At 42.9% G+C, this 70,438-nt stretch overlaps 4 protein-coding genes and 1 pseudogene across 4 annotated transcripts; 1 reads left to right on the plus strand and 4 right to left on the minus strand.

Annotated features, from left to right (window-relative positions):
• Positions 1–871: 871 nt before the first annotated feature.
• CXCL1 (C-X-C motif chemokine ligand 1) lies at positions 872–3,118 on the minus strand. Its single transcript, XM_020284246.2, has 4 exons — positions 2,724–3,118; positions 2,518–2,641; positions 2,335–2,418; positions 872–1,530 (listed from the first exon to the last, which is right to left on the minus strand). Exons 1-4 carry the CDS (start codon positions 2,815–2,817, stop codon positions 1,482–1,484), a joined length of 351 nt encoding a protein of 116 aa, XP_020139835.2. The 5' UTR covers positions 2,818–3,118; the 3' UTR covers positions 872–1,481.
• Positions 3,119–13,950: 10,832 nt separating this feature from the next.
• Positions 13,951–15,013, minus strand: LOC105860501 (platelet factor 4). The gene is made up of 3 exons (XM_012745306.3): positions 14,744–15,013; positions 14,293–14,422; positions 13,951–14,173 (listed from the first exon to the last, which is right to left on the minus strand). The coding sequence occupies exons 1-3, from the start codon at positions 14,850–14,852 to the stop codon at positions 14,086–14,088; spliced, it is 327 nt and encodes a 108-aa protein (XP_012600760.2). The 5' UTR covers positions 14,853–15,013; the 3' UTR covers positions 13,951–14,085.
• Positions 15,014–19,991: 4,978 nt separating this feature from the next.
• Positions 19,992–21,445, minus strand: PPBP (pro-platelet basic protein). The gene is made up of 3 exons (XM_012745316.3): positions 21,212–21,445; positions 20,809–20,932; positions 19,992–20,670 (listed from the first exon to the last, which is right to left on the minus strand). Exons 1-3 carry the CDS (start codon positions 21,330–21,332, stop codon positions 20,568–20,570), a joined length of 348 nt encoding a protein of 115 aa, XP_012600770.2. The 5' UTR covers positions 21,333–21,445; the 3' UTR covers positions 19,992–20,567.
• A 6,220-nt stretch (positions 21,446–27,665) lies between these two features.
• CXCL6 (C-X-C motif chemokine ligand 6) lies at positions 27,666–29,941 on the minus strand. Its single transcript, XM_075997822.1, has 4 exons — positions 29,804–29,941; positions 29,511–29,646; positions 29,129–29,212; positions 27,666–28,747 (listed from the first exon to the last, which is right to left on the minus strand). The coding sequence occupies exons 1-4, from the start codon at positions 29,904–29,906 to the stop codon at positions 28,729–28,731; spliced, it is 342 nt and encodes a 113-aa protein (XP_075853937.1). The 5' UTR covers positions 29,907–29,941; the 3' UTR covers positions 27,666–28,728.
• Positions 29,942–57,374: 27,433 nt separating this feature from the next.
• Positions 57,375–58,299, plus strand: LOC105860514 (ethylmalonyl-CoA decarboxylase pseudogene; annotated as a pseudogene).
• Positions 58,300–70,438: the final 12,139 nt, after the last annotated feature.

Below are 70,438 nucleotides of genomic sequence, written 5' to 3' on the forward strand. Positions count from 1 at the left end.
GAAGGAGTTCAGACTTGCAGGCAAGCACCCAGCCCACACATGGACAGACATCACACCTCTTCAGGTTGGGAGTGTGGTTTCTTTTAGATTACTGGGGTCTTTCTTCCTTTGCCATGCCAACTTCGTTTCTGTCTTGGAAACCCAGAGTGCAGCTGTCATCCTGGAGTGACACTGACTACAGAGCTCCCAGAGCGCTTTCTCGGGACTAGCAATCTATCGGGTCCTATAAAAATTTCATTAGGAAGGGCAGGAACTAATGCAGTCAAATCTTAAAAATTATATTTGCTACCACATTAAATTTAGTGGTAGTTACTTATATACAAAGGTTAGAAGGCTGAACTCAAATTTCAATCAGATCTTTCCCCAGGTGAAGTATTCAGCCACTCATTTTTTCTGCTTCTATTGAGAACACAAATTATTTGAGTTTGGAAGAAAAAAACCCACTTTACCCACAATTTCATTGCCAGCTTCACTGTCAACAATTGTGTGAAAAAAAATATTTTATTTAGCAAAAGCAATTAAACGAGAGCCCCTGTTAAGATAGCTATAAGAATGTAAATATTTTTAAGGAGGTAAACTTGAGTAGCAAGGTAGCAAGTAACTTTTTATACAAACAGCAATGTATGTCAGTGACTCTCCAATTAGGGGTCAGCACACAGTTTGGAAATGGGTGTTCTTAGTAGATAAAAATCAAGGGAAGTGACAGCTATAACCAGATTGATTTATCTGTGTATAAAATTTAATGCCCAAGAAGAGGAAAAAAAAGGTTGGGAAACATTTATGTAAACCATCAGGGTCTCCAGTAAAAAATAGTCCTTTTTCCTCCCCCAAAATAAAATAAGTATTGTTTATTTTTAAATATTTTATTTTCATGTTCTTTGTGAAAACACAATAAATATTTAAACCTCTTTGTTCTAAGACACAGAGAAACGCTGCATAATTAACACACTAAACAAGGCATTATGCCTTACAAGAAAGACATAAAATATCCAAGGAATATTTAGAACATTGCAGTTCTTAAAGCTTGAACACGAGAAATGTTGGCCATGCCCTGTAAAATCATTTCAATAGATAACAAATGGCATTCCTTTAAACAGTTACAGAAGCAGATATGCACACACATTCGTCTGCCTTCACAGTGACCTCACTATTTGATTATGTCTCCATGAGCTCTTCAGAAATATTAATATACTAATATAATGAGTAGAGAACACTTGAAAACGTTTTACTTTCAAATTAAGTAAGAATCATAAGTTTCACATGATATAATAAATATAACGGTATAGTGTTTAAGTAGATTCAATCACACCCTTAATTATTTTACATGTAAAATATCAATGTAGAATCTTTGAAAACAAACAAACAAATAAATAGAAAAACTCCCATAAGAGATGCTTAAATGCATTAAACCCAATCCAGGCAGTCTCGGGACTATTTTTCTCTTGTCTCTTCTGTTCCTATAGGTGCAGGGCCCGCTTCGTTCACGCCGCAGGCGGGCTCCCCCTCTGCCCTGGTCGGCCGGAGCTGTCGCTACAAGGAGAACACAGAACACGGTTGTCGCGGTGCGCTCGGGACAGCTGGCTGCGCACCTGGCTCCCCGTCCCGCCCCACCGCGGGGCTTTTCTGAGCGGTTTCGCTAGCCCGGCACCCCTAGTGGCTGCGGGTTGTGACAACTGTGGCGGACACCTCTAGGCTCTCGGAGGCTCTTCTTTGGGAACGGAATGGGGTGAGGCGCTGTGGTCGCCACCGTGTCACCGCTACAAGCGCCCGAGCCGCTGGTCTCCGCCCGCCACACCGAGCGTCCGTGGCCTGGAAGCCGGCCGTGCGAGCCCCAGCGCACGCTCCCTGGCGGCGGCTGCTCCCGGCTTTCTGGAGGCGGAGTCGCAAGATAGGCGGCCGGATGCAGATTTGTGCCCTGCGCGTGATCACTGCAAAGTCCCTGCCTTTCAGCACAAACTTTAGGGTCCACGTTGCAAAAAACAAAGGGTCTGCTTTTCAGGTCTGAAGCTCAGAAGGAACTGGGAGGCGTAAAAAAGAAGCCTGTGTTTCTTAACAGGTTGAAAGATTTTTAGCATAACCAGCCAACGCTCGTGAGAATGTTGCAGGAGGCGGTTTTACCCACACTCAGGAGGATGGCAGGGCTCGGGCGGGATGGGGACACGGGGACCCTGGCGCTAGAGCACATGAACAGTCTCAACGGAAAATTTAATTGGAAAAATAATAGTGGCAACTTTTAGCCGTTCTGCTAATCCCTCAGTTTCCCCGACAGAACCGGGGCCGAGCCGGCTCTTCCCGCCCCCGACCGCAGCCACCCGACAGGAGACCGCAACGCACCTGCCCAGCATCTTGGCGATGATCTTCTTCACCATGGGGGCCTCGGGGTGCAGACAGGCCTCCTGCCCGCCCTTGAGCTGGGCTCTGCGGGAGAAGGGAGGCCGGTGAGCGGGAGGCGGGTGAGCGGGAGGCCGGTGAGCGGGAGGCCGGGCGGGGGCGGGGGCGGGGGCGGGCGACACTCACACGACTTCGGTCTGCGCGCAGTGGGGGCCCGGGGCCGTCACCTTCACGCTCTGGATGTTCTTGAGGTGGATGCCCCGCAGGGTCTGCAGGCACTGGCAGCGCAGCTCGGCGACCACGGGCGCCCCTGCGGGGCGGAGACACGCGTTAGCGGGGCTGTCGGGTGGGCGCGCCAGCCCGTCCGCCCCCGTCCCCGGCGCGGGTCCCACCTGCAGCGCGCCGGCCCGCGGCGACCAGGAGCAGGAGCAGCAGCGCCGCGCGCAGCAGCCGGGGGGTGCGGGGGACTTGGGCGGCGCGGGCCATGGCTCGGCGGGGGCGGCGGGAGGGGCTTGCGGTGCGGGTCTGCGGCTCCGGGGTGCGGGTCTGCGGCTCTGGGGTGCGGGTCTGCGGCTCCGGGGTGCGGGTCTGCGGCTCTGGGGTGCGGGTCTGCGGCTCCGGGGTGCTGGTCTGCGGCTCCGGGGTGCTGGTCTGCGGCTCCGGGGTGCGGGTCCGCGGCTTGGCGGGAGGCGGCGATGGAGCGGCTGGAGCTGGCGCGAGGGGCCTGCCTGCGTGCGGGTCTGCGGCTCCCGAGCCCCGCGAACCCCTTTTATGCCGGGCTGGGGCGGGAAAGCCGGGAGCCCGGGCCAGGGAAATTCCCGGAGCCCAAGGTGGTTCCGGGAGTCGGGGGAGGCCCTGGCCCCGGGGTGCAGAGGGAGGGGCCCGCGGCTGCTGCCCCTGCCCGGCCCGCCCGCATAACTCCCGCGCACCCTGCGACTCTGAGATTCCCACTTTCCGCCCCAAATCCCTGGAGGAGAAGCGAGTCGCCCGCAGCGCCGCGGTTGCCGCCTGTCACCCGGCCGCCGTGCCCAGGTGCGCCGCTGGGAGGGAGGAGGGGCCGGGCCGGAGACCCGGGACAGGGAGGAGGGACGTCCCTGGAGGAGAGTGGTGTCTCCCGGTTGTCGCACCTGCGGACGTTAGGGAGGGATGGGGACAGACTAGCTTTCGTGGAGCTAGCGCTACCCTGTGTCTGTCACTCCTGTTATCTATCTGTGTGTTCCCTCTCTCTCTCTGTCTCTGTCTCTCTGTCTCTGTCTCTGTCTCTCTCTCTGTCTCTCTCTCTCTGTGTCTCTCTCTCTCTCACACACGCACAGTTTGGTTTGGGTACTTCAGGTACATCTGACATCAATGCTCTGTCAAAATTACAGCCTCATCTCAATTCCCGTGGAGAATGCGGGGCTCGCTCCTTGTCCTGTGCACTTTCCGGTCACACTAGACTATCTTGTTTAACAGTTCTCCGTGTGGTCGGAGCAGGGCCGGTGGCACACGTGGAATCCGTGTGGGATTGGGGGCAGGGCTGCAGCCCGACCCCTCCTTTCACACCCCGCGCCCCCCCCCCCGCGACTGCCCGCCCTCGCGCCCCCTGCCCCCGGGAGGCCGCCGGATTGCACCTGCCATGCGGGCCTGGCCTCGAGGGAAGCTGCGGGCAGGGCAAGGCAGGCTGGCGGGCCGCCTTTTCTGCTCTGGCCTTGGCCGCGCAGCGGACGCCAGGCCGGGTGTCGCAGGTGCGGGAGCACCGACCAGACGCAGATGGAGGGAACGGGAAACTCCAGGTCGCGAGTGAAATCACGTTCCATTTCCAACGGAATATCCTGCTCTTCAGCGTGGCCCCCTTTCTCTAGCAACACTGACATGTCTGTTTTCCGATTGGGAATTTCAGTGATGCTTAACCTGACGCCTTCATCACTTTTTCTGCAGAAGTTTTAGAGAACTTGTTTTGAGTCATCATTAGGTTTGAGAGGGGTTAAGTGCGATTCTCCAAGTTGGTTCAGGCCTCTCTGAGACTTGGAATGAGATGGGAGGAAGGAGAGGGGAAAGGAAAGTCCTCTGCCCCAGGGACAAGTGTCTCCAGGACTGGGCTCTACCCAGTCCAAGGGACAGGAGCCAACGCGGGCCATGCAACCCTGCTGCCTGCCTTTAGTTGCTGTGTCGCCTGCAAGCCGTCAAACCTCTGTTCTCGCCCAAGGTGGTTATGGCCAATGAGTATAACATTGTGGGCGGTAGTAGGAAGTAAATGCCTTATAAATGTTTGTTAAATAAATAAAATGAAAATAGCTTTGCCCGACATTGCCTAAATGGAAACTCAACTTGTGAATTCTTCCATAAAGGGAAAAAAGAAATCTAATGGAAAATTTCAGTCTTCAACTTTTTTCGTATTTAAAATTTTCGGCATCTGCACCCAACTCTCCCTAACTGTGTACAACTTTACATGGAGCAGAGTGAGCCCTTAAGACATGAAGGCAGGTAGTAGAAGAAAGGATTTTCATATAAACACCACTGTCTTTGTTTCCAAAATGACCTTGTGGTTATGGGATGCTTGTTCTGCCATTATAGCAATCTTGGCCAAGGGAGGAAAAGTATGCGAGAATATCGTGTTGTTTTAAAACAAACACCATAGATAGTGTATATGCTACAGTCTTTTTCAAAAATTGCCTTTCTCACATTTTCCTAATTATTTAAATCCCGTGACAGAAAAAAATCCAAGAAAAGCATTGATTCAATGAAGTCCAAAATGCTAAGTGTCCCAAAAATCTTCAGCAATTTCAAACCTGTAATAAATGCTGCAGACTTCCAACCTATTAAAAAGAACTCAACTGAGAATTTATAAAATATACAAAATTAAAATTTATGTATCAAGTTTTCAGAAAGAAAAACATATCTGCAGTGTACTTGGAGGTACACTGGGGATTTTTTTTTTTTACTGATGAAATGGATTATTGATTAATTTTGTAGTCCCACTTAAAATCACTTCATCTATGAAAAGAGACTTTGAATGAAAGACTTTCTGTTTTACTTAATGGAAAGGATATACAAGTGGAATTACTATCTTTAAAATTACTCTAGTATTTATCAGGATAATTGTAAGAGAAAAACTAGGAAAATTAAACTGAGATTAAAATTTGTATTAAGGAGTAGGAAATGACAAATAATCTAAAGGTTATGAAATATGTGACTAGCTCATGAATAATGGAGAGTTTGTATGGCTACTCCTCTTTTCATCAATATTTTTCTTTGATTTGATGGGAAACTGACTCAACAATATGAAAGTGATTCTTTAAAACTTGAAAGATATTTTCATTTGTTTTCTAATTGTAGTTGTAATACATGTTCATTTTATAAAGTTTATAAAAGTCAGAAAGGCATTAAGATTTTATTTCTCTAATATCCCAACTTTTGTCTATGAAACAAACTTGAACAGATTACTGAAAATTTGCTTTTTTTCCTTCAATAAATGTAGTTACATTACAAAAGCTTAAGGATTCTGGGTAAATATGGAACATGTGGCTTCCTTTATTTTAGCTGCCACACACCACCCGCAAGTGGCTAAACCTCTGTACCCCTCCAAGGAGCAGAGCATTGATTATGTCTTTTAAGCACTTCACAAATACGAACTCACTTAATCTTCTAAACAACACTGTCAAGTCGATACTATTACCTTTACAGGACATTTGGGTTGCACATAAAGAGATTGAGGTGCAAAGATGTTAGTAACTTCCTGAAATTCATCTGTGGAACCTAGCAAACAAATCCAGAGAAAATGGCTCTTAATCATGCTATGATAGGACAAAAGCTGTGCGATATATGATTAATAATTTCAGGAGAGGAATCGTTTTTAAATATTAGTTTATTATTCCCCAGTGGAATGGTTCAAATTTACTTACTCTAAAATGAAAACAGCAAAATGGCCATACATCTCCATAGTTTTGTTTCACTGACATATAACTCCCTCCTGTTGCATTGATATAGCTTGTTATCTTTTCTTAAAGTGCTCAGTTCTGAAAAATAAAATCGCAACTTCACCATGGACAAACCTGGCAAACTACCCCTTTATGAAAGGATGGAAGTTAATGCCATCAGTGTGATGTCACGTGGATATCAGGTGCCCCTGACACGATGTCATAAGAAGGGCATAAGAATATATCTTTGGTATTTAGTTTTCTTTCCAAAAATTCATAACCAAAGCCTAATTATAAGAAAAATGGTCTTCAAACGCAAATTGAAAAATATTAAATAGCTGAGCAGTACTCTTAAAATTTTTCAAGGTCATGAAACATAAGGAAAGACAGAGAAACTATCAAGATCCAGAGAAAACGATGAAGACATCAAACCTAACTGCAATGTGGTACCTTGGATTGCATCCTGGAACAGAAAGAGGACCTTAATAGAAAAACTGGTGAAATCCAGATCAGTTTGGAGTTTAGGTAAATGTAATGTTGGTTTCTTGGCATTGACAAATATACCATGGCGATGTGGCATGTTCTCTATGAAGGAGCTGGATGAAGGCTACGCAGACACTAAATTGTCTTTGCAACTTTTGAGAATTTAAAATTACTCCAAAATAACATGTTTATTTTTAAAAAGTTTTTTTTCTCTTTCTAAATTAATTTGGAATGCCACCAAAATGAAATCAGTGGACACTCAGGCTTTACCTGTTGACTTTCTAGAAAGGAAATTGAATTTTTCTTGAATGCATATTTGCTCAATATAAAAATCCAAAATATTTGCTGCCTCTGCTGAACACTTCATCATGTTTCATAGCATTAAATAGTTGGCCTTCCGCATTAATCATGTTGAATCTCTCATCTAGTTCTTGTAACTGAGGAAAAACAGCGAGTGTTGCCGCAATGGTCTCCAGTTCCAACCCAAACATAACGTCCCGAGAGAGCTCCAGAGAGTGGAACTCCAGCTAGCCGCAGGAGCTGCCAAGAGAATGAAGAGAGCGAGTGTGCCAAGGAGCAGATGACATTTGCAGATTGTGCAGATCTTGACTCCTGGGAATGACTTAATCAAAAACTCTTGTCTTTGTAAATGAAGTTAAAAAGAAAATTTTTTTAAAAAATTGTAGTTATTTTCTTCTTACTGTGCCACTTGAATTCAAGAGATCTCCATAAACCATAATTCCAAATGTAGAAGCACAGGAATGCTGTAGCCTAGTACAACAAAGCAGTTCATTCTCTTGTTTGAACAACTGTTTCTCCAAGCCAATTACTTCTCAAGGGTTGCTATGCAGTCTTTAAACTTATGTGAGCAACAATCCTTAAAGAAATGAAAGAATCGTTTCAAATGGAAGCTTTGGTGGTTGAATCCCACCTGTCCTCTAGTCATCATGGAACCTTTCAGAACGGACAGTGGAACCCAGGGTGCTCATATTGTCGAGGCCACTGTTTCAACCCAGTCACTGCCACAGCAGCCAGCTGCCTACAGGTGTGACCTGGCAGCTCCTTGCCTCAGCTGCAGCAGGTGTGTGTCACCTTCTGGCCCAGTGTTTCTCTGTTGATTCCATGCAACCTCCCTTTCTTGTGTGGAATGGGAGCCAGTTAAATATTTCCTACTTCTTCATGTTTCAGCCAGAAATTCTACATTATTTCACAGAGGGGCCCCAGTAGGATTGAACTTCAGTTGCCTACACCCTGCTTTGCTATTTCTTCAGTCCTATGCACCGGGAACACTCCCCCTAATAAATGACCCGCGTGGCAGGCCCATGCCTCAGGCTCTGCTTTTCTGGGGAGCCTCGACTGCGGCACTGACTCGTCCACACCGAGAAGTGACCGTGCTGACTATCGGGCACGAATGGGCAGCGTAGCTCTGCTCTTTCCCGGCTTGCGTGTCCCTCCCAGCTACTGTTCCTGCTTCCCTAAGGTCATCCCTTCTGGAGCAGCCTGGCTCTGAGGGGAGAAGAGTAAAGAGGCATGAACATGGCACCGAGTTCCTGGCCCCCTACCCCCACAGCCCCGGGGCATCTCTCTGTGGTCACACCCCCTGACTGCTGCCCTCAGTCCATGGGAACGAGATAGAATGACTCATTCCTCAGTTCCTTCCCGTCACCACCCCCCACCAGGGCTGATGGATTCAGAGGTGGGCAAGTGACCTCAGTGTAGCCAAATCAGAAACATTCTCTAGAGTTTTTGCTGGAACAATTGAAAAACAGGTTCTTTATTCCCCTGGGGCGGATAAGCTGGTAAAATGAGGGCCTTGGGTTTTGCAGCGCTGGAGAACAACCTGCTGAGAACGAAGTCGCTGGGAGGAAAGCACAGGTGACACATAAAGGGGGACAAGTTTCTGAGCACGTCGTTTGGACAACTGGGATCTCCGGCTGCCTCCGATTTAATTGTGGACTTTGCAGTACTAAGGGTACAGATTTTCTTTCCTTCTTTCTTTCTTTCTTTCTTTCTTTCTTTCTTTCTTTCTTTCTTTCTTTTCTTTCTTTCTTTCAGACCATTTAAATTAGCCTCTGTCCATTCATCCATTCACCATTTACCTACCATTTATAAGGTAGGAGCTATATTAGGCTCTAAATTGGGTTTCAAAGAAGGAAAAGACAAATTCTGCCACCAATGCTATGTCCTACCCACAGTCCACGGAGTAGGACAAAATGACACGAGTTGTGTGGACGCCCACGACACTCAGCGTGTCCGAAGCATCACAGGCGCTCAAGGCGACAGCCTCTTCTCGGAGGGTGAGGGCTCCCGCGGGACATGCTCTGGAGGAGGCTGCCACCTCAGGTGAGTGGGTCGGGACACACTCCAGAAAAAGAGGGTCACACGAGCAAAGGCATGGAAGCTGGGCAAAGCGTGGCGTGACCGGAGAACAAAACCCGGCAGTTTATTTCTTTAATGAGGAGTTTAATGTCGGGGCAGAGTATGCCGAGAGATCAAGCAGGGAGGTAGCTATGGTCCAACCACCGGGGTCCCTTCTTATCACTTAGGGACCATTTCAAACGTCACGCTCATCAAAGCCCATAATTCTTTCCAAGGTTGTTGCCTCGGTCCCTAGATGCAGATCACGTGACAGGGCGCTGGTCACAGACTCCCACGCTGGGTTTGTACCGCAAGGAAAGCTACCGCGTCTCTTTTCTCTTTGCATCCACCAGGCTCCAGTAAGAGCCGCTCACACTCAGCGCTCAGCATTTCTTTGTCGAAATGATGCATGAGTAAAGTTTCTGGCCACTGTTTCATAACCAAAGTGCACTGAGGTCAGGATGTTGGGAAACTGTCTTTGGCGGATTCCGACGATTCCTTACTTTTTTTTTTTTTTGCCTATTTTGACCACTCAGTGCCTGAATCAAATCTCTCAGTGGACCCAGTGAAGCCCGATGAGACAAACGCTTCAAAACAAGAGGCGAACTCTATCAGAGAGTAAGAGGAGGGGTGTCCTACCCGGACAGCCAGAGAAACGAGGCTGCACTGAAGTCCCCAGAGAGCTGTGAGGCCAGGGTCTGCCAGCAAGTCCCGGGACACACACGGCCCCCGGGGATGCCTTCGGGCCAGCGGGCCTGAGCTGCCCAGTCTGGAACAGAGCGGGGGCGAGGGCAGGAGCAAAGCCAGGTTTCGGTTCCAGTGGATGACGTGCACACCACACTCCTTTCTCAGGTCCGGCTGGGGGAGCCCCAGCCCCTCGAAGGCCCGGCGTTCACAACTGGTAGCCCAAGTCTCTAAGTTCCCGCCAGTTTCCAGGACCACGCACGGTTTTAGCAAGAGCGAGGATCAAGAATGGCATCTTCTGTAGCCACCTGGGTCTGAGCGAGCACATAGTATGCTCCCTGGCGTCATTCCCTCTCGCAGTGTCCCAGTCTACGTTAGACTCAGGACCGGGAGGATCACTGGACTCTCCTGTGGCCTGGCCTGGAGCATTCCCCAGTGGGAAAGTGGCCGCCAAAAGCCACCCACTCACCAGCTCCCATACTGGGGATTCACTCCCTGCTTTGGGCCAGTCCTGGCCACAAGGGCTGCCTGTTTTCCCCTCTCCTTACCAGAATCTGGGGTTTCCTTTGCTTTTCTCTTGAGCTCCTGTGTTCACTCTTGGATAATACATTCAAGATGTGACTGTCTACGTCCAATTGTGGTTCTCCTAAGTGGATGAGGTGTGCAAGAAATGCTCCCAGTGGGGCACCTTGGAAAAAATATCCCCAACTATTCCCTGATTTAAAGTAGAAAACCAGAAAGAAAAAAATGAATAATCATAATGTAGTTTAATAGCTGTTCTTCTAGGGGTATGTATAATGTGTTTTATTCCTTATTTGCTAGTAGTCCCTATTAGTCATCTTTAAAATTACTGGACAAGGAAGACACTCTCCAACATAATGAGTAAGTAAGAGCTGATTGTTCCAGTTCTGTTCGACGACTGCTCCGCTTTCAAGTTTTATTGCCTCTTATTGCAAACTAGGTAATGCTATCATGCCCACACTGTGTCTTTCACAATAAAGAAATAATTGCTTGGTAGGTTTACATCCAAAGTAATGTAATTTTTTGTCTTTCCCAGAAAGACAGTTAAGACAGGCTTCCAATCACCAGATGTTCTGTGTATTTTAATATCTTATACCATAGATGTGGTTGTTGAAAAACACTAGGGTTTGGTCATTTGGTTTTCTTCTAGTTGTCACAGCAAGTGGAAAACACTTACTAGTGTCTATCATGTTAAATGTTTTCCATAACTAGCTGTCTGCACCCAAGCTTTGGGTTGTGGTTCTATGTAGGGGAAGTTCTGGGTTTGGGGCTGTGTTCTTAATGAGTTGCTTGCTAGCTCAAGAACTGTGGCCATGGGTGTTGGAAAGTTATCTGCTCTGAGAGTAAAACTCCAAGTAAAGGGAAGGAAAGTAACATTTGTTTACTAGATTCTGACTCTGTGTCAGAACACCGGCTGAGCCCTATTATATTAGTACGTGTGATTTACTCCTCTCAGGAGGCCCATGAGGTGGACGTTATCGCTCTTGGTTTGCAGGTGAGGAAGCTGAGGGGGCTGAGGGTCATAGAGTCATAGTTGAGATAAAAACCAAGCCTGGCATACTCAAAAGCCCATTAGGATAAAAAAGCTAGTGTCTATAGGAGTACGGGGGAAAAGCCATATGGGAAGAAGAAATGAGTATAAAACAGCTAAGTGTACTGAATGTCAGTGTGTTTGCTTTTTTACAAGCCCCCTAGGATACGATGCATTTTCTACCCTGAAACTTAGAAGCTGAAGCAGGATGTACCTGGCTGAAGCAGGGTGGGCGGTGGATGGAAGGAACCTGCAGCTGAAAAGGACCCAGAATCTCAGCGAGTCAGACAACGTCCCATTTGCTGTGACATCTCCCTTCAAAGCCATTCCTCATGGAGCTCCCAGAGACTGCGACCCAGGTCAGCGGTGGCCACTGAGACGGAAGGAAGCCCACGGGCAAAGGGTGTGACTATGAGCTGGTCCCCAGCACCCTGGCTCTGCCGCTCTCCTGGTGTCTTGTCTAGAGCGTGGGCTCCGATGTGGAGTGTCGAAGCTTGACTCTTATTAATAAACTAGAATAAGAAAGAACTAGAGGGGTGTTCGTAAAGTACATGTCATGATTCATCAGTGGGTTAAGAGAAAACTTTATAGGATTGTGGCCAACATCTCTGAAAAAGTGGAAAATAACAGGGTAGGATAGTATCAAATATCAGGCCACACAGTAAAAAACAAGTGTGTTATATTGTGAATTTGTTTTTTTGTGTGTGTGTTTATGGGTATATATGATAATAGATACATATATGCATGCATACACACATACATACATACCTACACATGCAATGCATATAAACATACACAGGACTTACATATGTATAAGTGAATGCCAAATCATATTGGGTAGCGATTCATTCTCTGGCCAAGGAAAACTTTTTCTATTACTCTGTGACTTGGTTTCCTATCTGTAAAATTGAGACAGGAATGTTCCCTAACCAGTTGCAAAGCAATTAAGCAAATACTAAGTGTTTTCTTTAGGATTATGTGCAAATAAATAGCATTTTATCGAAAATGAGCAATTCACCTTATGACCACATCAAATAACTAATATTTTGAAAAAGAAAAAAGACATTTTTGAATGGTGACGTTATGAATTTATAAAAAAATATTTTTCTCTTTATTTCCTCTACATTTTCTCTTATCTATAATAAATATACATTGTATTTTATAATGAAAATACGGTTATGTCTTTAATAGCAACTACATCTTCAATGTTCTATGCATTACAGAGGAAATTCTCTTTTTACGACAAAGGCCTTATATGGAGAAGAAGCAAAAATTACAAAAATACAGAACCACTTCCAAGAGCAGCATATGCTCTGGTAGTTTTGCTTTATTGATAGGAGCCGGGACTGTGCAGCGAATGCCTCCTTTGTGGACAATTTCTGGTGACTGCCTCCAACCAGTAGGGCGGCAGGGTGGGGGCTGGAGTTCAAGTGCATTTAGTCTTCATTACTCTGTGAATATGCAGCGAGTTGCTCTGTGACTTAGGCTTTTCCCAGCAGGAAAGCCCTCTCCCAATGCCCTTGCTGATAAAGGAAGCAACTCCAAAGTGTTCTCAGAATAGTGTTAGACCAAGGTAAACCGAAACAAGAATTTACGAGCCACCAGCATTCCATCACTGGTTGACTTTGTGAAATTTATTTTGGCCTTTGCCCCTTTGAGCGACATCTACTAATTGTTGAATACAACTAAGCACGTTTTTTTGAGCAGACAGTACATGGGAAATGGGCAAAAAAATACTATACCACTCACACCTCATTTCCAATATTTTCTGCACCAAAGTTCATTTGATTTGAAGAAGTTTATTGCTATTGCAACCTTGTCTGCTGCTTATCACTAAAAATTTCTCTGTTAAATGCCTTCTTCAACACTCCAAACTGAGTGTGATGCTGCAGTGAGAGCAATGTTGAGAGCAGTAATGTAATTAATATTTGCTAATTTTTGAGCACAGACTTTGTACGAGGAACTATGCCACGTGTTTTGCATGTCTGATCTATTTAGTACAATCGGCCTCCAGAAGCTGGGAAAGGCAAGGATATACAGTCTTTTCTAGAGCCTTCAGAAGGAGCACAGTTCTAAGGACATCTTGATTCCAGCCTTATTTTGGCCTTGTGACCTCTAGAATTGTAAGTTAATAAATTTGTTTTGTTTAAGCCACTGAGTTCGTGGCAATTTGTTACAGAAGCAATAGGTAACTGATATACCCATACCGCAACAGCTTTTCTTTCTCCCCAAAGTATATAGCAGTGTCTTCCTAATGGATGAATGAAAACACCACCTGGCACCTCTCCTGGTTTCCGCAGTCTTAATATCTCCAATGTTAAGGAATCCATGGGGACTAATGCAGAGTCTGATTTATTTACTATTTTTTAAAAGCAGTTTTGCAGTGCTTTAGTGCTATTTATATTTATTGGCAAAGCTAATTATAACATTAAAGCAAATATGTAGGTATGAGGTAAGACAATCATGTAAATATACCAATATGTATCAGCCAACATATGACACCAAGCAAAACCAGTCTTTATCAAACCAGCCCTTCCTTCAAAATGTTTTTTGCTTAAAAGTCTGAAAATTTATTCTTCTATGAAATGGCGAAGTGTCAGCACTATCTTTTGTTCTATCTATCATTAAGAGATATTTTGACTAGAACACAGCTTAATTTATTTTGTTTATTCAAGATTAGGAGAATACAGCGAACAGCAGAAAACTCTTTCAGTTCGATAGAAAGTAAAAAGGAACTGGAACGCATTATATAGCAAAGGTACAGATTTAGGTAGCTAATAGCTAAATCTCCAAAAGTTTCTTAATTATTTTCTTATACCGGGAGGCCTGCTGGTCCAGGCAAATTTTCTGTCCATGCTTCAGCGTGGCTCTGCCGGGGAAAAGAGAAGAGGTGAGACTGTCGGTCCTTGGGTGTGAGGATGGGCTTAGGCAGGGAGGGTGGCAGAGCAGGCACAGGGTGGGCCTGACCGCAGCCGTGCAAGGACTCACATCAGTTGCGCAGTGGGGCAGTGGGGTCCCGCCTTGATCACCTCCAGGCTGGTGACGAGCCTGGGAGGGACCCCGGAGACGGTCTTCACACACAGGCACTGCAGGTCTCCAGCTCCTTCTGCAGGGTCGGCTGAGGGTGGAGGGGAGGTGGGCAGACAGACAGGAGTAGGGGAGGGTGTGGTGATTCCGTAAGTGGCCAGAGGGACCTTGGCGACCGTTTGCACGAGCTTAGGTCCCCCTTTCCTGAGCCACAAATCACACCTCCCTTAGAAAGAAGGTGTAGGGCTTGTTGGGAAAGTGAGCACGCAGCACTGGCCGGCACGCGTAGCAAGCACGCAATGAAGCGCGGGGCGTCCTTAGCGCTGAGGACTCCTCCCAGCCCAGGGCCTTCCCGGGGTGCCCTCCCTGCAGCTCCCATCCAGGCCCCTTCCCTCCTTGCTTCTGCTCTCACCGCTGGCGCCCGTGCTGGTGGCCACGGCAGCTGTCAGGAGCAGCAGCCCCAGGAGCAGCGGCCGGGGGCCGGCCCGGGGGGCGACGCCTGCGCCCGCGGGGAAGCTCATGGCCTGGAGGTCGCACGCAGCAGGATCCAGTGCGCAGGGGAGGTGGAGCTCCGAAGGCCAGTGGCGGCAGGACCTCGCCAGGAGCCTTTAATCTCCCCTGTCCTCCCCTGCCGGAAGCCTGGGGTGGACGGTAAGGAAGTGCCTTCTGGAAGCTAAGACCCCGCTGTGGAGAGCTGCGCTCTGGACAGCCAAGATTAGAAAGTGAACAACTAAAAAAGCTCAGCAAAAGGCTGTGGTCAGCTTCCTTGGCTGGGAGCTGGTGGAAAATCTGCACCTCCAACGGAAAGAAACTTGCATACGTGCACACTGTGGGGTGGGAGCGGCACTTGAGTCTCCCACGCTGCACGTGTCTCGCTGATGTGCGATGGCGGAGTTCCCTGTGGTCGTGCAACTCGCACTGCAGATACCCTTCGGGACCCAGACTGTCTCCTTCCCAACTCCCAAGGGCATTACCCAGAACTGCCTTTTACTGAAATGCTGGATTCGCTCTCTAGGCAATGGCTGGAGTCTTTCCCGGTCTCTCGCATGGTGCCCACCCGGCTCCCCCGGCAATCCTCCGGCAGACTGTAGGAGGCAAGGTCCTCTGTCCCCGCTACTCTTAGAGCAGTCACATTTGGCATTTGGGTGCGTACTCCGTATGCCTGGGCGTCCCTCCATTGGGTCCTCCTGGATAACAGCCCAGGAGAGAGGCACGGAGAGGTCGCAGGGCCTGTGTCCCGGAGCCCCGTCTCCCAGAGCTGCTGCGCCCTCCGCGGCCTCCTGCTGCCGGGAGGGCCGCACCGCCCGCGGGAGCCCGTCCTCTCCGGCGGGACGCAGGGCGCCTGCTGAGTGTCCGCGTGGGGGCGGCGGTGGACTCCCGCGCAGGAAGGCGGGGAGAGCAATAGGGGCTGTCTTTCCTTCCTGGAAAAAGAAGGACTTTTTCTTTTCTTTTCTTTTCTTTTCTTTTCTTTTCTTTTCTTTTCTTTTCTTTTCTTTTCTTTTCTTTTCTTTTCTTTTCTTTTCTTTTCTTTTCTTCCAGTCTCCATGGAGACTGTCAAAACTTGCCAATGCCGACTACATTGCAAGTCGTCGTGTGTGTGGGGTACTGGGGAAAGTCTTCAGTTGGCAATCATCACACCTTGCGTAAACCCTACTGGCTATGACACTGCCACTGTGAAGCTGAAAGACAAACACGTCGTTTGGTTGCTGATCAGGGCAGGCCCCCCCAGCCCAAACCCGAGGCTCTCTGCCACGCCGGCTAACGGTGGAGGAGGGAGTCAGGCCCTCTGCCCGGAACTGGCTGATGTCCTCATGCTCAGCAGGCCCAGACTTCTGCAGGACTAGCAGTTTAATTATTGGGCCTGGAATGTTCTTTCTCCTGCTATCCCACCACACGCACACGCCTTTTCAGCTGGCTCAGTCCTGTTCCTATTTCTGGTGCCGGTTGAATATCCTTTCCTGGGAGGGGCCTTCCTTGACAACTGTATCTAATTATGTTCCCTTGGTTTTCTATCTTGTACCACCTTCTGCTTTTCCTGTTTCTTATGTATGATACAAACACACACACACACACACACGAATTATACTCACAGATATGTGTGTATGTGTTTAAAAATGTTTGAAATGGTTCCTTTCCCTAGATTGAAAACTCTATGAAATTAGAGGTCATAAAGTTTGTCACTGCTTGAGCACACCAGTAGGGACTGGACTCCATAAAAAGCAGCTTCGCTAGTGAAGATAATGTACTGAAAATGGTGAGGAGGAGGCTTCCATGTGTTCACGTGTCTGTTCCTTCATCCAGTTGCAGCACAACTCTACATGAACTTGAGTCACACGTGGTTAGAGTTATTTACCTACTTGTCTGCCTCTCCCGCTGGATAGTGACCTCTTCGAGGGCCATTTGTTGTGACTTGTGTACAGTCGTGCCACGTAGGGACATTTAGGTCAATGATGTGCTGCGCATATCATGGCGCTCCCATTAAGATCATAATGGAGCTGAAAAATTCCTATTGCCTAGCGACATTTTCGCCATAATAAAGTCCCAGCACCCAAGGTGTTACCAGTGGTGAGCAAGCAAACCTGCTGTGCTGCCGTTTGTATAAAAGAATTCCATGTACAATTATGTATAGTATATAATACTTGATGATGATAATAAAAAACTATATTACTGGGTTATGTATTTACTATGCCATAAATTGTATCATTATTTTTAGAGTGTACTTCTTCTGCCACTTGTTTTAAAAAAGAAGTTAACTGTAAAACAGCCTCAAGCAGGTGCCCCGGAAGCATTCCAGAAGGAGGCATCGTTATCCCTGGAGATGACTGGTCCATCCATGTCACTGCCCTGGAGCCCGCCCGCTGGGGCAGGACGTGGAGGTGAAGCCAGTGACGCTGCTGGTCCTGACCCTGTGTCGGCCTAGGTGTCTTTATGTCTTAGATTTGAACAAAAATGCTTAAAATGTAAAAAAAAAAAATTGAAAATTGAAAATACTAAAAAACTTCTAGAATAAGGATATAAAGAAAATATTTTTTACACCTATACAATGTGTTTATGTTTTGAGATAAGTGTCATAACAAAAGAGGCAAAGAGTTGAAAAAAATTGAAAGTTTATAAAGTAAAAAAGGTACAATAAGCTGAGGTTAATTTACTATTGAAGAACGAATTTTTTTATAAACGTAGTGTAGCGTGAGTGCACAGAGTGTACAAAGTGCACGCAACGCACGGTAGCGTCTGAGGCCTTCCCCCGCACTCGCCGCCCACTCTAGTCCTGCAAGCTCCCTTCATGGTAAGTGCCCTATGCGGGTGTGCTGTTTTTCATCTTTTATTATTATATTTTTACTGAACCTTTTCTATGTTCCGATACACAAATACTTGCCGTTGTGTTACAATCGCCGACGGCACTGAGCACAGGCACGCTGGACAGGTGTGCGGCCCGGGCGCGCGGGCTAGCTCCACCGGCCCAGGTGTGGCGCGGGCGACAGCGCCCAGTGAGTTCACTGTGGCGTGTGAGCAACACTGAACTTGCCTAAGGGTATAGTTCTCAAAATGGAGCTCGGTTGTGAAGAAAGGCACAACTGTAGCTTTGAACATATGGTATCTAACACTATGGCTGTCACAAAATGTATTGTAATTATAGTCGTTTGTGGAACTGAAACTTGAGGCTCTGTCTGGGTTTGCAACAGAGCAAATGCATAAGAGAGATGGTTTTGAATATGTGCAACTTTGGCCAGGCTCAGTGGCTCACGCCTGTCATCCCAACACTCTGGAGGCCGAGGTGGGTGGATCGCTCAAGGTCGGGAGTTCGACACCAGCCTGAGCAAGAGCGAGACCCCAGCTCTACTATAAATAGAAAGAAATTAATTGGCCAACTAAAAATATATAGAAAAATTATCCGGGCATGGTGGCGCATGCCTGTAGTCCCAGCTACTCAGAGGCTGAGGCAGTAGGATCACTTGAGCCCAGGAGTTTGAGGTTGCTGTGAGCTAGGCTGATGCCACAGGCAACAGAGTGAGACTCTGTCTTAAAAAAAAAAAAAAGAATACGTACAACTTTATCCCTAGACTTCAGAATTTGCAGCATAAAGCAATTGAAGCCATAGTGCGTGGTAATTAAATTACCCTTTCTCTGTGTCTCAGCAGAGTGACCCAGTACGCACGCACACACACACACACACAAATAGAAGACACCTGCACCTCATCACATGTGAGCACAGCACAGACCCTGGGTCGCGTCTCGGGTCCGGCCCTGTCGGGTTGCAGGGGAACCACTGTGGACACGAGCAAGATGCCAGAGCTATTTTGAATTACTGGAGAAAAAAATAATGAAAATGATCACAGTCCTTACTTATTGCTTTATGACACGTTTATGTGTGAATATTTTCGATTAACTATTACTTAACACGTGTGTTTATTTTATAGAGAAAACATTCTAAGTCACTGAGCCTGTGGAGGTGAGGAGATAATAAAAGGAGGCTTAATAATGCAGAATGTGTGAGCTGCGTGCTCAGTACACAGGTGCTGCCCAGAGCCCATGCTTGGGAGGGAGGGGTGAACTCACTTCCTCTCCTATAGCCAGTATGGTCTACACAGCACGCTATTTGTGCGTCAGTAACACTATATATATATATAGTAAGTTCTTCAATAGAGAATGAGGGATCACAGAAAGCAGTGTGGTGTAGTGGTTGAGAACAGTCTCAAATCCCCAGCCTCACCTACTCAGTGGCAAGTTTTTATTCTCTTTAAATTTTGCTTTTCTTGTCTGTAATACGAGGAATGCTAATAATAATAATAACAAATAATTACTCACATTTATATATGAGTCATAGCATGACATGCATGATTTTAAACACCTTGAATGTGTTAACTGTTTTAATCTTCATGTCAACTCTACGAGGCAGGCAATATATTATCCTCATTTTAGACAGGACAAAACTAAGATCCCCAAAGAGATTAAGCAACCTGACCAAAGTCATATAGGTGGCAAATGGTGAAGCCAGATTACCTAGCTATTCTGAATTCAGAGGATGTGCTTTTAACTAGAGCATAGCTGTCTTGTGACAAATCGCTTAATTCCTGTAAGCAAAACCCTTAATGTGCCTGTTATATTAAATGTGATTGATGAGTTTGAGCTATTACTGTACTACATTAAGAATGGCAGAGATCATGACTACTGTTGGCCATATCGTGAAAAACCAAAGTGCAAAAAAAAAAAAAAAAACGGAGAGAGGAGAATTAATGCTTTTATCACAATAGTTCTGTTACAATTAATAACATATTACAGCAAATCAAAAGCAAATTTTGATTTCATATTAATACTTCTATAAGAATAATGTGGCTATACATTGTAGTAGTTAGGAAATGAATGAAAATGTGTTGAATAAAAAAATTTAGCAGTCTACTAAAGCTTTACCTCTCTATAATACTTATTTGTAAGGTCAAGTCTAATATTAAAATTGTAACCATGCAGATATTAAATAATGGCAAATATATACAAACATGTGAAGTAAAACATTTAAAAACAAGCTGTTCTTTCTTTATTATTGCAGAAAATACTGGCGTCTTTCTTAATGGAATATATTAATGCTTTTTCATTATATATATTTTTGCTCTGCTAGTATTAAATATATTCACTTTAAAGGAAATAACCACGACTGACAAGACTCACATTCTACAACTTTATTATTTTTAGAGTTTGAAGGCTAAAATTAACATTAGAAAAACCTTTCAGAGAATGCTTTGAAGCAAGACATACAAGGACAAAGACCTTGAAGAACTCTATGAAGTCCCTAAATACGACAACAAACATCTATTTAGCAATTATTCTATTCTGGGATCTGTGTGATTCCTAGTGTCACTGACGATTATAAAATCTATTACTTATCATGGGCATGTCTAGTCTAACAGCAAAGTAGAGCAAGAAATTTAACATCAATATATTTGGAAAGGAATTTTCAGATAAAGAAATTGCAAAGCACTGTACAAGCTTTATCCAAGAATTAGGCAGTAACCCATATATTAGCTGTTGAAACTAGGTTTGCTTATTTTCACCTTCTTTCAGTCATCTTTCACTCAGCCTTCTCAGAATAAAATGTGATTTTTAACACAGAATGGAAAACACACCCAAACTTTAATATGGTGAGAATAGGTATCCTGGATAAATTAAGAAGTCCAGAAAGTCAAAGCTTCAAATTCCTGCACCTCCTGGAAGGTGAAAAGATTTCACAGAGAGCGAACAGGTCAAGCAGCTGATCCATCATCTTTCAACATTTTCTGGACTATTTTCTTGACCATTGGGGCTTCCGGGTTCAGGCAGACTTTCCTTCCACCCTTCAGCGTGGCTCTGCAACAGAGAGCGGGATAGCTGCGTGCCCGGCCCGAGCCCCAGGACAGGTGAGTCGGGGAACAGCGGGGGTGTGGGGAGGTGTGGGGGCGGCGGGGGCGGCCCTACGGAGGCCATAACACAGAAGCGGGGACTTACATCACTTCCACTTTGTTGCAGTGGGCGCCTGGCTTGATAATCTCCAAATTCTGGATGTTCTTGGGATGAATTTCAGAGATCGTCTTCACACACGTGCAGCGCAGTTCAAGGTACAGCTGAACGTCTGCAGATTCCCCAAGGCACAAACGTGACTCCGCCACGGTCATGGTTATTTCCGCGCCTCCCTTATTTGCAAGGGGAGGTGACGGACCCCGTGAGGCCACTGCGAGTACGGTCTGCGAGGCTCTGTGGAGCCCGGGCCGCACGCGGGCGGGACGTGCCGGGCACGGGGCGGCCCAGCCGGGCGCCACGCCGCCCCCAGACAGGCCGCCGCGGACGGACGCAGCCGCAGCCGCAGCCGCAGGGGCAGGGCTCCCCCTCCAGCGTCCCGGGGTCCTCTTACCTTCCCTGACGTAGGTGGGAACCACGGTGGTCAGGAGCAGTGACAGCAGCAGCAGCAGCTGCAGGACGCGCGCGGGCCTGGCCCTGGCACAGGAGGCGCGGGCGCTGGGGCGGAGGCCCATGGTGGAGGCCGAGCCGGAGCTGTTTCCAGAGCCAGGAGACCTGGGCGCAGGGTGAGTGGCTGCCGGACGTCTGCAGCTAAGTGGCTTCTCATGCCCTCCAGATGTCACTTATATGCAGTCCCTTGAGGCCAGTAAGCAGGAAGAGGCAGGGAAGGGGAGGGGAGGGCATTGGTGATCTGCAAGCTGTGCTGAACCCAAATAAAGACGAGGTAGGTCAAAATTCCTGCTCACTTGCAATCTATGCACCACTTCACATTCCTACTCTTTTCTCCATTCCTGTCTCCCTTACACATACATGTAAAGCGCTCTGCTTAAGTAAGAACTAGGCTGAATGCTACACATATGTCCTTTGTATGACAATGTGACAATATGCCCTGCCGTTCCTATAGTGCAAAGCCATTGTCCTAATCAACACACGTCTTGTCACGAAAGATACATCGTCAGCACGGTTCATGGGGAAGTGCCAACAAATTTCTTGTCATTTAAATTTTACAAACATATTAGCCAGCATTTGATATGAAGCAATTTTTTGCTATATTTCATTTATTCTAAAAATATTGGTTGAGCATCTGTTGTATTATGTGCCAGGCATTATGAAGTTCTCTTCTTTGTGTGACTGGTCATTTATCTATTTCTTTTTTAAAAGCGAGACCTAAAATATTTCTGCAAAACAACGGGATATAAAGAAAGAATAGTCTGCCATCACTACTACTCTTACAGCTCCTACTGTTAAGTGGCATTACTGTCATTTATGTCATTTTCTTCAATTTCCATGATGAGAAACACAATACCAAGGGTGATGAACTGACTCTATGAAAGTGTTTAAAAGGTATTTTAAAGTCAGTTAGTCGGTTAAAATAAGTTAGCTTATACAAAATTATGTTTTAAATGAATGCTAGGAACAGAAACAAGTGTCAGAGGCTCTTGGGTTTTAAAATAACTTGACAGTCCTTTTTATGAATCTTACATTGTCACCCTAGGTTTTTGTGGTGGGTGGTGGTTAAGTTATTTTATCTCTTTTCCCTTTAAGTCCTCTTATAAATAGTGTCATTTAGGAAATGAGCAAGTTTTCTAAGACACCAAACAGAACTTATCTACTAGCTATAAAAAAAAAATATCTAGAGACACTGGAAGAACATTATGCATTAAAATTGAGACATTAAGATTAGCTCCTGGCCTTACAGGGAACATTTGGAGCTGACATTTCCCAAATTCTTTTTCCAAGTATATAAAACAAGAAGCTGTTACCTGCAAGTCCATCATAGAAGCAATTGATACAGAAGATCCTAGAAAAATGTTGGGTCACTTTGTTAAGTATTTAATCAGTAAGTTGAAATACTAGCCAATAAAATAATTTCTATAAGTGCTGAAAGCAAATGTGGTTTCTCGGAGTTGACAAGGATTGCCAGACCTCAATTACTCTGGTACCCCAGCTAATTGAGGTTTTGTTGCCTGCTGCCTAGAGGTGAGGAGCAGGCTGGGAGTGGGGTACAGAGGGAAGGGTAGAGAAGGTTGAGGGGGATAGTTTCCTGGGTGTGATTACATAGTAGTTCTGCTAAGTTTTGCGGGGCTAGAAATTGTATTTTCATTTTATGTTGATTAATATCACCTGCTGAATCTCAAATGCATGAGTTTCACTACATATTTATTCATTTGAGGACATTTTAATGCAATGTTGTTCTAGGGCCTGGAAACACATTAAGAATGTTTATAGCAGCACAATTTACAATTGCAAAGATGTAGAAACAACCCGAGTGCCAATCAATACATGAGTGGATTAAGAAAATGTGGTATATGTATACCATGGAGTTCTGCTTAGCCACAAAAAGCAATGGTGGCCTAGCACCTCTTGTATTATCCTGGATGGAGCTGGAGCCCATTCTACTAAGTGAAGTATCATAAGAATGGGAAAACAAGCACCACATGTGCTCACCATCAAATTGGTATTAACTGATCAACACTTCAGTGCACATGCAGTGGTAACATTCGTCGGGTGTCGGCAGGTGGGAGAGGGGAGCAGGGGATGAGTATATTCACACCTAACGGGTGTGATGTGCACCGTCTGGGGGATGGACATGCTTGAAGCTCTGACTTGGGTGGGGCAAAGGCAATATACGTAACCTGAACATTAGTATCCCCGTAATATGCCGAAATTAAAAAATTAAAAATTAAAAAAAAGTTATTACGAAGCACCAGCAATCTTTTTTTGCAGTGTAACATAACAAGTCAGCCAGTATTACACTTAGTGGCTTAAAACAATAATTTACTTATTTCTGAAAGTTCTGCTTGTTAATGAGAGGCTCTTCTGCTGAGCTCACTTAAGTGGGTGCAGTCAGAAGCAAATAAAATTGCTGAAATGTCAAAAACGTTCTTATTCACATGGGAGGTATTTGGCCCTGGCTGCCAGGGGAGGTTTCTGCTGGGCCACCTCTGCCTTTCTCCTCCTCTTTTAAGTAGCATTATTTTATGTCTCAGCAATAACAGAAATGGGGGGGAGGAAGAGGAGGGAAGGAGAAAGAAAGGAAAAGGAGAAGAGGGAAGTCGAATGTAGAAAATAAAAAAGAATTTAAAAAAAGACAAGATACAGCCTGTCTACTCCCTCCTGCTTTCTTCATCCTCTCCTCCCCTCCCCTTCCTCTCCTCCCCTCCCCTCTCCTCTCCTCTTTCCTAGTCCTCCCCCCATCTCTCCTCCCCTTTCTTCCTCTCCCCTTACTAGAAAGTTCCTGGGAAAACTGAATATATTTGCTCCAAAAAGACCTTAACTTAGACTAAAAACTCTTCATAATCTCCAAATCATAAAAATTTACTGGTATCTCCTGTATCATTTGCTTTTATGATTGATTTGCAGGTGGATAGTTTATTTCTTTTATACTTGGAGGAATTTGGAAAATGTTCGCTCAAAATGTTCTGTTTAAAGGAGAGATAATCTTAATGTCTTCATTTTAATGGATAATGTCCCGCCAGTGTCTCTACATATTTATTTTAATAGCTAATAGAAAAGGTCTGCCATGTAACAAGATTATCAATAAATGTCAACAAATTGATATTTGATGGATGTTTATATGAAGGGAAATACAATTGTTATAGTTTCTATAAATTGACAGAGAATATATACAAAACATACAGTTTCCAGAGCTTCTTTAAAAAGACTCAGAGAAACAAAACTTTATGAGCACTAAAAATTAATTATTTATACATACGTAGAAATAATATAGATAAATACAAAAAATAAGGGTCTGGGTTTTCTCGTTTGTAAAATGGAGTTTGGATTAGGAGACTTGGGAAAGGGACTATTGAATAGTATCTATCGAGCATCTACTATCTTCCAGGATAGTGCCTGTGAGATAGATAGTATACTGATTTTACAGATGAGAAAACTGAGGAATGGAGATGTTAAAGCAAATTGCCAAGATCTCATAGGTAGAAATACTCAGAACTGGATTTCAAATGCAATTGCTCTGCCTTTGTTCTGCACCACAAACTGGAAAGAAGTATAACTAGCCCCTCTTGCTGTCAATAAGTCAAGTATTTTTTTTCCCCTTTGTCCAATCCTAGGGATGGATCAAAAACAAACATCATAAATTTATGTGAGGGCAAACATGCACTAAAAAGGCAGATTTTCCCAGGGAAAGGTCCTTGTAATTTCTCTGTATTTAAGAAACAGGACTCTAGAATTTGTAGAAACAAAATTTTAGCCATGAACTCTAGGTCTTTCTGTGTTATTACCTCCCCCCCTACATATTAGAAGTATGAACAATTCTTCTTAATACTGTAATATTAATTTTGCTAAGAATGAATCAGAATTGTCAGCCAAAATCAGAATCATTCTCCTTCTTTTCCTTGATTTAGTCAGGGAGACAACTAGAAATCCCCACCTGCTCTTTATGTAACACCCAGGAAGAACTGACTACTCACAACAGGAGAGTAACCCACAGCAATTCTTTTCCTTATGCAAGGATTAAAACTATGATACAAAAAGAAAGCCACTAACCATGTTATCATAGATCTTGTCATGCCTTCAGGAATTGAAGGATTATGTGAATGTGTCACACCAGGCAGGAAAGTCTGGTAGAATGGAGGACATTAACTATGTGTTGGATTGGGGCAGTCAGGAAGAGTAGAGTAGATTTTAGCTGAGCACTTGCTCAATTCCAAGTGATCTAAAACTTATCTCCGGAAGACATACGTTATAGAACAAGTAGCAGTGGTCATAGTGGTGAGCAGTAGTTGTCACTGAGGTTCTTGTGTAGGTTACTCTTTGGTAATAGACTGTAATCTGTTTTCCTTATGGAGTTACCAATTGTAGAATGGACATGACAACTAGAATTGCAAGGATATTACAAATCAGGTTTTATTCTGTGGCCTCTTGAGTAAACCAAACTCACAACGTTTGCTTCTGGGAAAAACAAAGATCTTGAATGGTGATAAAGAAGATAAAAAATGCATAAAGTGCATTTAATATGCTTTAATTTAATTTATTACTACTTGTCATTATTTAATAAGTGTTTCAAGGTGACATAACAAATCAAGGATTGTTTAAAACCCTGACATTTAGAGTTCGAACATTTCTGGTAATTTCGTTTGCTTTTTAGTGTTTCCCCAAGGTTAGTGGATAATTCAGAGGTTAAAAAAAAGATACTTTGAGAAAACAAAGAGATATCACAGAAGTTTAAAGATTTTTTTTTTAATTAAAAGTATTTTGTACTTTTCTATTTCATTCAAAAAATTGTCAGCAAACCCATCTCTTTCAATCTACTCTACGTTTTTCCATTTCTTTGTATCTCTCTTTATTTCTCTTTATCTTATATAGATATATCAATATATAATAATAGAAGATATATTAATCTAATTGATATTTTATATATGAGGAGAGAGATCAAGAAATATCAAAGAACCTAGAATAGACATAGATATGCTAACAATATATTAGCATATTCTAATATATACATAATGTCAATGTAAGCATCTATGATATATTAATCCAATCTCAGTGTGGATGTGTGTGTTAACTGACTTAGCTTTTTCCTTTCCTTCCCTTGCTTTTCCTAAGACTGGGCTATTTATATGAAATTGACATTTTAATATTTAAAAGAAAGTGGAACTTGTTTAGCCGAGATCCCTCATCTACCTCCATAACCAATATGTGCTGGACACTGTCCTAGGAGCTGAGGTCAGTGTGATAGACATCACCTCTGCCCTCACGGAGCTTGCAGTGAAGCTGGAATAGACACAAGTTAAACAAATGAGCACATGCATATCAGCTGTGTAACTCTGCAGTCACCTTGGTGAGAAAATGTTCTGTAGGGTAAGCACAAAATGCTATGAGAGGGTATAAAAGGAGCTTTTATCTGGTAGGAGGAAGAGTCAGTCAGGTTGTATCCAGAAAATGACAAGTAAGCTATTCCCAAAGGAAGGAAGGATGGGAATTAGCCAGGTGACAGTGAAGGGGTTATAGACTGAGGGGATTATATATGTCAAAGCCCTTGTTGGATTACTTGTAGGCAAGAAGGAGAAAAGGGGGTAAAGAAATTACAATTTAGTAGTCAACACCTACCATGAGCCAGGTTATCGATTTTAGAACACTACCAGAGAACCTGAGAGTCAAAATCCTTATTAATACATTAAGTCATCCTGTGCCATGCACTGGGGATGCAGAGATGGATGAACTACAGCTGGCGCTCTGGGGGAGCCCTTAGTAGTGTAGGGTGAATACTTCTATAAAGCAACAGAGCAATGCAATATATTTGTCATAATTCTGATATCTACAAGATACTACGGGAACATCAAAATGGAAACGACAAGCTCTGCTGGGTGTGCCAAGGAAAACTTCGTGAAGGAGATGTGTTCTGAAGGGCGCATAAGCTTCCTCCTGTGTGCAGCAGAAAGAGAAGTCCCTTCCAGGAAGCGGGCCCAGCAAATGCAAAGGCAAGGACCCAGAAAAGAACATGCTCTGTCAAGGAACTAAATGCCTGACTGCAAAGGTGAGGGAGCAGTGAAGTTGAAGTAGGAGTCAGGAGTGTGATGACACAGAACCTCATGTGTCATGCCTGGCAACTTTTGTCCCATGCCTAGGACATAGGGAGCCAGGTGAAGATTGAAGATAAGGAAGTTTCACACCCTATTTGTGTTTTCTAATGAGCCCAGAGGCCACTGGAGCCCTGAGGAGCAACTGGAAGGGGAGAGAGCTTGGAGAAAGGCTGAACCGTGCCACGGCTTTGAGAAGCGAGGGCCCTCTCTGCCAGCCAGGGAGGAGCAGAGGTGACTTGTAAAATAATGTAGAATTAAAGAAAAATAAAATTTATTGTAACAATATGAGAAGGAAGAAACAACACGTAAGTTTAGAAATCTTTTATTCTTTTTTCCCAAAGAACAAAATACTACATAAACTGATGAGACACGGTTAAAAAGTACCATTTTAATATAGTAGATGTGATACATACATAATTCCTTATAACAAAGTGGTCAAAACCTTTAAAAGATACACTATAGGCATGTGAAAATTTTAGCAATGCTATATAATTTTTGGAAGACTAAATGCGGGATTTATACTCCAATAGTTAGAATATGTTTCCAAAACTTTCAGAGTAGATTAATGTTAAGTTTGTTTTATGTTAAAAAGACTGAAAGAGTACATTTCTACAAAAAGTAGGAGACATGAATTTACCTGTTTCCTAGTTTCTTCCTCTATATCAAAACATACAAGTAGTGACCAGAATTATAGTGTTCCTAGTAAAATAAATAGCTCATAAAATCAAAGTTTAATGAGTAAATCATGACATTATGCCATACTAAGAAGACATTAAATGTCTAAAATTATATGAAAAGAATATATTAGTCCTTATAGAACTTCTAAATAAGGAACTATATTCTATACAAATAATGGTATGATACTGCCAGCTTCCTAATGCAATGCAACTTAAATAGCATCCCAGGTTCAAAAGTAAGGATGTTCTCTCACATATTCCCCAAACACTAAAACAACACTAAAATATTGGGAGTAGGGATAACAGTGTATGCCTCTTGGCAGTATTTTTATAAAACATCATTCACATAACACTATAAGAAATATATTCTAGAAATACAACAGTCACTTCAAGACACTTTAAAGATTAACAACCAGTGATTTTTGGCTCACAATATAGTTAATTAGCAAATATTCCAATAACAGAGCAGATAAAATAATAGTAAATTGCAGGAAATGCAATGATAAATACTTCACAAGCTGATCTGAAAGTTTCAGCAACAAACACGGGTCTTCTCTGCCCTCTTCAGAGTGTGGCATCCATGGAGAAAGCAGACTTCTGGAAAAAGTCAGCCCGTCCTTCTTGTCTTCACTGGGTCCGGACACCCCTAAAAACTGCTCTGCTGAAGACTGGGCAATTCCCCAGAGCCTGGTTCAGTTTTTCTTGTTTCCACTGTTGAGGAAAGAATTCCATCAGTTTAACCAAACTTCAACACTTTTTTCTCTTCACCACTTTCTCCTCCCCCCGACCCCCCAACCACAGTGTTTAAAACGTTAGATGAAAACAAAAATAAAATCAATAAAAACCAAGGGCAGACAAAAAGAATATCTCGGTAAGGAACTCTGAGTAAGTGCTCGGGCCATCACATGCATGATCAGTGACCGCAGTTTTCTGGGGCATTCCAGAAAAGCTTTCCCTTTTGCTTTTTAACAATCTTTTCGTGCTAAGCATGGTCTGGAATGTGGTACCAAATCCCACAGAGAGGATGGTGCCCTTGTGAAGTCTGCCCCTCCCTAGAGGGATGAAGACACCACAAAGATCAGGTGACAGTACCTGTTCAGATACTTCTTGATGATTTTCTTGATCAAGGGGGCTCCGGGGTCCAGGCAGACCTCGCTGCCGTCCCTCAGGGAGGCTCTGCGGAGAGACAGGGCGCGTGAGCCGGCGGGGGAGCCGGCGGGAGCCCTCCGGCCCTGCCTGCGCCCTCTGGCCCATCCCGCGCCCTCCGGCCCATCCCGCGCCCTCCGGCCCGGCCCATCCCGCGCCCTCCCGCCCGCCAGCCCGCGCCCTCCCGCCCGCCAGCCCGCGCCCTCCCGCCCGCCAGCCCGCGCCCTCCCGCCCTGCCCACCCCGCGCCCTCCCGCCCTGCCCACCCCGCGCCCTCCCGCCCTGCCCACCCCGCGCCCTCCCGCCCGCCGGCCCGGCGCGGGACCCACACGACTTCGGTCCTGGGGCACTGCGGCCCTGGGGCCATCACTTGCAGACCCGCGATGTTTCTGGGGCGGACTCCCCTGGGGGCGGTGTGCAGGCAAACGCAGCGCAGCTCTCGCACCACCGCCGCGGCGGGGCCCGCTGGGGAAGGAGAGAGAGGGAGGGAGGCGTCAAGCGCGGCCGGGCTGGCCGAGCGCCCTCGCCTCCCCGCCGCGCCCGCACCCGCGCCCCCCGCCCGCCGCGCCCGCGCTCCCCGCCCGCCGCGCCCGCGCTCCCCGCCCGCCGCGCCCGCGCTCACCGCCGGCGGCCGGCGACGGCGACAGCAGCAGCAGCAGCAGCAGCGCGCACAGCGCCCCGGGCCGGGCGGGCGGGCGGGCGGCGCGGCGCGGCGGGACGGGCATCGCGGCGGGCGGCGGGACGGGCGGAGAGGCCGGGCGCGGGTGGCTGCCCCGGCCCGCGCGCTCCTTTTATCCCACTCGCCCTGCCCGCAGGCAGGAAAGGCGCGTCGGGGGGATGCGGGGAAGTCCCTGGTCCCTGCCACGGGGCCGGGAGGAGGGCGGGCGGGCGCCCACCCCGCGACCCGGCCCCGCCCTGCGGGCGCCCGCTGCCTGCAGAGCCTCCCGCGGGGCCAGCCTCTCTGGGGACATAGCCCCCTGGGAGAGGAAGGCCGAAACCGAGTAGCGAGATAGCTTTGAATTTAGAAAACACATATCTGAATGTCTTTAACCCTTTCTGATTATTGTCATTATTATCATTATTCGGGCAATGTGGTCCCTGATTAGAATTGTGCTAACCTGAAGAACTTTCTCTCCCCTTTGCGAGCGGGTCATTCTAGGCTCCTTGAATTACCTGATGAGCCTCTGGGCTTCAGCCAGCATTAGAAGCCAAGAAAATGCGATGAAAGTGTCTTTGGTCCCCACTCGAAGTCAGTGACTCAAACTGGCTCAGAAATCAAGGCGGTTTACTGGAAACTCTATACTTGCGGTGCAGCAAGCGCATGTGTGTGGAAGTTGTTTAACAAACAAAAAACTCCAAAATGACCCAGCAAATTGCTGGGGAAGATGGTAGCCTGCACTGGGCAGTTTAATATGGTGGCGAATTAGAAGAGGTTTTGGCCAGAGAGCCCAGCCCAGCTCTGGCTCCTCAGCCAGGTGTATATTTGACAGGATTTGGAGAAGGTGTGGGAGGCTGATGATGTTGACGGGCCTCATCTGGAAGTTTGGTCTGAGGTTTTGAATCCATTTGGCAGCAACATAGCACCCACTCTGGCTTTCCTCAAACCGCTTCATGTGCACTCCCACACATAAGCTTCTAGAACCATCCAGCTTCATGATTGCCAATGACCAAGGCTGCTTCCGCAGGCCTGCTCTCTTCCCCAGTGAGCCCAGAGCTGCCACCTGCGATGGAAGGGTGAGGTAGCTTCCAGCTTCCTCTCCTTTTCCCTCCTCTCCCTGTTCTCTGGAAGTTTCTGTGGCCAAGACTTCCACATATCTGACTCTCCTGGAATGGCACATAGGCTTTCTTTCATGGAAATGTAACTAGATCCTCTTCTGGATTGTTCTCAAGACCCTTGTTCTCAAGGTGTGCCAGCTAAGGTAATCCGTAACCATGAAGGAAATCCAAAACCAGTGATGGAAGGAAAATCCTTTCCTTGTGCCCTGTGACACTGCAGAATCTCATTCACCCCCCCACCCTTCACCTCCCCTGGTGAGCAAGAAAAAGGAGTCATAGACCTTGAGAACTTTTATTCTGGAAGGAAACTTAAGTAATTCTCTGGCCGAGGAAAGCTGGGAGGTTTGGCCTTTACTTTGTGGGAAGCTGGATGGGAAGTTCTCGTAGCTTCCTCATACCGTCAGCATCATTCTTGACTCAGCAAATGTCATCCTTCATCCTTCTGAGCAGTGGTAATCTGTCGAAAACAGCCTGCAGATGTATTCTATTGATATTTTAGAGGTCAGGGCAGGCCAGGCATGGTGGCTCACGCCTGTAATCCTAGCACTCTGGGAGGCCGAGGCAGGTGGATTGTTTGAGCTCAGGAGTTTGAGACCAGCCTGAGCAAGAGTGAGACCCCATCTTTACCAAAACAGAAAAAATTAGCCGGGCATGGTGGCGCATGCCTGTAGTCCCAGTTACTGGGGAGGCTGAGGCAGGAGGATCGCTTGAACCCAGGAGTTTGAGGTTGCTGTGAGCTAGGCTGATGCCACAGGACTCTAGCTGGGGTAACGAAAACAGAGGCTAGGACAAAAGATAAGCCTCACTGAAGATGCTAAGAAAACATCAAAAAGCGATTCAAGATTTCGGGCAATTAAATTCACCATAACCACAGTGAATAAACCACAATACAATAGGACTTTGCTTTAAAAAAAGTTTAATGACATAAGTTTTTGAGTTTTCAAGTGTATTTGCACATGTATGTGTGTGAGGGTAGTTTCAAATAGGTATTTCAAATACAGGTGAAAATATGAATTAATTTTTGGCAGCAAATGGTAAGATTAGAGAAGGGTCATGAGAAAAGACTACAGTTCCTCCTGACGGTCTAACAAATGCACATATAGATGCTCATGCATCAACTGGTTTGCACTCTGAATCATCTCACCGCAGATTCTTTATAGGATATAAGGGGGAAAAATGTTTCCACAGCTGGCAAGCAGGCACCGGTAATAGAAAGTCCCCACTAGAGTGGGCTGTTGTGTTGCCCAAGCTAATCAGGAAGCAGTGTGTCCCTTTACCTGGCTTCACACTGAAATCATTCTGGCCCACGGCTCCTGTCTGGCTCCTGTCTAGGCACCTCTGATATTGGCCTTGTGCAAAGACAGGTGGGAGTGTGGATGGCCCAAAGGTCTCCTGAGATTGGGAATGACAACACCAAGAACCACTGGAGACAGATCTCTTTAAAAGTAATTGCTTCTTTCTCGCCAGTTCAAAGAGAAGCTATTTATCTTACACTTACTCTGTCCAGGTGGTAGAGAAAATTGTGTTGTTTTTGTTCCCAACTATAGTAAAACAATCCAGATAAAATGACATTGCCTTCCTGATAGCCTGAAAGATTTACTGCCTGTCAAAAGGAATCTAATTTTAGTCATCTTAGCACGGAGTAATGTAATAGGGGTAAAGATATTCTGAATGGTGTGTAGCTTCCAAAACACTTTCATGCTCTTTCTTTCTTTCTTTCTTTCTTTCTTTCTTTCTTTCTTTCTTTCTTTCTTTCTTTCTTTCTTTCTTTCTTTCTTTCTTTCTTTCTTTCTTTCTTTCTTTCTCTCGCTCTCTCTCTCTCTCTCTTTCTTCTTTCTTTCTTTCTTGACAGAATCTCACTCTGTTGCCTGGGCTAGAGTGCTATGGCGTCAGCCTAGCTCACATCAACTTCAAACTCCTGGGCTCAAGCAATCCTCCCGCCTCAGCCTCCTGAGTAGCTGGGACTACAGGCATGTGCCACCATGCCCAGTTAATTTTTTCTATATATTTTTAGTTGGCCAATTAATTTCTTTCTATTTTTAGTGAAGACAGGGTCTCGCTCTTGCTCAGGTTGGTTTTGAACTCCTGACCTTGAACAATCCTCCTGTCTCAGCCTCCCAGAGTGCTATTACAGGCATGAGCCACTGTGCTCGGCCTGCTCATTATTTCTTGAGCTTTAAATTGATTTTTTGATGTAGATCACACAAATTCTTTCCCTGAATTTCCTGCTAGGGAAAGTAAGGCCAGAGAAAGGGTTAAGTAGTAGAAATTCCGGGTTTAGAAGAGAATTTGCCCCATGAAAGTTTTAATGGTTTCCAGATTACAAACCGCTATGTTCACAGTCCCAACAGACACCCCCAGCGGCTCTCCACACGGTCTGGTTAACCACTGAATTGTATTGCCCAACAATCATGCTGTTGAATTCCACAGCATATCCACTCCTGGCTTTGAGGCCAGAATTATGTCAAAGGACCAGGAGATCTCCAGGTGACCCAGCCTGAACCTGTTCTCTGCTTTCCAAATCCTTTACTTTCTCAAGACAGATTCAAGGTCCGGTCTTCTCTGAGAGGGCTTATTCTGGCAAAGCCACTTAAAACGTTCTCCTCTCACCTGTGGTCTTTGAACATCTGATGTACTGATAATACCACCACATGAGCCGGAGCTCAGTTATTCCTTAATTTTGCTTTTATCTCCCTCAGGTTAACTATAAACTCTTTAAAACCAATGGTGATAGCTTATATTTCTCACATAACCTCCCATAAACTCTAAGTTCAGTAGTGAGCAGTCTACGAACGCTCAATGGTGGATAACGATAGTAACTTCTCATTTTACATTGCTTTTGCCTGACGAGTAGGACGTAAGGAGGAAAGGACAGGGCTGCTCACTGTCACTCACTGCTCTATTTGTTTTTAACTCTGCTATTTTGAATTGGCTTTCTTCTATGTTGAAATTGTTTCTTGATTCGTCTTAGAGAAAATTCAAATGATAATTTCAATCTTTAAAATATGAACTGTTTAGAAGAATGCTCAGAACCCAGCAGGACATTTCCTATAAAAAGAAAGAAAATTATGGCTAGGTATAGTGGCTTATACCTCTAATCCCAGTGCTTTGGGAGGCTGAGGCAGGAGGATCACTTGAACTCAGGAGTTCGAGGTTGCAGTGACCTAAAATCACCCCACTGCACTCTAGCCCAGGCAACAGAGGGAGACTCTCTCTCTCTCTCAAAAAAAATTACCCAATTAAAGCACCAAAATATCAACCAAATTTTGAATTTTCTGTGACAAGTGACAAGGGGAAATTTTGATTAAGTTATACTATGTTTGCTATCAACAGTATGGGAATGTCATTCTAAATTGATCTTTCCCAATAAATCAGAAAGGGCTTTAGTTATGTGGTTTAGTATGACGTAGGCCTTTTCAAATATTTTTCTGAGTTTTTTTTTTTTCCTTTATATCCATTATTCTTTATATTACCTTTTAGAAGTGCTATACTATTGCAGTGATTACAGATGTAGACACAACTTTATCTTGTTAACAATATCTAAGATATCAGTACAAGGAAGAAAATAATTATTTAAGTGGAGGATAGAGTTACTTGCTTTGAATGCAAAGGAAAGGAAAAATCCAGTGACTCTTGAGTTTGCTTTGCAGTGTCAGGGTAGTCTGTCTGTCTGCTTCCCCACTGGGCTTGGCAAGCCACTGAAGAAGCAGTAGCATTCAGACAGGAACTTTGCTTCAAAGTCGCTTTAACTTTACTTTGAAATGTTAGAAATATTTTCCTTCCTTTTGCTCGTTATCCATCTTTCCTTTCTGCCCATTACGATTGAATCTTCTTGAAAAAGGAGTTAATCAATAAAACTTCATTGGGTTTTTACCGAACTAGATTCCAAGTAACCATAGCTGGGCTTTTCCTTGCCACTTCCTGGGTAAATGGAGTAGCTAGTTATCTTTTGTCTAGCTGTGTAAACCTAAAAAAGTTTTTGTTGATAAGAGATGATGCAAACAAAAAAAGACAAGGATTAAAATTTTAAGTGTTTCCAAAAGCCTTGGGTTTGCAAAAATAAGAAGCATTTATTGCCTTCACTTCTTCCTTCAGAAATTTCTTTAGCAATTTTCAGAAAGAAAAAAAGAGAAAGGAAATGAAAAGAAAAGCAAATCTTTTAGTGGTAACTTCTCTAAATGACTTTAAGATGGCATTTGCATGATATTGCAAAGGCCCTTTATGGACATTAGACTTCTAATACTGTGCTTAATAATGGCCGTTTGCTATATTGTGTCTGACCACCATCACACCTTTACACCTTCTAACTTTTTAGCAGAATATTTATTTCTGCATAACCTCACAACATATTTCATTATTATTTAATATACAGTAGAACCTCATCATCACTGCTTAAGTAGGTATAACTGTGATGCATTTGTTTGTGTGTGATTAATGTATGTCCCAGACAGCCAAAACCGTCTCTTTGTCTTTGACTTGTCAGTGACAAGCCTCCCCTGTCACTGCGTGAAAAGATAGCAAAGACCTGTCATTTGCCAAGTACGCGCAACAATGCTTGTGGACATGAAGGACAAACATGCTCAACACACCACCACCACCATCGCCACCAACAACAAAACAAAGACGAAAAGAAAAAAATAAGAATAGAAATTATCTTGTATCCAAAGGCTGAAAAGCCTGGAAAACAAAACAAAACTGTCTTATGCTTGATTTTTGCCACCAGTTTTTCATTAAATTGGATTATGAATTCCCAGTGAATAACTACTTTCATGCACATTTAACATATTATTTTTATAAGAATTGGGAATTAAGAAATTGCTCACACTGACATAAAATGTGTTGTAATACCAAGCCAAAAGTCACAAAATCCTAGAAATTCTGGCTAATGTTGGATTGTGAGTCCCTTACCAACCATTGGGATTTTAAAACATGGTTTGCTCTGAAAAGTACTTTGACTTAAATTGTCTTAACAAAATGTTTGACTTTGAATCACTTTGGTTTCCAAAAAAATTCAGTATTAGTAAGTCAGACTGGAAGTCATTTTCATTGGAACAGAATGTTCCATGCAAACATGTTTTACTTTTTTTTACCTAATTGAAGTTTGATAGCAGAGTGATGAATGCTATGACCAAGGACTATGTCATAGAAAAGAGAAGTATAATAGAGGCTAATATGTTAGAAATAGACCACAAGCTGGTGTCTGACACAATGTGACGATATGCAGTTCTTTGTAATCAATGCAAGTTGTGAAAGTTTTATTTCAAAGTATATACAGTTTTATGTGACGATTTAAAAATAAAATCATCACTTAAACTGAGGAAATAATTAGGAAAAAAATACGTTTCTTCAGTCATGAATTATAGTCATTCCTGTACCAAAAACTTTATGTATGGTCTCAAGCAATTTATCACTTTTTAAAATGAAAACACCAATACCAGCTTTCTTCCTCATAAAACTATTAAGAAGAACAAACAAGATGGCTATGAAAAATGGTAACATTATTTTTTAGTTTTTATACTTTAAATTGAGGTAAAATGTACGTAGTGAAATGCACACAGCTTAAGTGTACAGTTCAGTGAGTATTGAAAAATGTAAACAAGATTGGAGCAAGATGGCCGATCAGAGAAACTAAGATGCCAGAGCATCTCAGTAAGAAGTTTTAGATGAAAGAGAAAATATGAACAAACAGACAAACATAGATCGGGTGTGGGTCTGAGGCAAAGGTCCCAGAACCTTCAGGAGGTTCCACAGGAAGAAGTTGTGGAGCAGAACAGGAAGGAGCAAGGTATCAGCAGACATCAACCCCCGACAGCCTTGGAGTCCAGTGCGAAAGGTAGGTGGAGCAGTTAGTTTCTCCCTCGCTCACATCTCTGACAGTTGGCGGGTTCCTGAGCTGCTGGAGAGACTTTCTGCCCACAGGAGCCCAGAGGCTGCTGCCAAGAGTGAGCTGGGAGCTTCCTGAGGACAGGGCACAAGGCTGCGCTTCCCTCCCCCACAGACCCAAGCCCTGATGGCAGGCGCCATATTGCTTCCCACCCGCCATGCGTCTTTTTCCTCCCCAGGGAGCCTCAACTCCTCAGGTTTCGTCTTGCTCACTGCCACAGAGACATTTCCCAACTCTGGCCCAGACTGCAGGAGCCACAGGGGTACCGTGGGGCCCGGGTGATCTGTGTGACTCCAGAGTCTGAACATTCTCAGTGGGCAACCTCCCAGACTGAGGGACAGACATGACCAGAGTGCTAGCTTCTCATTTGTACTGTTTTTCTCCCCTTCCTCTCCACCACCCATGGCTGCCCAAAGAGACAACTGAGCCACCACACTGAGGCTCTCACAGTGAGTGGGGCTCAGACTTTTCCTCCTGGGGTCCCGCAGTGGACTGAGGGGTGAGCACCCTGCTCACTGGCCCTCTCTGGTGCTGCCTGCCCAGTGATTCCATCAGAGTGGGGCACGCCCAAGGCAGAGGGACATTGAACCTGCTTGGGCACTCCGTGGCAACTCAGGACCAGCATGCTTCTCCCTGGCATGGTCAAGGATTGGCTTTTGGGGACCTATGGGTGGGGCCGGTAGGCCAGATCCCATACCCCCAGGTCTTGATCGCATTGCCTGGAGGGAAGATTTGTGAATTAATCTTGGAAGGTGAGGAAGCCCACATGGGCAGATGTGGGGGAGAGTGCAGTGTGAGTCCCAGCTGCAGAAGGCTTGTGGGACACCCCACCCCACTCAGGAGGGCTGCACTCTTAGCTCAGGCTGGGCTCCTGGGCAGGGAACCTCCTGGCCTACATCACAGTTGTGGGGGAGCTCGGTTGGCTTGAGCTCGTGCCTGCCAGCAGAGGCCAGAGGGATTCCATGGGCAGGCCAGGGTGGACAGGAGCAAGGCCTGCTACAGACTGCCATACTGTGACTCCCACAGCCCCCCTTCAGCAAGCACACTTGCTGGTTGAGTGGGGCCACTTCAGGCCCTGCCCGGTGGCTTTGCCCAGAAGCTGGGAGCAGACCTTCAACCCTGCCTGAAACAAATACTTGGCCAGCTTTTGGGGAGCCTGAGGGTAAGATAAGCCAACCCAGAACCTGCCCAGCCACACTCCCCACCTGCCTCTGCTGGGACAGAGAATAAGGACTCACCTGGAAGTTCCAGGGCCCACCCACCACCTGGGGCATTCCAGGGCTTCTCCTGAGGGACTAGAGCCGGTCACAGGACCCAGAAACAACACTGCAGCTTGTTCCTTCCAGCAAGTGCCACCGACTAAGAGGGAGGTCAATTTTCACTCCCTTTTAAGCATTTACTGACTCAGTCATATAGGGCGTGGTTGCTTCTCACCTACAAGCACCATCTACTGTCTCAGAGGTTAAACTGGGCATGCGATTACAACTCACACAGTTGAGAAGACCACAGGGCTGGAAAAAAGAAAGGATTTCAAAGACCACCATCCTCCCTCATCAAAGAGAGTCAGGGAATCTGCCCACTCACGCAACTCACCCCTCCCACAGCCTACAAACACCTAGCAACTGAGGAAACCACCACATCCAGACATCCGCCCAGAACCCAGATCGCCACCAAGGCTCCCACAAGCAAAGCCCAACATATTCTATGAACACGCCTGTACTGTCGCGGCAAGTGTCACAGCCACTGACCAGGGAAAGAACCCAGTGGCACACAGAGGGTCCAAGAATCAGCTTTTATTTCGCCGGCGGGCTCAGAGGGGCACGCCACCAAATTCTGAGCAGCATTTCCTTATTTCTCTCCAGTTTTATACACTTCTTGGGGTTACACACAACCAACATCCAATTAACAGTGAGATTAGCAGGGTCAGCCGTAAGCTTCACACATGTCCAGTCAGTAGTGGTTTTTGCCCCAGGCCCCGGGCGGGGCTTTCCCCCATCAGTACAAGTGAGGAGGGGGAAAGTCCTATCCAGACAAAAGAAATCCAAAAATAAGAAGCAACAGCTGCTCCAGATGAAAAGAAATCAGTGAAAGAACTCTGGGAGTATGAAGAATCAGAGTTGAAAGGTCACCCCCAAAATGGGGGGGACCAGCTCTCTAGCAATAGAAACCAACCAAAACCAGAATATCAGAATGACAGCTAAAGAGTTCCAAATATGGATTATAAGTAAGCTCAACAAAATACAAGTCCCTGTGATAAGATATGATGACTGTGGACTGACTGAATTAACTAGGCTCCATGTAGGAGGTGGAATACTGTGCCATCTTTAAAAATGTTTACAGTGCTGTGTGACTCAATTTTTTTAAAAAGATATGCCATATATGCGTTGCAAAAAAAAAAAAAAGAAAAGAAATGTTTACATTCATAATGATATTTCCAGGAAAATTTACTTTTTAAATAATTTTCAATAGTTTTCAAAATATTCTTAATAAAATAAATATAAAAATGAAAAAAAGAAAAATGTAAACAATGAATCAATGCATAGATTATTTCCATGCTTTTTCCATTCATTCTCTCTTCTCCAGAGGAAACCACGATTCTGATTTTTAGTTTTGCCTATTGAACTTACTATAAATGAAACCATTCGATGTGTACTCTTTTGTGCCTGGCTTCTTTTGATCAAATTAATGACTATGAGATTCACCCATGTTATTGTAAATATTAGTAATATAGTTCTTTTTATTCAATTGAATAGTCATTGAATAATTCAAATGAACTATTCAGTTGTACACCTATACCAAAATTTCTTTATTATTTCTCTGTGGATAGACATTTGGATCATTTCCAGATTTGATTAACAATGTGGCTATTATGAAGTGGCTATAAACATTATTACATAATCTTTCTGTTTGTGGTGGAAAAAAGATTGCCATAAAATCATTGCCACTCTTCTCATTGTATGCTTCTCATACATCTAGCAATATTTGATTATATGCAAATATTGTGTATGGAATCTTCCCAAGAATTGGGACAATGCTGCTTTCTTTTATAAGATGTATTGATTTTTGCCCTAGCAAGTATTAAAATTACTTGCAGATTATTTTGGTCCTTTCTCTTTGGTTGTTTTTGTTTGTTTGTTTGTTTGAATTTGATTTTAATCTCAGGGCATGTCCTTTATTTTAGGGTATACTTAGGTTTTTTGGCACCTAATATGAATATCAGTGATATTCAGGGTCGCTTTACTTTTCCTAAACTAGAGCCCATCATTCCTAACACTACCTGAGTCTGGTGTCACCACCCAGCTCTCAGTCGCACGGCGGGCCATCCCCAGAGTCTCCCCCTATCCTGCATAGCCCAGTCTTTGTCCAAGGAGCTGTGTTGATCTCTTTCAGAGTAGCTTTATGAGTTTACAAATTTAATTTCATTTATATATCTGGTGATCTACCCAACCATTAACTGCTCCTTTTTCTTTGTACACTTTAGCCTTTTGGCTCTCAAAAAGCTCCAGCTCCTGGGAGGAATATCTCATATCCTTGCCAAAAATTATTAACTTGGTTCCTTCACTGGTAAGAGATTTTCATTATATGCATAATTAAGCTTCTTTCATTTTCTTCCTATACATTGTACATATGCTGCACCATGCCATGACTAGGTAGGCTGAAGTTTTCTAATAGTTTGCTATTTCATACCTGTTGAGGAGTCCTCAAACTCTATAAATGTTCAGGGTACAAATAATGGGTTTTACCGCGGACTCTCTTGCTGCTTTGGCTTTGCACTTAAAGACTAACGAGTACATAAGCTGAGGGCTGTGGAATTGGCCAATTTGGATGCTTCCTATCTCTCTTTCGCTTTTGAAATTTCTCCTTTCCTTTAGCTTCCTACTGAATAGAACTTCTAGACTCTCCACACCAAAGCACATGCCTCTAGGTAGCCATGAACCTTAATCAAATCAAAAACAAACAAATACAAAAAGCCTAGCAACAAAGCCAGTAGCATCATTATTAGGGATACTGCAAATATAACAGGTTAGTGTGTATGTGCTGTAGGGATGGGGGCAGGGAGAACTCCTGTCAGTTTCTGTTTAGTGCCACCAAGTTCATGTTCAGGCAATCCTTTAATACCTCTATTGACCCTCTGAGAGGACTTCACTTTCTATTTTGAGAAGCCTGTACAGCATATCTTATTTTATGTAAGTATTGCAGCAGTTTTAGAAAACAGTTCAACAGTTCCTTAAAATGTTAAACATAGAGCTACTATATGACCTAGCAATCTCATTGTTAGGTATATAAACAAGAGAATTGAAAATATATGTCCACCCAAAAACGTGTCCATGAATGCGGATAGCAACATTATTTGCAATAGGCAAAAACTAGAAGCAACTCACATGCCCATCGACTAATGAGTAGATAAACAAAATGTGCTATATTTATACAATAGAATGTTATCTAGCCATAAAAATACTGATTTATGCTACATCGTGGATGAACCTGGGAAACTTTATGCTACATAAAAGAAGTTAGACATAAAAAGCCATATATTAGATGATGCCATTTCTATAAAATATCCAGAATGGGTAAATCCATAGTACAGAAAAATTAGTGGTTCCCAGGGGTTTGACAAGGGTGAAATGGGGAGCAATTGCCAATGGGCATGAGTTTTGGGGATGATGGAAATGTTCTGGAATTAGATATTTGTGATAATTGCATGACTTTGTGAATATATTAAAAACCACTGGATTCAACACTTATTTAAAAGGGTTAATTTTATAGCATGTGAATTGAATCTTAATGAAAAAAAAAATTCTTGGGCTTTGCCTCAGAACTACTACTACATTAGGATGAGAGGGTGAGGTTGCCAGGAATCTGTTTTGACAAAGCCTCCTGGTGATTCCTATGCACATTAATGTTTGAGAAGCGTTTCTTTGAAGTATTCCTTTAAAGCATTCAAAAACAGGCTCTATCTGACTAGTGCTTAGACTATTTTTTCTGGTCTTTTTTGTTTTTTTCCTATCAAGTCTTCAGAATATACCTTATAATAGGAACTCATAAAAATGAAATTTTTCATAAGTCTATAATAATAATAAAAATGGCTACCATGTGTGTCTAGCAAATTTTTAAAAATCATGCAGTCATTAAGAACACAGCATGTGATGTTTTCCAATTTTTTCTGCTGACTCAGTGCCGTGTAAAGACTGTTCTCGTCTTGGTCAACTCTTTCGTCTGTTCCCATAAGCAATAACTTGAACCTTCCCTGGTCTGGTTTCTTCAAGTGCTCTCTCTCTCTCTCTCCCTCTTTATTTCTCTCCTTTCCTCTCTCCTCCTCTATTTCTCATTCTCTAGTAAAAACTATCTTAATTCTTTTAGCCTAGAGGCTCTTCTATATTTGCACCTGGCTTTGTCTATTTTCATCTTATTCCTTCAAATACTCGGTTTCTATTTGTGGACAATCTTCCTGTGCTAAGAGCTGAAGTCACAGTGGTGAGGAGGGCTGTCAAGGACTTTGTCCTCATGGAGTGTATCATCTGGTCGAAGAGGTGAAAATAAAATAAGCAAAGAAACAAGACTATGGTAGTTACTATGAGAGAGTCAGAGTACCTTCATCACTAGATAATAAGGCAGCGTGAGCTGGGAATGCCTGTGTTACAACAGTAATCATTGAGAAGGTGACATTGTAAGCTGACTCCAGAAGGACAAAAATGACACAGGCCTGCAAACAGCCTAAAGAGGAGGGTTCTAGGCCAGGCGCGGTGGCTCACGCCTGTCATCCCAGCATTCTGGGAGGCTGAGGCTGGAGGATTGCTCAAGGTCAGGCGTTCAAGACCAGCCTGAGCAAGAGTGAGACCCCATCTCTACTAAAAATAGAAAGAAATTAATTGGCCAACTAACATATATATCGAAAAAATTAGCCGGGCATGGTGGTGCATGCCTGTAGTCCCAGCTACTCGGGAGGCTGAGGCAGGAGGATCGCTCGAGCCCAGGAGTTGGAGGTTGCTGTGAGCTAGGCTGACACCACGGCACTCTAGCCTGAGCAACAGAGTAAGACTGTCTCAAAAAAAAAAAAAAAAAAAAAAGAGAGAGAGAGAGAGAGGAGCATTCTAGGCAGAAGGAGCTGCAGGACAAAACTCAGAAGCAGGAAGAGGTTTTCTGTGTTTTCCCATCTGAAAGTAGGCTGCTGATGACTGGAACTTAGAAAGAGGGAGAGTAATATGAGTGAGGTCAGATAGGTAAGCAAAAACCAGGTCATACAGAAATTTCTAGGTGAAGGTATAAGGTTTATATTTTATTTTATTTGTAATAGAAAGGCTTTCAAGGATTTTATGTTACAAGATATTATCTGTTTTATGTTATGGATAAAATCTCTGACTTCTGTGTGGAAACATATCATTGTCAAATTTGGATTCAGAAATTCAAGTTAGAAGGCAACTCTAACAGTCTGGTGAGAGACCAGCAAACTGTCACCATGGGCCAAGTCTGGCCTGCCACATGTTTTAGTAAGTAAACTTTCAGTAAAACACAGCTGAGATGATTTGCGAGCATGTTTCCCATGACTACTCTCACACTACAATGACAGTATTGAGTAGTTATGACAGGAACTCTATGGCCTGCAAAGCAAAAATATGTATTATCTGGTCTTTTACAGAAAAGCTTGTCAGCCCCTGGCTGCATGAGAAATTAGGATGGATTGGACTAGGATGATATCAATGAGAATGTAGAGATATTGAAAGATTCTCTAAATATTTCATAGATACAAACTTCAGGACATGCTGATAGGTTAGATGAAGGCGACAGAAGATTCAATAATTATTTCTAGCTGTTTGATGGAAATAATCGTATGTAAGGTGATGCCATTTATTGAGTGTAAAGGGCTGAGGAGGAACATGTTTACATGGTTGTGGAATTACGAATTCTTTTTTTAAAAATTGCAGTTTGAAATGCTTGTAAAATATCCAAGTAGAAATGCCATGGAGCAAGTTGTTTGTAAGAGTCTGGAAATTAGGGAAGAAGTTTGTGCTGAAGCTACTTTTATGAGAGACATCGCCTAGAGAATTACTTATGGAATCCAGCTAGTGAGAGATCTAGAAAGAAACCACGGCCTCAAATGGTGCTCAGAACACTTTGATACTTTCTGGTCTCCAGTCTAAAACCACATGTGTTCTCAAGTTCAAGTCATTTCCTTCTTTCTGGAAAAAAGAAAGGACTCTTTTTATTTTTTCCAGGATCTGCATAAGTTCTTCATATCCATTTTTCTGTAAATCTTATATTAGCCCTGGAAAATAAATGAATGCTGTTATCCATTGTATACATACAAGAATAAGAAATTCCCAGAGTTTAATCAACTTGTTTTAGATTGTAGAAATGGCAGAATTCTGATTTCAAGGCCCATGATCGCTTCACTTTGCAACTTTGCTTCCAGGTCTTTATGCGGACGGGAGGTGAGACGTCAGGAATCGCTTGTGTCCGCTTTCCTGCTCACTCCCTCCTGTGTGTGATCTGCCCGCGATGTATATCAAAGCCTCACAGAGCTGGCCCTCTCCAGAGAGATATTGAAAAAGCTTTTTTGCAGGCTCTTGTGTAAGCCCAGTGTCGTGCCAAAGACAATGAGATCATTAGTTGCAAGTAACAAACAACAATTTAAGCAGAAAGGAAATGTATTGAGAAGATACTGAGAGGCTCACAGAACTTCCAGGAAGGCCAGAGAGCCAGCGTCAGAAGAAGCACATCAAGAACAATGTCCCAACCCACACAGCAGAACCAGCCAGTGAAGACAACACAAGCTTTTCCCGCTGTTTGTGGACACCACAGCGCGCATCACTGACACACACTCACTGTGCAGGCCGCTGCGTTTTGTCATTAGGACTGTGCAGCTCCTGCTGCTGGGATGGGCTATATCTGCTATACTGCCACTACCCATTGCTGAAGTTACTGCACCTGCTGTAGGTGGATGTCACCATAGGCCACCTTCTTCATTAAATGTTGGTACCTGTCAGGGGCTTCTGATGCATCTCCTGAGACATTTATTTAAAGTCCTGAGAAACTACACTGAGCAAAGGTGGCTTTCCGTATTTCTTATCCTCTTTTGGTACCTGGTACTATCATCTTAAATATAAAATGCTAATTTTGTAGCAAGCTGAAAAATTTGTCTTGCTTGGCATGGGGACCAGATATACTGTTTTTTGTCCAGCCTTTGATAGACAATTAAGAGTATCGTAATGGACAGACATTTGCATTTTCTTTCCAGAATTCTTTTTCAATGGGTGAGGTATGTGACTAATGGGATCATGTGATAACTGTGAGCCAATTATTAGCCAACTGTTAGCCAATCATTTTATAACAGGTATCCTTAGGTCACTAATCTCTAATAAAGCAATTCTCTAAGGTTTAGTCTAACACTTCCATGAAGCATTTAACATTTTGATATCTTGTCTTGTGAATAGCCAACATTCATTTCACGTAGAGAAATTGCCTAACCCTAGCCTTGAATTCCCCTTCAATATATGCTACTAATACATACGGAATGAAGCTTTCTTCAATTAAAAGCTATTTGAATTCAATTCATGAGATCTTCTAAAACCATGCTCAGGAAAAAAGAGATTATTGATTATTTTGGTTTTCTCCCCACCTCTGGCTCCGGGTAGTTAAGATGATTATCTTTTACTAGCTTCCTCTTGGGATAATATACCAGAACCTTAGCAGGATAGAAACAGACCTGTCATTGTTACATTGTTCATGTTGGATCTTCATGCAGTGGAGAACCCAGAACCATCTGTTTCTTTAATGTAACAATTTGTTCAAACAACTTTAATCTCCCCATAATTGTACCCTGGGTTGAAAAGGCACCAGAACTCAAACCACAAAGGCCTAATGCTGTTAATTCGTGTCTCAATGCATCTATTCCACACATACCACTGATTACCAGTTCTGGATAGAGGTCAAGGCTGTCTTCTCTTAACACTAAGTGATAAGAGAGACAGGCAGTATCAGAAAAGGGCTTTTAAATTGTCCTTCTTTCTATCTTCTGGTCATTCTCTAACACAGGCTTCCTAGCTAGAAAATAAACTTCAGTCTTCTGAGTCTGGTTTGCCACGAAGAGACGAAAGCTTTCTGCTATTTGAATTCCTCAGGTTCTCTGACGGATTCTTAGAGGCCACTTTCTGAGTTCCAAAGCGTGGTGCTCCTGCTGGGCGAGCACGTGGCCGTGGCAGGGACCCCGCATCTCGCTGCAGCTGCTCGTGCGGGCGAGGGCCGCCCGGCCTGCTCAGGGCAGCCGCGGCCGCCCACAGCCTCCAGAGCTCTCGGCGTGGGGGCACGGCCGCGCCGCCGTCATGGTCACCGCAGGAGCCGCGGCCTCAGGGCCCACTGTGGCCTCTCCCCTCTCCCGGTGTCAGTCCTCTAAGCCACTTCTCTCTCTGGCTTCTCCCACGTTCCAATTGTAACCGCCAATGACGAGGGCGATGCTGTGGTCTCTCGGAAGCTTTTAGCTGTGGCCGGCGTCTGTTCTCGCATGTTCTACGTGACTTGATCTGCCAGAATCTGCTCTCTTGCTCCACTGTCCTCAAAAATTGCTTTTTCAGCATCGGCACGTAAGAGGTTTCTACTTCCCCCTGCCTTCTGATGGTATTTAAGAATTTAGCGTACCTGTCCTATTCCATTCATTTCTTCCTCCCTCCCTTTCCTTTCCTTCTCTTCTCCGTATTCCAAACATCCACTCAGTGGCTTTCAGAGTAAGGCCACAGTCTCAGAAGTGTTGAGAGTCTTTGGTCACCAAGCAAGCTCCTGGGCGGGACCTCGCCAACAGCTTTTCATCCATCTCCTCCCCTTTCAACTGATCACCCTGCTCCATTTCTCTGGGATGAGTTAGCCTCCTCCGGGGGAGATGCAGTCCTTAAGTGACAGCTACGCTTTGCGGTACAGCAGGGACTCTGTCGTGGACACAGAGACTTATCCAATCGCCAGTTCTGCAGCTGCAGCCCGGCCCTCAGAGGAGTCTTCCTGGGAAGCTAGGAGAGGCCTGGCTTCTAGTAAGAGAAATTCCTCTCTTTGGTTTGTTTGTGAAACCCGTGACCACAGGTGCTGCCTTACACTTTGGTTCCCAGGTGTCTTCGTTTCCTGCCATCTTGAACAGTTCCCATAAAACCTTCTAGGCTTTTCTCTCTTTCATACATTATGTCTTAATTTGAATGCCCTGCGCAGAAATAAGGGCGGTTTAACAGCTGCCACATCATCTCCGGTGGTGTCGCCAAGACCAGAAGACATAGGAGGATCACTGTGGACCCGTTAGTCCCCTTAGCTTGCCAGGCTCTTCAGTGCATAGTCAGGCAGCCACGGGAAAGATGCCCTACTGATCCTATCTGGGAATAGTGATGTCTCAGAGAGAAATATGTCACTCCTCTCTCCTCCTCCAATGCCTGAAAAAAATATCATTTAAACCCGAAACTCACAAGGTCTAAAACCTTAAACGTGACACCATTTTCCCCACGCTGCAATAAGCATCTGCCGTGTGAAGTATTATTAAGTCACGAAGTCTGTTATTCCTTAGAAATAACTCAAGAGTTTATATTCTCCCTCACTGTGAAGCCATTTTCAAATGCCTTAGTTTCCAGACGGTTGGAGCCAAGTTGCCCCAGTTAGATCTGAGCCCAGAGATGCCCCACTGCGACAGCGTGTTTCCTGCGTGACTCTGCCCTGCCCTTCCATGACCCTTCCGTGCCCCGTGTCTAGGCCAGCACTGCCTGTGTTTGGGGTTAAGCAGCTCCAGAGACTTATCTTCCTCATTTGTCCTCAGCGAAGCCTTGTTCACTTCCTTCTTTCTCTTCTTTTTATCACAGAAAGACCTGGCAGGGTGGTCGATCCACTCAGCTGCAAGGCTGCGGCCAGACCTCTCCTGGCTACAGCCGCGGTTGGTTGGTGGTTCTTCTGCGCATTCCAGAGTCCCCCATGGCAGGCAGGCAGGGAGCCTTTTTCTGTGTGTATGAACTTGCTTAGAGGGAACCTTTCCAAGACTCATGCCATCTGTCTTCTTTTCTCTTTCTGAGTAGATCTCTTTCCCTGGAGTCCTATAGCAGATGCGATTTATAGGCTAGATTTTACATCCAAATGTTTGCTTCATGTTCAATCCTCTGATACTTAATAACAGAGGTAAGAATGAGTTGCCTGTTGCTTGAGCAGTGTGAGACGTTGGCCGGCCAAATCAGAGATCGCCAATAAAAGCAATATTAATGGCCAATGGCGCGCTTCCCTGACGGACATGTAATTTTTAAGAGAGTTTTCAACCTGGTTGCTTTAATCATGTTGATACTGCAATACAAATCTTAGTATTTAACATTTTGGTAAATGCTGGAATGGTGAATTGACTCCAAATGTATTTAAGCATGCTTGTGAATTGTAGAAACTCTAAATAGTATGACTGGATATGAGCTAATATTTGGGAGATTTAAGAATTTATTAAAGATATGTATGTATATCGGGGGGCGGAGAGAATGTAGAAATAACAGAGAAAATACATTAAAATGTTCTAACAGAGTTTTTGATTTCTTCACTCCAATTATTATGATCGAATGTAGAAGTATAATTCTATCTCTATGAAGTGCTTTAGTTCATCTATTGTGTCTTCAAATGCTGGGATTATAAGGATTACAAGGAGATTTCTCGTTTGTTCTTTTCTTTGTCATTTGATGGCCATGCTGAATAATGCAAGAGTTGGGTGCCTCCGGCAATCATCGCTGATGTTGGGTAAAGTTGGTCTGAACTGTCCCTGACCTGCTGGGACACAGCCCCGGGTAGTGACCTAAAAGAACGACAGGATGTGGTGTACATGACGCACTAAATCCTCTGCTGAATCAAGCTTTTTGCTCTTCTCAATTGTCTTCCTCTTTCCTTCTAGCACTTGATCTGATTATGCCTTCTGCTCTTGAAATACAAAGATCTAACGAGGTCAACCCTAGAAAGGCTGTGACAGCTGGTATTCTACTGACCTCTTACTGTAAATAAGCATTTTAACATGCAAGAAAGAGCTTTCTTATCTAAATATTTGTGGTAGAGTAAACCCAATGTCTTGGCTCTTCTTGTCACCCTATCACGTAATATTGGATTATTAAGTATGAAATGTTAAGTATGAAATTTCCTTAAGTACTAAGTTTGACAGTTGGTATCTCTGACCGTTCATTTTGACACTCTTGTTTTATTTTTACTGTGAAGGTGCATCCTCGTTCTTCCAAATACACAGTTTGACTTGTGATTACCTTTCAAATTTTTTTAGAGCAAATTTTGTGAAACCATGGATAAGTCAAAATTTCATGTTATTTTTTAATATGAGTTCTGTCGGGGAACGAATGCTGTAGAGACTGCTCAAAATATCAACAAAGGATATGGGAGGGACGTGGCTAATGAATATGCAGTACATTGATGGTTTGAGAAGTTCCATTCTGGTGAGTTTAATCTTGAAAATGAGCCACGTGGGCGACCTGAGACCAAGGTGGACAATGATGAGCTGAAAGCTGTAGTGGAAGCGAGTCCATCTCAACCCACCCACGCATTAGCAGTAAGGTTTGACGTTACTATTCCAACAATATTGGACCATTTGAAACAAATTGGCAAGGTAAAGAAGCTGGATAGATGGGTTCCACAGGGGCAAGGGAAATATACATAACCTAAACATTTGTACCCTGCTAATATGCTAAATTAAAAAAAAATTTTTAGAAAGATCATCGGAAGAGAAATCTCGAAGCTTGCCTTTCTTTGCTGTCATGACATACAGGTGACCTATTTATACACCATATTGTTACATGTGATGAAAAATGGATTCTTTTTGACAATAGCAAGCATTTGGCACAATAAAGACGAAGTGCCAAAACACAGTCCAAAACCAAATATTCATCAAAAACCGCTAATGGTTTATGTTCAGTGTCCAGTGCTGGTATTATCCACTACAGTTTCATGAAATCTGGTCATCCAATTACAGTGGATGTCTATTGTACCAAACTGGATGAAATGATGAGGATGCTTGCAATTAAGCAGCCGAGATTGGTCAATAGAGACAAGCCAATCTTGCAAGACAACGCTAGACTACATGTCACACACACAGTGCTGCTCAAACTACAGCAGCTGGACTTGGAAACTCTCTGTCATCCACTGTATTCACCAGACCTTGCACCAACTGACTACCACTTCTTCCAGGCTTTGGACCACTTCTTGCAAGGAAAAATATTCAATTCTCCACAAGCTCTGGAAAATGCCTTTTGTGATTTCATCGCCACTTGCTCTCCAGGCTTTGTTGCTGCTGGCATAAACAAGCTACCATTTGGATCGCAAAACTATGTCAATAGTTTAGGCACATACTTTGATTAATTGTACTGCTTCTTGTTTGAGATAAAATAAACTAAACTTTCGATGCAAAATCGGGCATATCATTTAATGACCTACTGATAAACAGCTAATATTTGGTCACATCTACTTTGTACCAAGTGCATTTTATGAATTATCTTCATTTAATCCTCCAAAGGACTATTTTCCTCTGCCCCCATATTTGGATGAGAGTATAGAAGCTGAGAGAAGTTGAGTGACTTGGCTGGGGTCACATAGGAAGGTAGGGGAGCCGGAGTTCAAAACCAGGCCATCTGACAACAGAGCCAGCCTTGCTCACCATGCCCTGCTACTCTTGCTTGGCTCTCCTGTATCCTCTTTGCATACGCACAGCTTTGCCTACATTTATTTATTTTTAGTGATGTTTAAATAAACAATAAAACACCTTCATTTACAAGTGTTAAGTGAAATACTAAGATTAGGAAACCTATTACTCTAGGTTGCATTATTTCTTAAGAGGAGATTTAGAAATCCAAGCATTCCTGAGAACAGTAGGGCAGTCTTTTTTTTTTTTTTCTTCTGGAAATATATGGAAAATTTAGAAATGATGTCAAAACTAACAAATTAGCATCCCATCTCTGCTTGGGGATACTTTTTTCTTTCCCTATGAAGCTATTTTGCTCACTCTTGTAATCAATGTTTCCAGACTTTTCTACTCAAGTCATAATTTCTCTGTTTAAGTGTTAGAAACTCTAACCTAAACTAGCCTCCTGAGGAAATGGAAATTCATTGGCTATCGAACTGACTACTGCAGATTTCAAATCAGTTTCAAGCGTAGCTGATAATCCGGGATCCGGCCACTGTCAGATGCCAAGCCATGGACTCCTGCCTCAACCTCCTTGGCGCTGGCTCCATTGCCAGGTTCCTTGTGGCCCCAGGATGGCTGCCAGGGTCCCAGGCCCTGTGTGCTCTTGAGTTCACCGTGTAGATTTCCCAGAAAACTCTCATCTTGGTCCACTGAGGCCCAAATCTGTCCCTGAGTCAAGCACAGTGGTCAAGGGAATGTGAAATTCACGTGCCTAGAATGGATTCCACTTTTCAGAAAGTGCGTCGACTGGGAGTGGGACACAAGGTGGTTCCTCAGAGGGAAGTCAAGGTATGGCTACTAGAAGGAAAATGAATCAAAGACAGTAGCAACAGCGCCTTCTCATATATGTACCTTTCTTAAATTATGTTACTGCATCAATTTAGGACATTGTTATAGCTATATAAATGCTGCTTCGCATGCCATAATTTTGCTAAAAGCTAAAAGCTTCATGTGTAAACTGTGAAGGGAGAATTTTCCCACTCCCTTCCTAATAGTAGCATGACGGCAAACTAGCATGACTTAAGCGACTGTAGAGTTACCTTTGACTAGATTTCAACCTTGTGCATAACTGCAAAATAGCATGACTAAGCAGCCATAAAGTAACGGGAGACTAGACTTCACTCTCGTGCAAACTTTCTAACCATTTGCTTCTGGATCATATAAAAGCCACTGTGCTCAGACCCCATTTTGCTCAGAATTTGGAGGCGAGCCCCTCTGAGCCTGCTGGTGTAATAAAAGCCTGTTTTGCGGTACTCTCGTGTGGCTTCCGGTGTGTTTCCCGGTCCAGTTTGCTGTAACAAACTGCTATCACAAGTATACTGCAATTTCTTTGTAAAGCTATACATTGAGTTATCCTTTTTATTGTGCTAGAATACTGATTTCTCCAGTGTTATAGTAGGAACTCCATTTCAATCCCCACCTTATCCCTTTTCCTTGGGAGTTGTAAAGCATTTTGGTATTACAATAAATGTAGCTGCCTTGCACATGGGATCAAAACACATATCTTGGAAGAGGAGGAGTATTTAGCCTCAGAGAGGAGGGAGTAAAGAGAAAGTCGTAAAGAATAGGAAGAGAGAGATCTTAAATTTCCAGAAAGGATAAGTAACTCAAGTTAGAGACTTATGTTAATATTATCAAAATATACTCTTCAAAAAATGTTAAAATTATGTTTCTGATATATAGTGAGAAAGGGTCAAAGATTTGTTTAACTCATTCATGAGGGGACTGGAGGGATGATAAAAGCTGGTTCGTAGGAAGAGAAGGGATGGGTGTGTGTGTGTTTGTGTGTATATATATAAGCTATATAGAGATATATAATCAGTGGGAAAAAATTACAAAGCTAGATAAAAACAGATTAGTCTCCTACAGGATATGAAATTGTAACATCTGAGCTTATCTTTTCTTTCTTTCTTTCTTTCTTTTATTTATTTATTTTTAATTTCAGCATATTATCGGGGTACAGATTTTAAGGTTTCAATAAATGCCCATTCCCCCCTCCCCCTACAAGTCTGAGTCTCTAGCATGACCATCCCCCAGATGGTGCACATCTCACTCATTATGTATGTATATACCCGGCCCCTCCCCCCTCCCACCTGCCCAATACCCTATTACTGTAGTACCTATGTGTCCACTTAGGTGCTGCTCAGTTAATACCAGTTTGCTGGTGAGTATATGTGGTGCTTGTTTTTCCATTCTTGGGATACTTCACTTAGTAGTATGAGTTCCAGCTCTAACCAGGAAAATATAAGATGTGCTATATCACCGTTGTTTCTTAGAGCTGAATAGTACTCCATGGTATAGATATACCACATTTTATTAATCCATTCTTGGATTGATGGGCACTTGGGCTGTTTCCACAGCCTTGCAATTATGAATTGTGCTGCTATGAACATTCGAGTGCAGGTGTCTTTTTTGTAGAGTGTCATTGGATCTTTTGGGTAGATGCCCAGCAATGGGATTGCTGGATCAAATGGTAGATTCACTTGTATCACTTTAAGGTATCTCCATATTGCTTTCCACAGAGGTTGAACTAGTTTGCAGTCCCACCAGCAGTGTAGGAGTGTTCCTCTCTCTCCGCATCCAGGCCAGCATTTATTGTTCAGAGACTTTTTGATAAAGGCCATTCTCACTGGAGTTAAGTGATATCTCATTGTGGTTTTGATTTGCATTTCCCTGATGATTAGAGATGTTGAGCATTTTTTCATATGTTTGTTGGCCATTCTTCTGTCTTCTTTAGAAAAGTTTCTGTTCAAGTCCTTTGCCCACTTTTTAATAGGGTTATTGGATTTTTTCTTCTTGATTTTCGTGAGTTCTAAGTATATTCTAGTTATCAGCCCCTTATCAGATGCGTAGGATGCAAAAATTTTCTCCCATTCTGTAGGTTGTCTGTTTACTTTCATGACTATTTCTTTGGCTGTGCAGAAGCTTTGTAGTTTGATCATGTCCCATTTATTTATTTTTGTTGCTGCTGTGATTGCCTTTGGGGACTTCTTCATAAACTCTTTGCCCAGGCTGATGTCTAGGAGAGTGTTTCCAACATTTTCCTCTAGATTTCTAATAGTTTCATACCTTAGATTTTAGTCTGTTATCCAGCGTGAGTTGATTTTTGTGGGAGGTGAAAGGTGTGGGTCCTGCTTTAGCCTTCTATAGGTGGCTATCCAGTTTTCCCAGCACCATTTATTGAAAGGGGATTCTTTTCCCCAGCGTATGTTTTTGTCTGCTTTGTCAAAGATTAGATGGCTATATGAGGATGGTTTTATATAAAGATTCTCACATCTGTTCCACTGGTCAATATTCCTATTTTTGTGCCAATACCATATTGATTTAATTACTACAGCTTTGTAATATAGTTTGATATCTGGCATATTAATGCCTCCCATTTTGTTTTTGTGCCTAGAATTGCTTTTGATATTCGGGGTCTTCTTTGGTTCCATACGAAGCGTAAAATTATTTTTTCAATATCTGTGAAGAATGCTGATGAGATTTTAATCGGTATTGCATCGAATCTGTAGATCAGTTTGGGTAGTATAGACATTTTAATGATGTTGAGTCTGCCGATCCTCGAGCATGGTATGGATTTTCATGTGTTTACATCCTCTGCTATTTCCTTCCTCAGTGTTTCATAGTTCTCCCTGTAGAGGTCTTTTACATCCTTGGTTAAGTATATTCCTAGGTACTTTAATTTCTTTGTTGCTATTGTGAAGGGAATTGAGTCTTTGATTTGGTTCTCAATTAGATTGTTGTTGGCGTATATGAATGCCTCTGATTTCTGTGTATTGATTTTGTATCCTGAGACTTTACTAAATTCATTTATCAGTTCCAGGAGTTTCTTGGTTGAATCTTTGGGGTTTTCTAGATATAATATCATATCATCAGCAAACAGTGAAAGTTTGATCTCTTCTGCCCCTATTTGGATACTTTTAATTCCATTTTCCTGTCTGATTGCTGTAGCCAGGACTTCCAGCACTATGTTGAATAGAAGTGGAGATAGTGGGCAGCCTTGTCTGGTTCCAGTTCTAAGTGGGAATACTTTCAATTTTTCCCCATTCAGTATGATGTTGGCTATGGGTCTGTCATATATGGCTTGTATCATTTTTAGGTATGTCCCTTCTATGCCTATTTTATTAAGTGTTCGTATCATGAAAGGGTGTTGAATTTTGTCAAAAGCTTTTTCTGCATCTATTGAAAGAATCACGTGGTCTTTGTTTCTGCTTCTGTTTATGTGGTGAATTCCATTTATAGATTTACGTATGTTGAAACATCCCTGGGATGAAGCCCACTTGGTCGTGATGGATTATTTTTTTGATAAGCATCTGGATTCGGTTAGCTAAGATGTTGTTGAAAATTTTTGCATCTATATTCATTGGGGATATTGGTCTGTAGTTTTCTTTTTTTGTTGCATACATTCCTGGTTTTGGTATCAGAGTAATATTCGCTTCATAAAAGGTGTCGAGGAGGTTTCCGTTCTTCTCGATGTTGTGGAATAGTTTCTGCAAGATAGGTACTAGTTCTTCTTTGTAAGTGTGGTAAAATTCGGGTGTGAAACCATCTGGACTGGGACTTTTCTTTTGAGGGAGATGTTTAATTGCTGTTTCTATTTCAGCTCTTGAGATTAGTCTGTTCAAGGAATCTATTTCTTCCTGGTTGAGCCTAGAGAGGCTGTGTGTTTCTAGAAATTTGTCCATTTCCTCCACATTTTCCAGTTTGTGTGCATAAAGATTTTTGTAGTATTCATAAATTATATCTTGTATCTCTTTGGGATCAGTTGTAATATCTCCTTTTTTGTTCCTGATGGAGCATATTAGAGATTTCTGCTTTTCGTTAGCTTAGCCAATGGCGTGTCAATTTTGTTTATTTTTTCAAAGAACCAACTTTTTGTTTTATTAATCTCCTGAATAGCTTCCCTGTTTTCAATTTCGTTTAGTTCTGATTTGATCTTGTTGATTTCACTTCTCCTGCTGGTTTTGGGATTGGTCTGTTCTTCTTTTTCCAGCTCTTTGAGTCGTTTTGTTAGATTGTCTATTTGTGATCTTTTTGACTTTTGGTTATAGGCATTTATGGAGATAAACTTTCCTCTCAGAACTGCTTTAGCTGTGTCCCAGAGGATTTGATACCTTGTCTCTCCATTGTAATTTTGCTTATAGAATTTTTTTTATTTCCATCTTGATTTCTTCATTTATGAAGTAATCATTTAGTAGGAGGTTGTTTAATTTCCACGTTTTTGTGTAGAAATGTGAGTTTCTGTTAGGGTTGATTTCTACTTTTATTCCACTGTGATCCGAGAAGGCACATGGTAAGATTTCTATTTTTTTATAGTTTTGAGATTTACTTTGTGTCCTAGGATATGGTTAATCTTAGACAATGTCCCGTGAGCTGATGAGAAGAACATATATTCAGTGGATTTGGGGTAGAATGTCCTGTAAATGTCACTCAGACACAATTGTTCCAGAGTTTTGTTTAAGTCCATTATTTCTTTTTTTTTTCCATGTTATTTTAGGTTTTTAAATTTTATTTCAGAATATTATGGGGGTACAAATAATATGGTTACGTGGATTGCTTTTGTACTGCTTGAGACAAAGTTATAAACATACCAGTCTCCTAGATAAGTGTACATTGTACCAGTTAGGTATGATTTCACCCATTTCCCCTTATCCCCCCTGCCACCTGTTTGATTTCCATTGAGCTTCACTTCATATTTGTGCACATGAGGACTCTTTGGTTAGTTCCAATTTAATAGTGAGTAGATGTGGTGTTTCTTTTTACATTCTTGCAATACTTCACTTAGGAGAATGGTCTCCACTTCCATCCAGATTGTTACAAAAGGTATTAATTATTTTGTGTGTGTGACTGAGTAGTACTCCATGGTATACAGACACCACATTTTATTAATCCACTCATGAATTGATGGGCACTTGGGTTGATTCCACATCTTTGCAATTGTGAACTATGCTGCAATAAACATTCTTGTGCAACTGTCTTTTTGACAAAATGACTTTCTTTTTCCTTTTGGGAAAATACCCAGTAGTGGGATTGCTGGATCAAATGGCTGTTCTACTTTTAGTTCTTTATTTCCATACTGTTTTCCATAGATGTTGTACAAGTTTGCAGTCCTGCCAACAGTGTATAACTGTTCTTTTCTCTCCCCATCCATGCCAGTATCTATTGTTTTGGGATATTTTTATAAAAACCATTCTGACTGGGGTTAGCTAATATCTCATGGTGGTTTTGATTTGTATTTCCCTGATACTTAGTGACGTTGAGCATTTTTTCATATATTTATTGGCCATTTGTCTATATTCTTATGAAAAGCTTCCATTATATTTTTTGCCCCCTTTTTAATGGGGTTGTTTGATTTTTTTCCTTTCTGATTTGCTTGAGTTCTTTGTAGATTCTGGTTATTAGCCCTCTATCAGATGTACAATATGCAAATATTTTCTCCCATTCTGTAGGTTATCTATTAGAAGCCTTTTAATTTTAAAAGTCCTATTTATTTATTTTTGATGTTGCTGTGATTGCCGTTGGGGTCTTTGAAAATGTTGAGAAAATGGACAAATTCTTGGAGAAACACAACCTCCTGAGCCTCAATCAGGAAGAAACAGAACTCCTGAACAGATGAATATCAAGCAATGAAATTGAAGCAGCAATAAAAAGTCTTGCAACACAGAAAGTCCTGTGCTACACTTTCAGTGCGGTTGGGGGAAGAATCCTAGGATTGTCGCTGTGGAATGGACTCTTGCGCTCCTCCAAGCCATTCCCAAACAGGGAGCCTCCCCAGTTCTGGGCTTGTCTCCTGCGAAGCCGCCGCGCAGACCTGCCCTCTGCTGGGCGTCGGAGCGCAGTGCCGAGCGCCGCGGGCCCACGTTGCCAGAAATGGCAAGAAGTCTCTTGAAGACATGGACCATCTCTGTGTGTAAGGACAAAATTGCTAAATCAAGTGGGATTGTCACTATATAATACATCCCATGGCTTCCATGAGGAAGAAGTGAAAAAAAAAAACTTCAGCAGTTTCCTGGTGGATCCATTGACCTTCAGAAGAAAGACAATGGCATTGGCATTCTTACTCTGAACAATCCAAGTAAAAAGAATGCCTTCTCAGGTGTTATGATGCTGCAACTTCTGGAAAAAGTGATTGAATTAGAAAATTGGACAGAGGGGAAAGGCGTTATTGTCCGAGGGGCAAAAAATACTTTCTGTTCAGGATCTGATCTGAATGCAGTGAAAGGACTGGGAACTTCAGAGGATGGACTGGCCTTATGTATGTTCATGCAGAATACCTTAACAAGATTTACGAGACTTCCTTTAATAAGTGTTGCACTGGTTCAAGGTTGGGCATTGGGTGGAGGAGCAGAACTTACTACAGCATGTGATTTCAGGTTAATGACACCAGAGAGTGAGATCAGATTTGTCCATAAGGAGATGGGTATAATACCAAGCTGGGGTGGCACTACCCGGCTGGTTGAAATAATTGGCAGTAGACAAGCTCTCAAAGTGTTGAGTGGGGCCCTCAAACTGGATTCAAGAAAAGCTCTAAACATAGGAATGGTCGAAGATGTCTTGCAATCTTCAGATGAAACTAAATCTCTAGAAGAGGCTCAAGAGTGGCTACAGCAATTGGTCCAAGGGCCACCAGAAGTAATTAGAGCTTTGAAAAAAATCTGTTTGTTCAGGCAAAGAGCTATATTTAGAGGAGGCATTACAGAATGAAAGAGATCTTTTAGGAGCACTTTGGGGTGGACCTATAAATTTAGAGGCTGTTGCTAAGAAAGGAAAATTTAATAAATAGTTTTTTAAAAATGTGGACAATCTATAAAGCTCCAATGATACGTATTAGAGTTAAATGATATTAAATGTGAACATTAGAATTACTTTGAAGGCTATTACTAATATTCTAATTTGTTTTTAATATTTTACATTTTCTTCTAAAATTTTTATGGTTTCATGTCTTAGGTTTAAGTCTGCTATTGATCTTGAATTAATTTTAGTGAGTGGTGAAAGATAAGGATCCTCTTTCAATCTTCCACAAGTGCCTATACAATTCTCCCAGTACCAAATATTGAATAGGGATTATTTTCCCCAGTGTATATTGTTGTCTGCTTTGTCAAAGATCAGAAGGCAATATGTGGATGGTTTTATATTTGGGTTCTCTGGTCTGTTCATTGGTCTATGTCTCTATTTTTGTGCCAGTCAGAGACTGTTTTGGTTACCATAGCTTTGTAGTATTTATAGCTTAAAGTCTGGTAGAGTGAGGCCTCCAGGTTAGTTCCTTTTGCTTAAGTTTGTTTTGGCTATTCAGGCTCTTTTCTTGTTCCAAATGAAGCATAGAATTATTTTTTCTAGATCTGCAAAAATGATGTTGGTATTTTGATGGGGAATGCATTGAATGTGTAAATCATTTTGTATGAACATTTTAATGATGTTGATTCTGCCAATCCATGAGCATGTGTTTTTCCATTTATTTACATCCTCTGTGATTTCCTTTCTCAAGTGATTCTTAATTCCCCTTGTAGAGGTCTTTCATCTTCTTGGTTAAATATATTCCTAGATATTTTATTTTCTTTGTTGCTATTATGCAAGGTATCTTGTTTCTTGTATTCGATGTGATTTTCAACTTAATTGTTGTTGGTGTATAGAAATGCTACTGATTTTTATACATTGATTTTGTAACCTGAGACTTTGCTGAATTTATCACTTCAAGGAGTCTCTTGGCAGTCTTTCAGGTGTTCTAGATATAAGATCACATCATCAGCAAAGGATGATAGTTTGACTCTTTTTTCCTCTATCCTATTTGGATATGCTTGATTTCTTTCTTTTGTCTGCTTGCTCTGGCAAGGACTTCAGGCACTATGCTGAATAAAAGTAGTGACAATGGGCAATCTTGTTTAGTTCCAGTTCTAAATGGGAATGCTTTCAGTTTTTCCCCATTCAGTGTGATGTTGTCTGTGAGTTTGTCATATATGGCTTTTATAATTTGGAGGTATGTTCCATCTATGCATATTTTGTTTAGAGTTCTTACCATAAGAGTACTGAATTTTGTCAAATGCTTTTCTGCATCTGTTGAGATGACCATATGGTCTTTGTTTTTGCTTCTGCTTATGTGGTGAATCACATTTATGGATTTACATATGTTGAACCTTCCTTGCATCCCTGGGATGAAGCCTACTTGGTTGTGAAGGATTATTTTTTTGATGTGCAGCTGAATTTGGTTAGAATTTTATTAAGAATTTTTGCATCTATATTCATAAGGGATATTGATCTGTAGTTTTCCTTTTTTTGTTCTGTCCTTTCCTGGATTTAGTATTAAGGTGATATTGGCTTCATAGAATGAGTTGGAGAGGATTGCTTCCTTCTCATTGTTATAAAATAATTTCCATAGTATGAGTACCATTTCTTCTCTGTAGGTCTAATAAAAATTTGCTGTAAAACCATTATTTCTTTATTAATTTTCTGTTTGGAGGATATGTCTTGTGCCATCAGTGGGCTGTTATAATCTCTGGTGATTATGGAGTTGCTATTAATCAATTTGCTTAGATCCAGTAAGGTTTGCTTTATGAATCTGGGTACACCTAAGTTGGGTGCATATATATTTAAAATTGTTATCTCTTCTTGTTGAAGTGTGCCCTTCACCATTATATAATGACCCTCTTTGTCTTTCACTACTTTTGTTGGTTTAAAAACTAAATTGTCTGAAATTAGTACTGCCATGCCAGCCTTCTTTTGGCTTCCACTTGCCTGGAATACTGATCTCCACCCTTTTACTTTTAGTCTATATGCTTCCTTGCAGGTTAGATGTGTTTCCTGGAGACAGCATATACTTGGCCTGTATTTTCTTATCCATTCAGCCAGCCTATGTCTCTTGAGTGGAGACTTTAAGCCATTCACATTTATTAAGAGAACCGATAGGTAAGGTAGATTACTGTTCATTCTGTTGGGTTTAATGTTGTTGCTTTGATTTCTCTCTTAAGCCATTGTAATATCTGGCCTTTAATCTTTGGGTTTTGGTTGTTTTTATATTTGTGAATTTTTATTATGGTGTTCCATGTGTAAATGTTTTGGGTACTTCTTGTAAGGCTGGTCTTGTCTTGGTGAATTCTCTGAGACTTTGCTTATCTGAGAATGTCTTTATTTCTCCTTCATATACGAAGCTTAGTTTTGCAGGGAATAAGATTCTAGGCTGGGCATTGTTTTGTTTCAGAAGAGTGAGAATGAGGTCCCAGTCTCTCCTTGCTTGTAAAGTCTCAGTAGATAAGTCTGGTGTTATTTGAATTGGCTTTCCCTTGTATGTTACTTGCTTCTTTCATCTTACAGCTCTTAGAAGGGCCTCTTTAGTTGATATTTTGGTCAGTCTGATGACTGTATGTCGTGACGTCTTCCTGTTTGCATTGAATCTCCCAGGGGTCCTCTGAGCTTCTTGAACTTGTATATCAAAATTTTTACCAAGGCCTGGGAAATTTTCCTCTATTATATCTTCAAATAGCTTGTCCAACCCTTGAGTGTTGTCTTCTTCCCCTTCTGGTAACCCTATGACCCTCACATTACATTTCTTCACATAATCCCACATTTCTTGAAGGCTTTGCTCTTTTCTCTTGTTCCTCTGCTCTATCTCTGTGACTATTTTATTTAGTTGGAGGGTGTTATCTTCAATCTCTGAGATTCTTTCTTCTGTTTGATCTACCCTGTTCTTGAGACTTTCCACTGTATTTTGTAGTTCCCTGAATTGATTCTTCATTTCCAGGAGTTCGGTTAAACTTTTCTTCATTGTGTCTATTTCTTTAGTGAACTTTTGTTCTAGGTCCTGGAGGCTTTTTGTGGTTTCTTTGTGTTGGTTATTGAGTCGTTCTTGCAGGTCGGTAAGTGTTCTTATGATCCACATACGAAATTCCTCTTCTGTCATTTTGGTTGCCTGATTTTGGTTGGTGTCCGCTTCTAGGGGGCTGGTGCTCCTCTTTGGGGGTGTGTTTTCCATTTGGTTCTTCATATTTCCTGAATTCTTTCGCTGATTTCTTCCCATGTCAATCAGTTGTTGTTTCTATTCTTTAGGTTTTTGTTTGGGTATTCACACACCTTGTTTAGTTTCTGAGGCGTTAGGTGGTGTCTGTAGGTGAGGTTCAACCACTCCCTGTATAATGAGTCAGTGGGTGACGTGAAAAGGCTGTGCAGGATGTCCTCCCTGCCAGTAGGTGGCACTTGCTTGGAGGAACAGGCTACACTGTTGTTTTTGTGTCCTGTTATCAGTTCTTGTTCCTGTAGGGAGGCACTCTAGTGCCTCAGGTGGTCGGTGGGGCCCTGGGACTTCCAGGTGTGTCCTTTTCTCCCCCTCAGTGAGGGCTGGTCTAGGAGAGAGTCTGGGCGGAGCTGGGTTGGGAAAGCCTGCCCTCAGGCACCACCAATGCCGTTAGCAGGGGTCAAAGTTCTGTTCTCTGCTTCCAGGCAAAGCTGTCAGGGCGGGGCTGGAATGGCCCGGCTCAGCCAGAAAGTCTGCGTGTGGGGTGGGGCTGTCTGAGACCCACAGTCTGGAGCGGGCCTTGCTTCTTTCCACCCTCCCCAACTCCGAGGCTACTCCTGGGCCTCTACCAGCAGGCCAGACCACACGCCACCGGGCTTCCGCAGACTGTGATGCCGGCGGGGAGGTTCCCTGCGCAGGAACGCCACCTGGGCTGGGCACAAGGCCTCCTTTTGGGAGGAGGGTTGCCCTCTAGGACACTGATCTGCCCCTGAAGGCACACATACCTCAGTAGGCTGTTCCTGTATATCCCTTCTGTGTCCCGGGCAATGCGAGAACTCGGTGCACGGGATGTGGTCTGCAGGTCTGACCTCTGGGTCCCAGAGTTCAAACTATATCCCCACCAGGGAGAGGAGTGCCAGTCCCAATTCACCCACGGGGAGCCCAAGCTGGGTCTATGTCTCTCAGCCTCAGGGTCTGCCCCGTTCTCCTGGGATCACCGTGCCAGCAGCACCTGGGAGGGCTGGCGGGTGGGGAGCTCACAGTCTGAGTTCCCCTTAGTCAGCTGTGGGTTCCCAAAAGGGAAGGTCCCGTTCCCTGGAGGTGCCTCCGGCTGGTGGCTGTATTGTCTCTCTGGGCAGCCGCGGGTAGGGCCGGGGAGGGGAGGAGGAGGCAATGTGGCGCCTGCCGCGGGGCTCAGGTCTGTGCACACGGAGGTGCCCAAGGGAGTTGGGAGCCTGGTCCCGCATCTGCTACAGGCTCACCGCTCGCTGGTGGCGGCCGTTCTGGGCTGGTGTCCGCAGGTCTCTCCACCCGCTGGGGAGCCACCGGCAGTCGCAGATGCAGGGGAGGGGAAAGGTGGCTGATCCACCCACCCTTCCCGCTGGTCTCCGGCTGCTCCGGTGGTCTCAGCCCAGTTCTCCATGGCAGCCTCCTCCCGTGGCGTCTCCCGGGGTCTCAGGCACCCCTCCTTCCAGCCCTCGTCCGCTGTATGCTCATCTTCTTGCTTCTTTTTTCTAATTTCTGCTAGAATCTGTCTTTTCTGCAGAGACACTCTGTCTGGCGGTGTTTCTCGTCCACCATCTTGATCTACTGCATTTTTTTTTTTTTGAGGTTATCTTTTCTATGGGACAGAAATAATTTGAATCATGAATGGACAAAAACAACTGTAATGATCAATGCTCTCCAAGTTAACTTCTAACTTTACAGAACCTGAGCAGAATCAGTAATAAATAGAAAATCCAACAAAATTGCACTCCCTAGAGAGAGATTTAATGTATGTAAGCTTGTAAGACAATACTTTAGTATGGCTTCGAAAAGGTATGCAGTAACTTATTTCCAAGTTTCAGATTTTTTTTTCTTAATGCTATAAATTAACAATGACATCTAAATGCCTAGGTTGGAATAGGGAAGATAAAAAAAGACTATTTTCAGCACAGGAACAATATACTGGGAATGGAAAAAGTTGTTTGCCAAAAAGTTAGAGAGGAAGAAATCAGTTCTCAATGACCACATGGCCCAACCAAATTAAAAACTTCACTTAGCAAGGGAAAGTTGATGTAGAAAATACTAGGAGCAGAGTACTCTTAGGAAGTTTACTCTAAAACTGCATGTTTGAGGTGGCCTGTTACTGGGAGTTTGCTAAAGGCTTTAAACCTATAAAAAGACACTATTAAGAATATGATACAAGGACTTTCTGTGCTTTACCTGGCAAATCAATTTATATTAATGAAGTATACCCCATAATTTGTCATCCACTTCCCAGGAACTTCTGAAAGGAAGGTGTGATGAATCAGTAACAGGTGAATTGAAGACAATATTCAAGGCTGGGGAAAGGGGTGGAAGTCCCAGTAATTTTTAAGTTGCATAACCAGAAGTCCTATTGTTACATCCATCGATAACATCAGTCTGGACTTTTTATGTCATGATTTAATTTCTTAGAAGCCTTGTCACCTGTTTCTTTCTAATTGGAAAATGAGTTGCATTGTCACTCTATTTGTGACTGTATCTGTGTATATTATCTTGGTACTTTCTGGCCTTTCTATTCCCGATGAAACCTTGGCTAACTTCCTTGCGAACTTAGGAATTCCCTCAGGGACTTCTAAGAATTCAGCAGCAGATACGTGACCCTGTGTGTTACTGTTGGCAGTGTGGGAACCGCTTCAAGTGCAAAAATCACACACACCCTCCATTCTCATAATCCAGTCTCAAAAACATAAAGATGTGTTGGGGCCACTGCCATCCTTAATGTAGGATTAAATGTATTTGGGGTTGGGAAATTCTAACAAAGATCTTTGCTGCCTCTTTGTGGATGTGGTAAATGCAGAGCCGACTCTTCTCTGTGTTGAATTGCTAGTCCTTTCAGAGGAATTAATTGGGTTCTGAAATTGTAGAAATATACTTATTTCTGTTAATTTTATTTTTTAAAAAATCATGTGTCTTTCTAAGCAATAGAATACTATAAAGTGAACAATAAAAGGGGATACACGAAAAGGGAGTTTCCATAGCAAGTCTGCTTCCTGGGGCACAAATACATTATATTTTCCTATCATCCTATTTCCTATTTTCCTCAGTTTTTCATAGTCATGTCACCGCCTTAATTGTGTAGTAAATCTGTCTTAACTTCAAAGCTACTGTTTGGTGGTCCCTTTAAAAACCAGATGCATTAACAACGTATAAAATTTTCTAGGGATTTCCACAGATCTCCTCTTCCCCCCATGTTTCTATAAAAATAAAATTATCTACTTTTACTGGCAGTGGAATGTGTGGAACAAGAGAGATTACCAAAAGCACCAGAGATGAATTCTTAAAAATATTGTCTGCTCCTATCAAGCAATCACAGAGAAAAAAAATGAAATGACTTTTCCAATACTAACATTTTCCAGAATTCTTTTCTCGGAATTGCCATAAAGGAAGGCACCGTTGCTTAAGGAACTTATTTCCTGTAGGGTTGGTTAGTATAAAGCATAATGCAAAGCCACACCTGTTTATTCTATCTTCAATTTCTTGCTCCACCCAGAGCAATGAATGTGTGAGGTCGGTTTGCCCTCCAAAATGCTGCTTGTTTTTCCCCCTGACACTAGGTAGGTTAATAGATAACTAGCCATATGTCCTTAGGAGTGAAACCCTAGTGTATCACAGTGAAACCGATAGCAATGTCCACAGAAGTAAGTAGATAAAGCTGTGAGGATGGAACTTTGACTTCTTGTTCACCTAACTACCTTCTCTAAATGTCTGTACTTTCTTTCTAGCACTTCCCCATGATAAAATTTTTTTTTAATGTTGGGCTAAGTGACTGAACCATTGTTTTTGGTATTTTAATTCAAGCGTCTAATGAAGGAGAATGCAGGGCAGTTATCCACACAAAAGAATTTCAGACACAGAATAAATGGGGAATTTGAGGGAGAAAAGAGGTACTTTCCGAACAGAGCCTGAGATTGCAATAAATTAGCAGGATTCTACAAATAGCGAATTTGCAGTGCCTGTGTTATAAGGAACTTTTTGTTCCTTCCATCTCATGAATAAATCACATTTGGCCATGTATTATTCTTTTAATGTGCTATGGAATTTAGTTCGCTAATATTCAGGAGTTTTGCATTTATGTTCATCAGGAATATTAGCCTATAATTTCCTTTTCTTGCCATGTTCTTGGCTGGCTTTGGTATCAGGGTAATTCTGAACTCATAGAATGAGGTTGAAATTATTTCCTCTTCCTCAGTATTTTAGAAACTTTTGAGAAGGATTAGTATTGTCCTTCTTTAGATGTTTGATAGAATTCAGCAGTGAAGCCATCTGGTCCTGGGCTTTTCTTTGTTGAGAGATTTTTTTTTTTTTTTTTTGAGACAGAGTCTCGCTTTGTTGCTCAGGCTAGAGTGAGTGCCGTGGCATCAGCCTCGCTCACAGCAACCTCAAACTCCTGGGCTCAAGGGATCCTCCTGCCTCAGCCTCCCAAGTAGCTGGGACTACAGGCATGCGCCACCATGCCCAGCTAGTTTTTTCTATATATGTTAGTTGGCCAATTAATTTCTTTCTATTTATAGTAGAGACAGGGTCTTGCTCTTGCTCAGGCTAGTCTCGAACTCCTGACCTCGAGCAATCCATCTGCCTCGGCCTCCCAGAGTGCTAGGATTACAGGCGTGAGCCACCGCGCCCGGCCGAGATTTTTGATTAGTAATTCAATTTTTTACTTATCATTGGTCTGTTCAGATTTTTTATTTCTTCATAATTCAGTCTTGGTAGATTGTATATGTATAGGAATTTTTTCATTTCTAGGTTATCTAATTTATTGGTATATAATTGTTCATAATCTCTTATGATCTTTGTATGTTTGTGATATCATCTTTCACCTCCTTTCCTCTTTCAGCCTCAGACATGGCATCTCTCTAAGTCTCAGTGGTCTTAATTCCATCACCTTTCTCCCTTTTCTCTGCTAAAGTTTAGCTTAATTTTCTCTTTTTCTAATTCTTGAGTTGTGAGATTAGATTGTTTATTTGAGATCTTTATTTTTTCTTGACATAGGTGTTTATACTATAAAGTTACCTCTTAGAACTGCTTTTGCTAAAGATTATAAGTTCCAATATATTCTGTTACTGTTTTCATTTGCCTCAAGATATTTTTTATGTCTCTTTTGATTTGCTCTTTGACCTATTGATTGTTCAGGGCTATGTTGTTTAATTTTTACATTTGTGAATTTTCCTAATTTTCTTCCTGTTATCGATTTCTAGTTTCATTCCATTGTGGCAAAAAAGGATATTTGATATGATCCCAATCTTCTTAAATTTGTTAAGACTTATTTTGTGGCTGTTTTGTAGTCCTTTGGTTTGCTTGATCATGTCCCATAAGTCCAATAGGTTTTTTTCATTTATTTATGTATGTATGTATGTTTTGTTCCTCTGACTAGGTAATTTCAAATGACCTTCTTCAAGCTCACTGATTCTTTATAGAGTCTGCTGTTGAAACTCTCTATGGAATCTTTCAGTTCAGTCATCGTATTCTTCAACTTCAGAATTTCTGTTTACTTCCTCTTTGGGGTTTCTTTCTTTAGAGGTTTCAAATTTCTAATTTTGTTCAAATATTGTTTTTCCAATTATGTTTAGTTGTCTAATGTGTTTTCCTGTAGCTCACTAAGCTTAAGATGATTATTTGAATTCTTTGTTAGAGAGTTCATAGGTCTACCTTTCTTTAGGGTCAGTGCTTTATTTTGTTCATTTGATGGTGTCATGTTTCCCTGATTTTTTGTGATCCTTGTGGTCTTATGTTGATGTTTGCATATTTGAAGAAATAGGCACCTTTTCCAGTCTTTACACACTGGCTCTAGAAGACAAAGCCACTCACCCCCACTGGAGATCCTGGGAAGTCCAGTTGATGGAATCCACAAGAGGCCTTCTGCTACAGTCTACTGGCTGGTTTTCCTGGTGTTTGAGTCCATGAGGAAGGGCCAGAGCTTGAGTCCACAAGGATGGGCCTAGAGCCTGAGCTGTGGGAGTTAGCTGTTGCTCCATAAATATATTGATTTATGGAGATGTCCCCTAACATTAGAGACAGAAATGATCTCAGGAGTTTTATAGGGCTTTTCCCTAAAGGACTATGTGAATGTGTTAGTTTGCATATAAAAGCTGCCTTGCCTCAGGAGGGCATTTCAAACATCAGTGACAGCTACTTTCCAAGGTGACAATGCAGTCTCAAACTTGTAGTTTTTGCCTGCTTTGTAGGACAAAGCAGGTTTGCATGGAGCCACAGGATGAGAGCTGATCAAAGAGTGCCCACCTAATAGACAGACACCTGTGGCTAAAAGCAATTAGCCCAAAGGACAATTCCTGCTTGACTCCTGACTACCTGTCTCCATCTGCAATAACTGGATAAAGAAATATGGAGCCACTGTATCTCTGCTTAACCCTTCTCCTAAGTGATAGCTTTGCCTTAGAACTTAGAAGTTCATCTTTGAAAGATTTTGTAACCATTTGTTCACGTAAATAGAGTTAATTAAGGGATCTCTAGAAGCCTTTGGGGAAACTTTTAACCTAAAACAAGCTACCTGTTATTATGTAAATCTGTTACCCCTGGCAACCGATCATTGTACCCATAAATACCCATGTGAAACTTCACTGTGGCCTCACAGTTCATGGAAATACTATGGGGAATCCCGAGCCCCGCCCTTTATAAATCTCTCTATATAAAACTGTATCTCCGTCTCTGTGTGTTCTTTTATTTCTATATTCTATTATTTTATGTTTTCTATTATTTCATATTTTCTATTATTTCCTTATCCTTTGTGATGATCCCTGCCTAAAAGGTCAGATTTTTTGCTGGGAGCGTAGCTAACTCCCCGCAAACTGGCATAGTTGGCAGGATTTGTCACAAATGGGAAATAAAATGTCATCCTCACTTCAAAATTACAGGTCCTAAATCTGGAGAGGGAGGCCAACACTCTTTTGGAGCCATAAATATTGTCCATACTCCATCTGCTGCTCAGTTCGGAATTTCAGCAGACTTGCAGGCACAGACCCTTCAAGGCAATGCTGCAGTGTCCTAGATTGATTAATTCACCCGTGATTCATAAAATCTGAGACAGCTTGCCACTTTGCTTCATCATTTGCTGTTTCTGAGGCCCAGCTGACATCAAGCCCATCTGAAATTTTCATTCCAGTGAGTTTCAGCAAATGGCATGACAAATTTCAAAGATGACTAATACAGAGCCCTCTCTTTTGGAAAATATAATTCGAACAAAATAATTTTAAAGTGTTTTAAAACCTTTTAACATTTTAAAGATAAATGACAATGAATAAGCATGAAGCAAAAAAGTGAAGACTAATTTTAAAAAGTAATGTGTGTGCATCATTATTAGAATAAAATCTTACAAATTTAAAACATGGAAAAATAAAAACATGCTAGTCATTTATGAATTTATCCCCTTAATCTCAAAATACTATTTGCAAGCCAAGGTTTTATTTGTTTTGGTTCAACATGCATTATTTACTTAAAATTTCCTTTTACAAAAAGCAAAAGTAGTATGCTTTTAATGTTTCTCTAGTGATTTAAAACAAATCATTGAACACTGTTGTATTTATAATCTTTTGTTTATTTTGCAATAACTTAAAATCAATTATATCCGACTTCTAGAGACTTTATGTAAAACATATTAAATAGACATTTTATGTATTAAATAATATTTTGCAGGAAACATTTCTCTTGATTACAAATATTTCAAATAACACAGGTTAGATGTCATTTTTACATCTGCAAAATCATAAATATTTTGTTTGTTTAATAACACTGTCATCATAAATGTTGATGAGCCTTTATTCAACCCCAGTAAGGTATGAGGCATTGTACAGAGCACAGGACTCATCATCTTTGTACTAGGAAACAAATCCTTTGCTTCTCCATGCAAAGGTGCACACTTGATACATTTATACCTTTAAGAAAATAACCATTTTATAAAATATAAATGTATTAGATAAGCCAAAAAATCAATTAACAAGCAATGTACCATCCATAGTAACAGGTGGCTGGCACTCTTTGGCTTGCAAACATTGAGATAGCCACTCGACATACTTTAAGAACAGTTTTGGAAACAAATAAAAGCAGTGCATTGACTATGAAGTGTTAATCCAGGAACAGTAACATACATGATCCCAGAAGGTTTCTACTCTGCTCTGAAGATCCCCTGCACCAAATGATGCGCAGGGCTGAGACAGTTTCCAGGCCCGTATTATGGACACCACGAAGGATCACAGACTCAGTGACCCACATGGCATGTCACCAGAAGTTGTGTCAACATCAGCATGTTTTGGCTTTTCCCTGCAGCCCTGCCAGACAAAACTTCCTTTTAGAACGTCTAGCTCAGAATCCAGATGAATGTGGCTGTCTATAAACCAGCCAAATTTTCTTTTTCAGAATGAAACCACAAAGTAAATTATGGTTTGGGGTTACTAATCCCCATAACAAGGAAGAAGGAAACTTGGCAAATAAATGTTCAAAGGAATTTTTGAAGGAGAAAATACTGAAATTCCCTTCTTTTTCCCTGTTAAGAGACAAAAATGCCACAAACATATTAACTCTTTTAGCATTCAATTTTAAAACCTTTTAAAGAGAAAGTAAAGGCCGGGCGCGGTGGCTCACGCCTGTAATCCTAGCTCTCTGGGAGGCCGAGACGGGCGGATTGCTCAAGGTCAGGAGTTCGAAACCAGCCTGAGCAAGAGCGAGACCTCGTCTCTACTATAAAATAGAAAGAAATTAATTGGCCAAGTAATATATATATAGAAAAAATTAGCCGGGCATGGTGGCGCATGCCTGTAGTCCCAGCTACTCGGGAGGCTGAGGCAGGAGGATCGCTTGAGCCCAGGAGTTTGAGGTTGCTGTGAGCTAGGCTGACGCCAAGGCACTCACTCTAGCCTGGGCAACAAGTGAGACTCTGTCTCAAAAAAAAAAAAAAAAAAAAAAAGAGAAAGTAAAATATAAGTACATATAACAGTTACCTATCTATCTACCTCTG

The sequence above is a fragment of the Microcebus murinus genome, chromosome 26 (genome assembly GCF_040939455.1).
Source record: "Microcebus murinus isolate Inina chromosome 26, M.murinus_Inina_mat1.0, whole genome shotgun sequence".
Classification (NCBI taxonomy): Eukaryota; Metazoa; Chordata; class Mammalia; order Primates; family Cheirogaleidae; genus Microcebus; species Microcebus murinus.

Bases quoted from the DNA above. Each gene is read 5' to 3' on its own strand.
- CXCL1 (XM_020284246.2), bottom strand. From the start codon at position 2,817: ATGGCCCGCGCCGCCCAAGTCCCCCGCACCCCCCGGCTGCTGCGCGCG. The intron at 2,642-2,723 runs GTGGGACCCGCG...TCCGCCCCGCAG, and splicing joins CGCGGGCCGGCGCGCTGCAG to GGGCGCCCGTGGTCGCCGAG. The intron at 2,419-2,517 runs GTGAGTGTCGCC...CTTCTCCCGCAG, and splicing joins TGCGCGCAGACCGAAGTCGT to AGCCCAGCTCAAGGGCGGGC.
- LOC105860501 (XM_012745306.3), bottom strand. From the start codon at position 14,852: ATGAGCTTCCCCGCGGGCGCAGGCGTCGCCCCCCGGGCCGGCCCCCGG. The intron at 14,423-14,743 runs GTGAGAGCAGAA...CTCCACCCTCAG, and splicing joins CACCAGCACGGGCGCCAGCG to CCGACCCTGCAGAAGGAGCT. The intron at 14,174-14,292 runs GTGAGTCCTTGC...TTTCCCCGGCAG, and splicing joins TGCCCCACTGCGCAACTGAT to AGCCACGCTGAAGCATGGAC.
- PPBP (XM_012745316.3), bottom strand. From the start codon at position 21,332: ATGGGCCTCCGCCCCAGCGCCCGCGCCTCCTGTGCCAGGGCCAGGCCC. The intron at 20,933-21,211 runs GTAAGAGGACCC...GGGAATCTGCAG, and splicing joins TCCCACCTACGTCAGGGAAG to ACGTTCAGCTGTACCTTGAA. The intron at 20,671-20,808 runs GTAAGTCCCCGC...TCTCTGTTGCAG, and splicing joins TGCAACAAAGTGGAAGTGAT to AGCCACGCTGAAGGGTGGAA.
- CXCL6 (XM_075997822.1), bottom strand. From the start codon at position 29,906: ATGCCCGTCCCGCCGCGCCGCGCCGCCCGCCCGCCCGCCCGGCCCGGG. The intron at 29,647-29,803 runs GTGAGCGCGGGC...CTCCTTCCCCAG, and splicing joins GCCGTCGCCGGCCGCCGGCG to CGGGCCCCGCCGCGGCGGTG. The intron at 29,213-29,510 runs GTGGGTCCCGCG...GTCTCTCCGCAG, and splicing joins TGCCCCAGGACCGAAGTCGT to AGCCTCCCTGAGGGACGGCA.